This window comes from Papaver somniferum, unplaced genomic scaffold (assembly GCF_003573695.1).
Source record: "Papaver somniferum cultivar HN1 unplaced genomic scaffold, ASM357369v1 unplaced-scaffold_15, whole genome shotgun sequence".
In the NCBI taxonomy this organism is placed as follows: Eukaryota; Viridiplantae; Streptophyta; class Magnoliopsida; order Ranunculales; family Papaveraceae; genus Papaver; species Papaver somniferum.
The window spans coordinates 3,818,775-3,889,608 of NW_020624376.1; the positions used below are offsets into that span (position 1 = coordinate 3,818,775).

Genomic DNA, 70,834 nt, shown 5'->3' on the forward strand with positions numbered 1-70,834 from the left:
TATTGACAAGTCGTGGGTACGAAACGGCTCCCAGACTGTCAGCATGAAGCAAATTAATGGATCGACGTGGACTGTTTATTCCGTTGACTTTCTTTATTTTTTATTTTTTTTGTCGGTAAGAAAGAGAACATTATCTATTCTATTATATAACACCAACTACCCTTATTGTAGCAAGGTCAAGCTGCAATTTTCGGTTTCCAATTTTGCCCTTGAATCATTTTTTATTTTGAAGACACTAGATAATTATATATTGGGTATTAAAGTAAATTGAGTTTTCAACTAATTCAATCACTGAACAATCAATCAAAACATAAATTATTTTGATTCATCAAATAATGGGTAGCTAATGCGTAATAGAACAACAAAAAAAAATCTAAGGTTATTTTACCATAAACTGATGCGTTAACAGAGACAAAGATATCAAGGAGATGAAATGTTAAATACAAACGAAAAAGAAAAATCACAGTCAAAACACACGAAGGGAGAAAGAAAAAAAAAAGGGAGGAAGTAGGTGGAGGAGGCGGATGACGGAGGAGAAGAAGGAAGACTAAATGGGATTAGGTTTAGGTTTAGGGGGTAATTACATGAAGTGAAATCAACGGTTAAAGATGATTCTTAAAGCACGTGCGGGTGTTCTTGTATGTAAGAAATGAAGCAAGGGCGAGGTGTCCTCGCTTGCAACCAATCATAAAGGATCCAAACTGATTAGAACAATCAAAACGTTATTAACATCACAGTATAAGAGTGAATCTGAAACGTTGTTTTTTTTTTTTTTGGTAAAACACCATACGAGATTTATTGTGCAAAGGAAAAATAAAAGAAATGAGGGGGTCTAGGCCTAAAAGCAAAAAATTTGTTATCAGGCATATATGATTTGTGGCATTTTCTCCGCAAAACCCAAAAAACAATAAATTTAAATCAGTATTTTGATGATATGTTCCTTCTATAAGAGTATCTCCAATGGGAACATGGTATACGAACCCAAAATTCCCTTAAATGAGGTGAGAAAAATTTGTCTCCAACCATAAAACTTTTATCTTATTTAGCGCAAAATCAATTGGTTGAAAATAATTAAGTTGTTAATCCTAATCTTAGATATCGGTGATTAGGATGTTCACATCCTCTAAGACAACCTCTGAAACTAGAGGATGACTTTGAGGATGTCCAGGTAACTACCATCCATATAATCTTTACAATTCTTTTTAACATTGCCGTTGGAGAAGGAATTTTGTCAAAAATTAGATAAAACATGCTGTCCTCCGTCCTATTTTACTTGTTAAAATTGGATTTTGCATACAGATTAAGGAAAGTAGAGAGAGGATTTTTTTTCCAAGATTGCCCCCAAACTACATTTAAGACACATATCTAGTTTTTTTGTCTACTATTTGAAAGATCTCAAAGCCAAAATGGGGTATAAAGGATATATAGAGAAGAAGGGAATAAAGGATATGTAGAGCGAGGAGAGGAGTATTTATGATGTGCATGGGAAATAGAATTGCACACAATTCTCAATACCATGACCTTATTTCAATATAGGGGTAAATTAGGCTAAAATGGGGGAAAATATGAAACTTATCAAGTAAATTAGGACGAAAAAAATGCCCAATTTTAACAAGTAAACTAGGACGGAGGGAGTATGTGACCGAAGTTGAGGATGTGCCCTTGGAGATGCTCTAAGACTCTACATTCCCACCAAGTATGAGCACAATTCAAGATGTATATAACCCCACCATCTACCCCTTTAAATATCGTGCGTTAAAAATTAATAGTAAAAATTAAGATCAGTAGATGGTGAGGTTTGGTATCTTGGATCATGCCCATATTTAGTAGGAATATAGAACATCAGAATTCGTATAGATTGTTCATAAATTTTGTGAAATAATTAAATCATAGATTTTTGTAAAGAAATATAGCATTTGTGAAATAATTAAATCATACTCCCTCCGTTCTTTTTTAATAGGCTGGTTTCTATAAATAGATGTTTCAAAAAAATAGGCTAGTTTACTAATTTGGAAAGTCAAATGTTACTTTAGTTTTAAGAGACTACTTTTCTCTTAACTTCTTTTAATGACAAGTGTCATGTGAACCATTTTACTTAACTTCTTTTGCTGAAGAGTGTCATGGGGACCATTTCACTTCACTTCTTTTATTGACAAGTGTTATCAGAACCATTTTTAATGATTAGTTCTATTAATTTTCTTAATTTTCTCTAAAAACAAAACTAGCAATTTTCTCTAAAAACAAAACTAGCCGATTAATTAGCAACGGAGGGAATAGATGTTAGTAAATAACCGAAAATGTTAGCAGGGGGACACGAAAAATGCAAAATAAATGGCACGGGACTGTGAGAAAAGTCAAAGAGAAGTGATGGTCTTTATTGAATGTGTGACCGATCGTTGGAAGTTGGAATAGATTAAATCGAGGTTGGAGGTTAGAAGAGGTTTGAAGTGATGGTCTTTATTGAAGTGATGGTCTTTATTAAATTGTGAGCCCGGTCGCTTGGAAGTTGGAATAGATCTCTGCAGACCATTATTTCATAACTGTTAAGGGTGAGGGTGATCAAGGCGACAACAATGGAAGAAACTAAAATTAGTCAAAAAAATGATTTGTGGACGAATATGGAGCTTGGTCTAATTCCAGATGAAGAGGTCAGAAGGCTGATGAAGATTGAGATCGAAAAACGCATCGAATGGGGAACTAAACCTACTCAACAGCAGCAACTTGCTCAACTCCTTGACTTTACTAAATGTATTGCTATTTGTTATCTCTAATAATCTGCATAACGTAATTGTAAACGGATTATTAGTTATGCTCAACACCTTTAATTGTTTTTTTTGTTGTTGTTGACAATAGCTCTCCGTGGCATGAAGATGGCAACAGAGCTAGACAAATTAGATTCAAAGCTTTATGAGACTCCACATTCATTTAACCAAATTCTGTCTGGAAGTACCCTCAAAGAAAGGTAAGTAAACACACAGTTCATCATACATGATTTTCGTTAATCTATATGACAAAATGAGTCCTCTAAGATAGTTATTTTTCTTTTTGTTGTTTTGTTTTGCGATCAGTTCGGGTTTGTACACCGATGTAACGACTACGATGGATGAGGCAAGTATAAAAATGATGGATTTATATTGCGAGAGGGCAAACATAAAGGATGGCCAGACCATATTAGATCTAGGCTGTGGACCTGGGCCATTGGTTTTTCACATTGCAAAGAAATACAGTAATTGCAAGATTACAGGAGTTACTAATGCATTCTCACAGAAAGAATCCATATTAGAAGAGTGCAAGTAAGTACTTTCCTTTTGTTAGATTATCTTGGATTTTTCTCGCAAATAAGATGCAAAAACTCCTAAAGTAAATGTTTAACTCGTTCTTCTTTCACTTTGCAGAAAGCTCAGTTTATCAAATGTTGAGATAATATTAGCAGATGTTACATCACTCGATATGGAAACTACATTTGACCGTGTTTTTGTTATCGGATTGATCGAGGTATGGAGTTTATATTCTGAAGATCAATATAGGCGATCTAGGTTTTTGTTGTCAAAAATAAAAAAAATCTTGCTCAAATCGGAGCTGTGACAATCAATAGTTTGGTCTAGATACCGTATATTACTTTCGAGTGGTAATCTTTATTTCACTAGTTTTTTTCTTTTTTTTTTTAGCACATGAAGAACTTTGAATTATTTCTTCGAAAAATATCAAAGTGGATGAAAGATGATGCCGTGCTTTTCTTGGAGCATTTCTGTCACAAAAGCTTTTCGTACCATGGCGAGGTAAGCTAACATACAAGAACATGATTCATTTCTCCGATACTTTGTTCTAGAAATATGTTACTTTTAATATCGTGATCATTTACAAGAAATGACATTCTTAAGATGATGGTCGTATCCTCTTTTGTAGCCATTGAGCGAAGATGATTGGTACGCCAAGAACTTTTTCGCACCGGGGACGTTGGTAATACCATCAGCAACATGTCTTCTGTATTTCCAGGTATGAGACACCAGAGCAACTCTTCAGCACCCATATTCATAGTTTCCAAAGTATTTTTTGTTTTTTTTAAATCACATTTTTACTTAAATTTTGTCTCAGGAGGACGTTACGGTTATGGACCATTGGTTCCTTAGCGGAAATCATTTTGCTCGTACCAAGTAAGATAACACAAACATAATTGAAAGGAATATCAACATATTGGATTTTTATTATCATTAATCTCTTCTTATGTGAGGCATTCAACATGTACATTTGGTTTGCAGTGAAGAAATGTTGAAAGGAATAGATGGTAACATTGAAGAAACAAAAGACATATTCGTGTCATTTTATGGAATTAACGAAGCAGAGGCCGTAAAGATAATCAATTGGTGGAGACTATTTTGCATCACTGGAGCTGAACTGTTCAGTTATAATAACGGTGAAGAATGGTTTATCTCTCAACTGCTTTTTAAAAAGAAATAACTCTTCGTTGTTCAAAACTATCACTCACTGTGGCTTATTATGTTTACCAAACTTTTGAATAAAACTTGACGCTAGTCTTTATGCCGCATTTATTTCTTTTGGGAGACAATATGAATGAAATTTGATGTTTGTTGGTTGTTGTAATATCCAATTGTTGTTGCCTTGTTGGTGATCCCTTAAGTGTAGATTTAAACCTTAACCCTTCGTTTTGTAATACAAGATACCCTTGTTCGGCTTGTTTTTTGGAAAGGCAAATCAGTTGTGGAACTTGAAAATAACGTAAAGGGAGGCTAGTTATTTTGTCTTTTTAAAAAAAAAAAGTAAAATGGAGACTTGTTAACTAAGTGTCTCTGAGGCAAAACCCTAGTTAACAGTTATACCAATACAATAAATATGCATTTCAAATCCGTTAGATTTCACATTGTATATTTCTAAGCCATCATATTTGACTTTATTTACGTGTCCGCACGATAGGGTATTTGGCTACTTATAGGTACATGGTGTATGATACCCCCATGTAACGCAGAGAACTTGATACCCCCAATCCTTATGTGAGCAAAACTACCCTCTTTTAAAATACTGCATCCTTTCGTACTAAAATTGAGTATGTTATTTATAGATATATTTATTTTATTTTATCAAGAAAAAAAATATATTTATTTTGGAATAGTTACAGTATAGTACTAATTGGGTGCTATAAATTGCCCAATTTTAATAACCGATCATGCAGACAGTAAATGATGCAATCACTGCACTACTATCGTACATTACTTATTGATATACGACAGTACCATATTTACCACAGTTTTTGTATAAACTCATTCGAATTCATGGAATAACTGTAAGGGCCAAAAGCTAGAAACAATGAATAATTAGTACTTAGATGAAGGAACAAGTCCTCCGGTGAGTCCAATCTCTCAGAGCTTAAACAGTTCAATCTTATCGTTAAACATTTTTGCTGTTTTTGAACTAGAGACACCCATTACCGAGTTTGAAGTTCAAGAAATATGTCATAAGCATATATTACCACTAAATATTCGTTTTTCTTCAATCATGGAGAGAAACAAGAAAGGTGTTTTAAGATGGAAAAAAGTTGTTACACGAGTCGAAGATCATTTGATCGTCCCGGATTTTCCTAAAGGTTTAGCGAGAGAAAGCTACGATGAGTACCTGAGAGAATATTTATCAAAAATATGTCGTGAGAAGTTTTCAGAAGATAAACCATTATGGGAAATTCATTTGGTCAAGTACCCTAGTTTGAAGGGCGCGTGCACTATGATTTTTAAGGCTAGTCATGCAATTGGTGATGGTTATTCACTTATAAGATTGTTTTTTAAGAGTTGCCAAAGAGCTGATCATCCGTTACTTCCTCTTACTTTTCCGAAATTGTCATTGAAGAAACAAGGTAATAGTAAGCGCACTGTAATAGGAATGGGGAAGAAAATGTTGGGGTTTATGGGTAAGTGTGTGAACACAACTTACGATGTCGTGGAGAGCACACTGAGGGTAACGTGTTTAGAAGATCGGCCATCTGCAATACGTTCGGAGTCATCGACAAATATGGAGATTGAGTTATTCAAACCTTTTAACATCTATTCGGTGACGTTATCACTTGAAAGAGTCAAGCAAGTCAAAACCAAGCTTGGAGCGGTGAGTTCAACTTAATTCTTAACTAGTCCTGTTTTTTTTTTTTTCTTTTTCTTTCATCTTATTTTTTGGCATAACTACACTATTATTTGCTGCTAATAATTACCAAATTTTAATGATCCATTATACAGACCGTAAATGATGTACTCACTGGATTATTATCGTACATTATTCACTTGTACACGTTGAGAAAGACAGATGGATCAGTGTGGTGAAGATTGCTCTGTGACGGACTCCAACTATGGTGGCGCAAATACTAACATGACCTTATCAGTCATGCTCAACATGAGAGTTTTTGAAGGTTTTAGAGCGACTGCAATGGTACGACTAAACTCAAAGATCAAAGACCAAAAAAAAAGACTAAATATGAGTTTAATCTGTATTGTGACGTTATGGGGAGAAGACCAAATTTGGTCGCGCGTAAAACAGTTTTACGCATGAAGACGGGCGGAAGTATTAGTTACGTTTCATTTCTGGGCGGAATTATAAATTACGTTTCAAACGGGCGTAAATATAAATCACGTTTGTTATCAAGCGTAAATAAAAATTACGTTTGGTAAGGGGCGGAATCTTAAATTCCGCCCGTTGATCAGACGGATTCCAAATGACCGCTCGAAGAAACGTAAAACTAAATTCCGTCCGAGTTAAACACGGTCACACAGCACGTGTGAGATCAGACGGGCGGAATTTTGGTGTCCGCGTGATGAGTTGTACGGACGGACATCTTCTGTCCGCGTGATGAATTTGTCAGGCGTAAAAATTATTACGCCTGAGACGGGCGTAACCAAAATTTCCGTTTCATTAGGGTTTAGGGTTATGGCGTACTCTCCTGTCCGTCCGATCAAATCGGGCGTAATCTTAATGAACCGCACCTTCCACCAATACGCCTCTCCTTCCCAACCACAACCCATCTCTTCTACACGGCTTCTTCTTCTCAGTTCATTTTCTTCCACAGTTCATATTCTTACACAGTTCATATTCTTGTTTGCTTCACGGCTCCTCTTCAGTTCATATTCTTCTTCTCCATTCCCATCTACCAACCGTACAGATACCCTAAAAACTCCACAAAAACCCTAAAAACTCCATTATAAGGTATGTATTTTCTACTTTCTTTATTCAATTTGTGTAATAATAATATCATGTATTGTATTTTTTGTTCGAATTTATTTCAATTTGTGTAATAATATGCGCAGGTATGTATTTTTTGTTCGAATTTATTTAGGGTTTTTACGTTGAAAATTGAATCAGACTTTATTACTAATTGGATATTCATATTGGGTTAATCAAATCTTATTAAAATTGGGTTAATCGTAATTTAATTTAATTTTTTGTTTTATTTAATAGTTATAAATATTAATAATTGGATAATTATTTTTTGTTAATTTAGTTACGTGATTTAATTTAATATATTTTTTTGTTAATTTAATTTCGTAATTTAATTTATTTTTTTGTTAATTATAAATAGTTATAAATATAGTTAATTGGATAATTATTTTTGTTAATTTAGTTACGTGATTTAATTTAATTTATCTTTTTGTTAATTTAGTTTCGTATTTTAATTGAATTTTTTGTTAATTATAAATAGTTATAAATATAGTTAATTGGATAATTATTTTTTTGGTTAAATTTATGTTTATGGAATTTTATGATGTTGAAATTTTGTTCGGTTAAATTTATGTCTATTATGGTTCGTGGATTGGTCTTTTAATTATGAAATTGTATTTAACATGTTTGTGCGTAGAATGAACAAGTTTATATCGAGGTTTAGTGGTCGCCAAAAGACCAACAAGAGACAAAAATCTACCGAAGCTGATTACAACTTAATCTCTACCGGTCAAATTGAGGAGGTCGACGTCCCCGGGTTAGGGAGGTTTCCTATAGTGGAAGATGATAAGCCGCACGCTACTGAAGACATTACATTTTCAGACGCACCAACATTTAAGTTTAAACATCGTGGATGTCTGGCATCGGTAATTCATTATTATAAATTTATTTCAATACATTGTCCTAGAGTTAAATATTTGATTGAAAAAGCGGGGTGGGAAAAATTGTTGAACATAGAGTGTAACGTTACCCAACATGCCGTTGTTGATTATATTGTTGAGAGGTTTTGGGATACAACCAACACGTTCCATTTTCCATTTGGTGAGATGGGGTTCACGCCATTAGATTGGGTCATGTTAACTGGACTGAGTATCGGTGATGGTTATGTAGTTCCGTATGATTCGAGCCTATACCAATTTGACTATGTCCGTGAGAAGATTTTTCCGGATATCACACAGGGAACAAGAGGCGCGTCGTGGATATCAAACTCAATTACAATTACATATTTAAGCTCATACTTCAAAGAAGATAAGTTGGTGGCGGCTAATGAAGATTCTCTCCTCGCCCATAGAATAGCAATTGCCTTTTTTATGTATGTTTTGGGTCAATTTTTCTTTCCTAATGCAAAGAACTATATTGATGCTGGATGGTTAGCTGCTTTCGAAGAAATTGATAAAATACAAGACCTTGACTGGGGGGTAGTGCCTTTTCGAGATTGTATGCAGGTCTCCGACAAGCTTGTAGGAAACAACAGAAGGCACTAAGCGGGCCCTTCCAAATATTAGAGGTATTTTGGTAATCGATTTTATTTTAATTTTCAACGTAAAGTATATTTTCATTTAAGTTTATTTCCTTGGATATATTAATTTGATTCATTAATTTTATGGACTAGTTTTGGGGGTATGAATACCTAGGCATATGTCGACCAGACATCTCAATGACGGTAATGAACAGAAATGGCCTGTAATTTCCAGATGGAATGGAAGGAGGTGTCAGAATGATATTATTCGTTGTAGGATTTTACTGAATCAGCTGACGATTGACCAAGTGACATGGCACCCATGGGAATCATACACCGACGTCCTCAGTTCTGAGATGGGAAAGTCTGCTAGGAAGCTGTCGGACTCGAGATGGATATTTTCTTGGAATGGCGTTGTGAGTTAGACATGATTTTTTATATTATATCATTAATATTAATCGTCAATAACATAGTTTTTTATTTTTCGTTATTTATCTAATTAATAACGTACTCACTACAATTATATTCCTTTTTGGTTATACAGCATAATGTTATTTAGGAGAAAGATGTTGGAGGCAAAACCATCCCTCGTTTGCTGTTCCCATGAGACTACATGTAATTATTGGGCATTTGGGTGATGACCAAGCAAAACTCCTGCTAGCGGACGGTTTTGTTGATGCAACCGAGGTGGTGCAAGTTGTGCAGTATGAAGTATATTTAGAGTATTGGAAAAAGGTTACTAATTTCAGAAAATATGTGACACATCCTGATTGGGAGGTCCAAACATTTGGGTACAGCGGTGACTTCTATTCTACCGAACTTGGAAAACCAGATGAACATGTTCTTATTCCACCGCAACAACAATTATCGCCCGTAAGTGTTCGTTCAACTTTACATTGCTTATTTAAAAAAAAAAAAAATCTCATCTATCTCATTTTTTCATGACAGGGCGATAGTTATGCATTATTCCAAGAATATGCTGATTTTACTAAACAATTTCGAGATTTTACATTACGAGAAACGAAAGATAGGATGGAGTGTCTATTAGCGAAAGATGAACTTATAGGAAACCAGAATAATAAGATCACGGAATTGGAGTATCAACTGTCTCTTTTCCGAACGCCACACACCATCCAACCTTCCATTGGATTCGGCGCCTTTTCCCCCACATTGCCCCCACAAGTGTGGAGTTCTATGAGTCAAGGATCATCTTCAACGTCCTCGGTCAGGCCCATTCCGAGAACGGCTTTTATCCCACCGCGATCGGCGCCTCCGGATACGGGAAATGTTTAGCCGGTGATGACTATTTATATGGTTTAGCTTTGAATTTATTATGTTATTTATCTTTGTTATGTGTAGTCATACTAGACATTTATTATGTTATTTATCTTTGTTATGTGTAGTCCGTGAGTAGTCAGTTCAATACTCAATCAAATTTCTATCAAATTTCAGCGAGTGGTTATTTGAATCCTTTATCAAATTTCAGCGAGTAGTCATTTCAATAGGCAATCAAATTTCAGCGAGTAGTCATTTCAATAGGCAATCAAATTTCAGCGAGTAGTCAGTTCAATACTTTATCAAATTTCACCGACTAGTCATTTCAATACGACAAACACCTCACTGACAAACAGTTTACAAAATTTGTCAAATACTTTATGTTATTTTATTTATTAAAGTAAGATGTTACAAAATGGAAGCATGTGATCTCCGTCACTCACTCTATAAATACCAACACACCTCTTTTTACAATCACACACTTATTCTGATTCGGATAGAATATGGAAGCATATGAGAATACCGCTCACTATTGTTCTTCTGTTTCATCTTCTTCTTCTTCTTCTTCTAATAGTAGTTTTTATTCCTCGGATGATGATTCAATAGCAATTATGCAAAATAACATGGCCGTTAGTATGGGAGTCCTTGTTACCAATTCTAAATGGCCTCAAACTCGTATCAAAATACCAAGAGATCGTGAGACTGGTGCTGAACTTCTGTGGAACGACTATTTTTCTCCGTATCCAAACCAACCACCTAATGTTTTTCGCAGAAGATTCAGGATGCGTCGACAATTGTTTAACAGAATAGTGGAAGGTGTTACAGCCGAAGACAGATATTTTGTGCAAAGGCCCGATGCGTGTGGAGTTTTAGGATTAAACCCTCATCAAAAAGTAACTGCAGCGGTGCGAATGTTAGCTTATGGATGTGCGGCAGATGCAATAGACGAGTACTTACGCATAGGCGAAACCACGGTGTTGGAAGCAACTCGGAGGTTCTGCAAGTCGATTGTCAATGTGTATGGGAAAGAATATTTGCGTGAACCTACGGCTGGTGATGTTGAGTTGTTGCTCAACCAAAACAAAGATAGAGGATTTCCAGGGATGATAGGTAGCCTAGATTGCATGCATTGGAAATGGGATAAATGTCCGTCTGCCGAATCAGGGGCTTACACCGCGTATAAAGGGAGCGAAAGTATCGTGTTGGAGGCGGTGGTGTCGTATGATCTATGGTTTTGGCATGCATTTTTTGGTATGCCAGGCTCTAACAACGATATTAATGTGATGAACCGTTCATATGTTTTTCGAAGTCTGGTCACGGGAAAAGCACCACCGGTGAACTATGTGGTAAACGGTCGTTCTTATGACATGCCGTATTATCTAGGTGATGGAATATATCCAGAAATTGCTACTATTATTATGGCGTTTAAACATCCGCTTGGTAGGAAAAAAGAGATATTTTCAGCGATGCAAGAGGGTGCAAGAAAAGACGTAGAGCGGGGATTTGGTGTACTTCAACAACAGTTTGGAATCATCAAACAACCTGCTAGAATGTGGAATCCAGATGTGCTTGCCTATATCATGAAAACGTGTATTATCTTACATAATATGATAGTCGAGGATGAGCGTCTACCCGGTGAATGGCCACATGTTTATGATCATCGTAGCAACCCGACACCGGTTAATATATTAAGAGGCAACAGTGAGGAGTTTTCCCAAATTAGAGCTGAGCAACGCCGACGTCATATGCGCAGCAAAGATAGGCATATTCGCTTGCGCGATGACTTAATCGAACATATATGGGCAGAATATGGGAATTAAAAGGTTGGAGACGAGGACAAAATATTGGAATTAAATGTTGTTTCCCATATGAAAAAATTATGTGATTTTATTTTAACGAATAATTTTATTGAAATGTATTAACTCTATTTCATATACTCATCACTTGGTAAATTAAAGTAAGATGTTACAAAATAAGTTAAAGTTGATTAAATTAAATGAAGATAAAATTAAATCCCAAATATTACATAATAATACGACTAATGACAAAATTAATACATATTAAAACGTAAATAAACTACTAAAACTATTATCACTTATTGTTAGACTTAATACTTAAGGTTCGAACTATCCCGTTTTGACGATTATAATTGGCTCCTTTTGTCCCGTACTATTAAAGCCTTTCGAAGTTCGAAGTACTCCTTTTGTACATGATCCAATTTGGAAAGATCCATCATCATGATGCGAAATTCATCGTCTGCGACCTCCTTGGATATTTTAGCCGCATGCTCAGCTTGTTTTTGTGCAAACTCGGCCGTTTTTTGTTCCATCTTGAATCTTGATTGTTCCCGGTATTGAGAATTGAAATTTTCTTGCTGTGTAATAATTATTCCCATCAATTCCTCTTGGCGGTTGGATTTCTCTCGCCCGGTTTTCTTCAGTCGTTTAGCTGCTTTTTTTCCCATCTGACGAAGGTATGTATTCTCTATGTCTCCTTTATCTGTGTCGTTACCGGACTCGACTTGAGTGCCATCTTCCTCGGTATTCACGCTACTATCCAAATCGTGCGTCGTATCAAAAACAAAAGTCGATCGACGATTATATTTTATATTTTCTATGACAATTGGGTAGCACTCTTCGTGCCTAAATTTTCTTTCATGATTGCATTCCTTAAACCGTTTGTTTACTTCTTCGAGCTGTTAATGTTTTTAAAAACAATTAGGTTCATGGGCATCTCAATATTAGAAAATAATTGTTTCAAAACAGAGAGAATACTCACGGTCATTTCCGGACCCCATCCCGTATGATATTCACCTTCCACTTCCGCCTGTTTTGCCGAAAACAACGCCACTTCTTTACTTATTCCCTGAAATCGTTTTTGCCAGGAACTCCAAGACCGCTCTGGTTTATCCGGTAAATGATCTTCAATATCATCCTTGATACGAGTCCACAACGCAATCTCTGATTGATCGGCTCCAACGCCGGGATCTTGAGATATTGATAAATGAATTTTACACATCGTGACATCTTCGATTGTCGTAAAATTTGGACCTCTTGCTATTCGTGGTGTTGACATTAAAAACGATTCGATGAAAATTCTCAAAATGATTTGAAATATGGAAAACTATTTTTTCTTCCTGATACTATTTTTTTGTTGCCGAATACAAACGAATGATATGAAAATGTGAAAGGAATTCATCTGGTATATATAGGTATAAAATAAACCCGTTATTAACATTCAATTTCAAACGTTCGAAAGATAAAAATATCTTACCAACGGTCAAAAATCTGCTACGCAATCTCCAACGCCAACGTTCGAAAAATTTATCATTCTAACGTTCGAAAATTTTCATTTCATGTTTCATAACTTTGATGAGGCGTAAATAAAATGTCCGTTTGAGAGGGGCGGAATTTTGGTGTCCGCCCCAGAGAGGCGTAATTTTGGTGTCCGCCCCAGAGAGACGGAATTTTGGTGTCCGCCCCAGACAGACGGAATTTTGGTGTCCGCCTGGCAACGTGCGGAATTCTTCTGTCCGTCTCATCAGGCGTAAATTTATGTTACGCCCGCAACAAACGTAAATTTAAATTCCGCCCCACCAACATACGTAAATTTGGTTTACGCCCGTTAACAAGCGTAAATTTATGTTACGCCCAGCATCAAACGTACTTTAAGTTTACGCCCGACTATATCAGAATTTGGGATTTGGTCGCGACCATATTTGGTCTGGAATTTGATCTTTGGTCCAAATTTGATCTTTACTCCGTCCCACTGTGTTAGGATCTCATCCCATAAATTTGGTTATACTCGCCCACTGTGGATGCTCTTAGAAATATCGAAGATATGATAAGTGCAGATGCATGGGGCAACCGTTCGAGATCCATGTTCGCAAAGTTACCAACTTTTACAAATCTTGAGAAAGTTAACCCCCTCAATTTCATTCTCAAAGCAAAAGAAACAATGGACAGAAAGAAGAACTATACGGTGTTTCACTTTATTGATAAAGTACTAAATGCTGCATTATGGATTAGGGGACAAAAGGTATGTGTGCAAATTATTATACTGCCGTTTTAAGGTCCTTTTCAAAGCTTAACTTATGAAGCCATCCTAGTTTCCAAGCATATCTAACCACAACTGCGGTGTATATAACTCAGGGGATGGAGAAAATGGTTTATTCAAGTTTTAAAAATGCTGGCACAATGATATCAAGTGTCATAGGTCCCAAAGAGAAAATGGCTCTATGTAATCATCCTGTTAACAGTTTTTACTTCTTCTTGTCGGGTATGCCACAGGTAAGTGTCATTGTAACCACTGATTTCAAATATGAGAGTTAGTTTTCCGGTTAACTCCCATGCTAACTTGATAACTGTATGCAGAGTATTATTTTCACATCAGTTAGCTGCATGGAACAATTAAAGCTTGTGGTAACAATGGAAAAAGGATTTATTGATTCAAAACTTTTCAGTTCCTGTATGGATGAAGCCTTTGATGATATTTTCCAAGCAGCTATTGAAAATAGTCAAGACTCGGAGTACAACAGTAATATCACCAAGACAACGACTTGATAAGTGATCTGTTGATCATTGGGGCTTGTGAGACTAGGGGTATGGTAAGTGTACTAGAAAGAGTGTTCAGTTCAAAAACACAAGTACCACTTTAGTGAATAAATCTTCTTATTGTTGTGGGTGAAAAATAGATCTCATCATCCATAGTTTGTTCTCAAGTTCATAGTTATTTTATGTCAAACAAAAAGTGAGAATGAGAAAATGAATGAACAGTATGTTTACTTTAAAACCTTCACTTCTATATAAATCAAGATTGCAATTTATGTGGCTATAATTGTTTGTGCAAACAAGGAGAAAGCAATTGTTCATGAAAACTTAGCTCTTAACTAAATTTTGGGTGTTCATGATTAAGAATTGAGGTGTTTGTGGAAACAGATATAGTCCAGTAGTTTTTTATATTTCCTGCTCAATTTTATGTTAGTGCTACTGTTTTGAAGTTATCAGAAAAATTTGAGTAAGATTTAAATAAAGGGATTTCTTGTTGGTTTTGTTGCTTTAGAATGTACTCCGTATTTGTTTATTTAATCCCAACCAAGGTAGTCAATTTCGGCCATCTCGGCCGAAATTCCGCCGAAATTTCCCTTTTCGGCTCGTGACATAGCGGAATACGAAATTCCGGTGATACGAAAAGTGACCGAAAAAATCGGTTATATCGGCCGAAATTCCACCGATTTTACCCCCGAGATAGGGTGTTTTAGTAATTTAACCTAACTAATCCTAATATCTATTCCATTGATTCAATCTTCTCCACTTCGTTTCTTCTCCACTTCGTTTCTTCTTCAGTCTCCGACTCTCTCTCACATAATCGAAGCAAGGTATGTTAATCGAAGCAAGATTAGGGTTTGTGATGTTAATCGAAGCTAGATTTATATATTTTGACTTTTGAGAACTTTTCTATCATATTGTGAGTCCTTTTGATGTTAATCTGAGATTAGGGTTTTGAATTTCAATTGAAGCTTTCTTTGTTTAATTACTGAATTTGTTTTTCATGGGTTCTTTTTGATTTGTCATGGGTTCTTGTTGATTTGCTGGTGAGGTCATTAAATATTGAGTTCACTTCATAGTTGTGACAGTGTTTGATGCATGTTAGGGTTCTTGTTGATTTTCTTTAGTAATGAAGAATTGGGTTTTCGGTTTCCTCAGGTAGTAGTATTAACTGCTGGTTAAGCTCAAGAAGTATTTAATTTTGCTTTGGGTGGCTCAAGTAATAGTCTTCTTTCAGCTGGATGCAAATCTGAGGTAGGCATCCATTCTATGCTTCTCTCAGGTAGGAATGTGGTTGAGGTGATGTTTGTGTCATTATCTGATATCAATTTATAGACTATACATCGATGTTCATAAGTAGAGTTTTATTAGGCAGTGGTAATAATTTTGTGCTAATAATTGGTTGTATTAGCCAGTGGTGTACCAAGTTCAGTTGGCTCCCAATTGTAAGAAAGTTCAGTTGGGTAATAGAGTTTGCTTATTGTTCTCATAATTTCAATTTGACATGAATTTCAGGTTGTGATTATGGATTCTTCTAATGCATCCAATTCTAACAAATCAAACACTACATGTGGGTCAATACTCCCTCAATCTTCTAGTCTGACTCAAACAAGAGATCCAGCATGGAAATGGGCTACGTGCAAAGATCCTGCATTTCCGAAGAAACTAAGTTGTACGCTTTGTAACAAATAAATGCGTGGTGGTGGAATTACTAGGCTTAAGCAGCATATCACACAAGTCAAAGGGAATGTTTCATCATGTATGAAAGCAACAGTTGAAACTATAAATGAAATTAGACAAAATGACAGTGTAAAGAAGTTAAAGAAAGCTCACAGGGATAACGTTGATGCTATGTATCGTCGCACACAATCTGATGAGAAGTCTGATGAGAAGTCTGATGATGAGGACCATGAGGTACAAGAAGTTGAAAAGGATTTTAATGTGGGCAGTAGTAATCAAGTAGTTGTTCAGAGTCACAGTAAAAGAAAATTCAAGAGCCAAAGTAGTTCTAGGGGTCCAATGGATTTACTCATGCAGACAGACCACCAGAAAACTCAGCAAGCCACTCTTGACAGAAACAGTTCAGCGAAAGAGAAGTTAAAGAAAGATGCATGGAAAAGCATTTCATCTTGGATGACTGAGAACTCTATAAATTTTAATATTGTTCGATGTCCAAGTTTCCAACAATTGATCTATGCTATTGGTGAATATGGTAAAGATATGCCTGCGCCATCTTACCATCAGATTCGCACAAATCTTTTCAAGGACAAGTTAGCAGAAACAAAGAAGTTTGTTGATACATTTAGGATACATTGGAAGAGGTATGGATGTTCTATTATGTCCGATGGTTGGACAGATGGGAAAAAGCGACATCTTATTAACTTTTTGGTGAATTGTCCGAAAGGGTCAGTTTTCTTGAAGTCTGTAGATGCGTCAAACATAACCAATGATGCTGATTTCATACGTGAGCTTGTAAAGGAGGTAATTGAAGATGTCGGGAAAGAAAATGTGGTTCAATTCATTACTGACAATGGTTCAAATTTTAAAAAGGCTGGGAAAGATTTAATGCTTGAATACCCGAATCTATTTTGGACTCCTTGTGGTGCTCATTGTGTCCAGTTGATGCTAGAAGAACTTGGTGACAAGCTTATGCGAATCAAGACAGCCGTCATTCTAGGTAAAAGACTTGTTACTTACATTTATGCTCATTTTCAAGTATTGTGCTTGATGAGGGAGTTGACACGTGCAGACTTACATAGGTCTACAAAGACTAGATTTGCAACTCAGTATTACACACTAAAAAGTCTTCAAAAGTATAAAACTCCTTTACAAATGGTGTTTGTGAATGATAGGTGGGCAAAAACTAGATTTTCAAAAGAAACTCTTGGAATTAATGCACTTAAAATTGTTACAAGTAGCACATTTTGGGAAGATGTTGATTATGCTTGTAGTGTGCTGAAGCCTTTAGTTAAGGTTGTAAGGTTGGTGGACATCGAGCGCAAACCTACAATGCCTTCTTTTTATGATGCAATGAGGATAGCAAGGAATCAACTAGAGGAGAAATTCAGTGAAGATGATGATACGTGGGGTGTAATTAAGGCTTGCTTTGAGAAAAGATGGAAGAATAACTTTAATCATGCTCTACATTGTGCGGCATACTATTTGAATCCTTCCATATTCTACACTATTGAAGCTTATGAAATGGATAGTGATCCAAAGTACATAGAAATCAAAAGAGGACTTCATACAGCAATGCAAAGGCTTATACCCAATGAAGATGAACTTGATGCTGCTACGGGTGAATTGAGAAAGTATGCTGATGCTGTTGGGATCTTGGGATCTCCACCTTGCAAAAGAAGAAGAAATAAGGATCAACCTCGTAAGCTTGTTTGTTCTTTAAGTTTAAAGTTTGACTACATTTGTGTTAGATAGATTTTATAACTACTTTGTTTATATTTATAACAGATGAATGGTGGATTACATTTGGAGGAATCGATGCGCCAAACCTACAAAAATTTGCAATCAGAGTATTGAGTCTTACTTGTTCTGCTTCCCCATGTGAGCGAAACTGGAGCACATTTCAAAATGTAAGTATTCTAATCTTTTACACTGATTAGTAATATTATGAATATGCACGAACCATGCAATTCCAGTACCTATATTTTGAATTAATTGATTGTGGAGTGTTGTATTACTGTTAAGACTTGACCATAACTCATTTCCCTTAAGTGCTCTGTATAGTAGGTCGATTGAACTAGGAACATAACATGCCTGTATACCCCTATGTTCTTATGACAACAAGCAACAAAAAAATTAGCATGTGCTTACTATTAAGTATTTTAGTTGAATTACTTACTTATCTTATGTATTTCAGTTGCACTCGCAAAAACGAAATCGCATAACGCAACAGAAATTGAATGATAGTGTTTTTATCCAGTATAATAAGAAATTGCAGCGTCGTTACCTAGAAATCCAACAATATAACGATAATGATAAAGCTAATGATCCTATTTTTCTGGAGGAGCATGATGAAAATGATGAATGGTTGGAGTTACGAAATTTGAATGACTTGGAGGTTCATGGTGATTATGTAACTTTTGATGATTTGCAAGTGATAGTTAGTGAAGAACGTGGGACTGTTGGTAGTAAAGGTGCCAGTAGTTCTCGAAGTAAGTCTACGTATCCAACTAACTCGGAGTATGATGGATATGATACTGATGACTTGATGTTGGACACTCAAAATGGGCTACTCGGTGGTGTCGGGAATGATGGAGTTACTTTAGATGATGATATCTATGATGAATCAAATTATATTGATTAGAATTGTAATATCCTTGTTGTTCCTTTACTTTGTACACATTTTGTAACGTTTACTTAGTGCGTGAGACTGCTTTTCTTGGTTGTGAAATCATGATACATTCTTGATAACCTCTGGAACTGGCTGTGGATGTGAAATGCTTCCAATTTTATTTGTGAATGGAATTAATTGTTACTAATAGTCTTTCAGAACTCTGGCCTCAGCACAATTTCTCATCAATCCATATGAGAGTTAGTGTTTACGCCTGGTAATTGAACCTGTCAACAAACACTTCTTATTATAAAAGTTGGGACCGAAATTACACCGAAATTTGAAAACAGAATCTCCCCGAGACAACGTTGTACCATTGTCTCGCTCGGGACCGAGATAAACCGGAATCCGAAATTAACTACCTTGATCCCAACAAGCTGCGGCGGTTGGCGTGGTTTTGTTTTGTTATGTATTTCAGTATTTCTTAGTCTTCGATATGTTATGAACAAACTCCACATTTCTTGTTATTTATCTCCATTTGCAAAATCCTACAAACATTAATTTTGTTCTCCAAATGCAGAAAGACTTGTCGGAAATTGCAAAAACGTATGAGATTTTATTGATAAAATAAATAAAAAGGAAGACATATAGTCTAATGTTTTGTAATTGCATATTTTCTGACTATTACATCCAAGTGAAATTAAAGACTAAAAACTACTAAAACATACAAGATTGTAAAGAGCATGAAATGTAAAGATTGACACAAGCATATAACGTGGTTCGGCCATGAAGACCTACGTCCACGGGAAAGAAGATGTTTTCTTATTTATTATGAGGTCTTACCCTTGAAAGTGTTACAAATCTCTTCTAGATTTCTCACTTTCTCTCTATCTAAATCTCTATCAGGAATTCTCTATAGAAAGACCATCTAGGATTACATAAGTTGTCCATCTCCTTGTACATGGACTGGTATTTATACACAAAATAAACTCGTGGTGGCTTGATCGTCCGAGTTTGGTGAGCTGTCCTCCGTCGTCCTGGTTTCCTCGGACTGGTTCTATATTGTCCCTCGTGTATCTCACTCTTCTTTGGATCGTGTTGTCCTTCTGTGGAGAACCTCGTGCCCTATCGCCTCGGGGTCGTTAGTATAGATCTTCCGAGCCTTCCGTCACGATGTAAAACTACCCATGTCTTGTTCTTATCCTTCATTAAATGCGGCCTTGCTTTTTAGACTTGACCGTCTGAGCAGATTAGACCTTTCCTTACACGCGTCATTCATGTGACGCTTGTGCAGTTGCCTCGACTGAGACAAACTCTCATTTTTAGAGGATGATTCGATGCTCCTATCTTATCATCCTATCATGTATTCATCCTTGAGATGTTGACACGTGGCCGTCGGGTATTTTACCCACACATTTTGCTCATTTTCTTTGCAACTTGCCGAGGGCATGATGGGAAGAAAACTATAAAACCGTCCCACTTTTCTCGCCACGTGTATATTTGTTGGATATTTCTAAGATTCCTGTCGGTTTTCTTAGGTTCTCCGGGGGTAAGATATCTTTCCTTTTGTACTCTTCCTCCAGGATTCTTATCGTCTAGTTTGTCGTGCCTTTGACCTTCTTGGGTTCAAAGAAACCGGTTGGATTTTCAAGGATTTCCCCCTCTATTTAAGAAGGGTTCTTTTGTGATGTGGGTATGAGCTTCGTTTTGCTCCCTTCTTTCCTTCAGGTCGTTTTTATAGAAGGCTCCCCTGTATGTGGGACCTTTTCCTCCTCATCCCTCGTGGTGGCGAGGTGTTTGTTCATGTTTTCTTCATCATGATGGTATGTCCTCTCATTTATGTGTTACTTCGGGTTTTCTTGCTCCTGATTCTAGATCATCACCAACGTCTTCTCGGAAAGACCTATCTTTTCGCATACCGTCTTTAGCCTCATCTGTTCGTCTAGTGACTGAACTTCCTGTTATGGGATTTCGTATTTATCACTGTTTTTCCTTTTACCCGCAAGCTTGGAAACACTTTATGTATTGTGTTTCTTCTTACGATTGGCCTTGGGAACACTTTATGTTGTGCGTGTGTTTGCACGTTTTGGCTTAGAAACATTTGCTGCTGGAGGTGCTGGGGTATAAAATACTGTTTTTGTTTTCAAACGTATATATATATACCTTGCCCCTGTTTTATGCCGCAGCATCCGAGGCTAGTCGCGTAAGCGGAGAGATGGTGAGTTGGTTGAGCAAAGTACTCTGGTGGTTTGCTCCTGTCCGAGGTATGTGTGTAGAGAGGGGGTCGTTTGTGTTCCAACTCATGGCTTTTGTTTCAGACGAGGAACTGATGGGTGAAGGGCCCGTTGCTCCAGCGAGGTGTGGGTGCGATGCTCCTGTCCGAAAGCTTCTTCTATATCATTGTGTTTCTTTACTGCACATAATTTTTTGTTTGATTACTTTGTTTGAACGCATGGCTCCGAGGACTGGTCGTATGTAATACTAATCCAATCATGGATGCCAAAGCCAGGGATTGATCAGTTCCTGGATTTGGATAAGGCATCGCTTATAATACTGGATTTTTATACATAAGGTCTTTTCCTTCTCGCTTGACTGGCTTTGTCATTATATATTATTATTATTATTTTTGCTAGTGTCCCGTTTCTGGGCTGCACCTCCCTCTTGTGGTTTGGAGGGTGATACCTCGGTCGAGTGATACTTGCCCCGCCCAGAGGCAAGTACCCTGAATCTGGATATCTCTTGTTATAGAGGACATCATCCGATTTCGTGATCGTGATGGCATTACCTTAGGTCTGTGTCCGTGTCGGGTAGCTTAGGTAAATTACCTGCATCATTCTAGAAAGAATGAAAGGTGTGGCTAGCACCGTGCCATAGTGATTTATGGGCTTTCGTGGAATGCAGGGATGAGTAAAATAGTGCACACAAAACAAAAAAAGGTGAAAACAAAGTAACAAAAAACAAAAAGAAATAAAACAATAAAATCAAAGAAAAAGAAAGAAGGAAAAATTAACACAAAAGGAGCAATTTTATTATCTTCAAAATAGAGTTTGATAAACTCTTGGTACATTCTAGTAAGGTTCTATGACCTGTGTACAAGTAGGGATCGTGCCCCATTCTAGGACTTTTGAGTGGTCTTCTTAAGCATTGTAAGCTTTTAGGTATTTGATGTTCCATGGGCGTTCAAGTTCTTCGCCATCAGATTTGAGCAATATGTATGCTCCATCTCCCGCCTTAGCTAGGACTGTTAGTGGGCCTTTCTATATGGGTGCAAATTTGCCTGACTCGCGTTGGTAGGGTGGAATCTCGCGCCAAACTTTATCGCCTCGGCGGAATTGTCTCTGATGAACACGTTTGTTGTATTTCCGAGCCAATATTCTGTGATAATTTTCTATTGTTTGGAGAGCAATTTCTATGTTTTGTTCCAGATCGTCCAATTTGGAGAGTATCATGTCCGAGGTCAGGTTTTTCTCCCATGCCTCGGTCTTTGTTGTGGGGATCATTGCTTATGTTGGTATGACCACCTTTGTGCCATATGTGAGGGCGAAGGGAGACATCCCTGTTGCTTCGCTCCTGGTGGTTCGATAAGCTCACAAGACATTGTGCAATTTTTCACACCAACTAGCTCCGTATCCGTCAAGTTTCTTCTTGAGCATGTCGACGATGGTTTTGTTTGTTTCCTCCGCCTGGCCATTGCTTTCAGGGTAGATGGGTGTAGATTTATTTTTCTGATCTTGAAACAATTTAAGAGAAGATCAATGTTTTTCCCATGGAGTTGGGCCTCATTGTCGGATACAATGGCGGATGGGATACCGAAGCGGCATATGATATGCTCGAAGAGGAATTTAAAGACATCATGGTCTCTGATGTGTCTTAGAGTCGAGGCTTTCACCCATTTAGTAAAGTAGTATGTGGCCACAATTAAATATATTTTCTTTGTCCGGTACCGGCTCTCAGGGGTCCAAAAATTTTATTTCCCCACTTGGCGAATGGCCAAGGGCTTAGAACAGACTCTAAATCCATTAAAGGTGCATGTCTTCTCTTGCCAAATTTTTGGCATTCGATGCAAGTTTTTGCCATTTGCTTTGAGTCCTCGTTCATGCGAGGCTAAAAATATCCCTGTAGTCTCACTTTGTAAGCGAGGTATCGTCCTCCACTATGGTTTCCTGCGTAACCGTAGTGTATTTCTTTCAATATGCTTTGACCCTCTGCGAATGAGAGACATCTGAGGAAAGGTCCTAGGTAGGATTGTTTGTATAGAAAACCATCTCGGAGTTGATAATTCCCAGACCTTGATATTATCTTGTGCGCAATTAGCTGGTAGCTTGGGAGATGCCCATTGGCTAAGTGTTTTATGATTGGTGTCCTCCAGTCATCCTCGGGTAGGATTTCCTCCTGAGCTATACCGAGTCTACAACGAGGATGTCCATGTTTCCCTCAATGGGAATGGATGGGAGTAGGACTCTCTCGATCATGACGTTAGTAGCCTCGAGATCTATCGTCATGGAAGCTATGAATGCTAAGGCATCGGCGTACCTGTTGTTGATTCTGTTTAGGTGGCGGAATGTGATGTTTGGTATCTGTTCAATGTAATGCTTGGAGAGTTGGAGATATCGTTGCAAACATGGATCCGAAGCCTGATACGTTCCATCTATCTGCCGGACCACGAGTTGCGAGTCACTTGTGAGTCGTACGTCAGTGATTCCTAGAGAAATTATAACTCGGAGAGCGAGTATAACTGCCTCGTACTCGATTATATTATTAGTGGTGGTGAATTCAAGCCTCAGGCTGTAGACGATTCGTCGACCGGTCGGGGTTGTAAACACCATTCCGATTCCAGACCCTTACGAGTTGCATGACCCATCGAAGAAGACCTCCCATCGGTTTGGGTCTTCGGAGCGAAGCAATTCGGGTGGGTCCTCTCATTCGTCTGCCATTCCCGGGATTTTCTCGATCTCATCGGTGTCGTCTAGCGGGAAATCTGCTAGGAAATCTGCCACCACTTGGGTCTTAATTGTCGTCTGGACTTGGTATTTAACGCTAAATTACTTGATTTGGGATCCCCATTTAGAGATCCTGCCTGCTCTGTCAGCATGGTCGAGTACAAACTCTATGGGGGATTTCGTGATGACTGTCACGGTGTGTGCGTGAAAATAAGTGGACAACTTTTGCGTAGACCAGAGATAACACTACCTTGTCGATCTTGGAATAGTTTTTCTCAGCTGACGTCAGAGTTTTGCTGATGAAGTAAATTGGTTGCTCTACTTGTTTGTCTATGCGAGTGAGCAATGCACTGATCGAAGTATTGGTCGCCGACAGGTAGATATAGACGTTTTCACCTGGGTCGGGCTTTTGGAGAATTGGAAAGGTTGCCAAATGTTCCTTGATTTTTTGAAAGGCTTCTTCACAATCATTTGTCCATGAGAATTTTTCACCTTTTTTTAAGGTATTAAAGAAGTCTAGCAATGAATCTATCCAAGGCTGCCAGCCGACCATTTAGTCTTTGTACATCTTTGACCATTGCTGTGGAGGGAATTTCTAGTATGGCTCGCACTTTCTCGGGGTCAACCTCGATTCCTCGTTTGGTGACCAAGTAGTCCAAGAATTTCCCTGAGGTTACTCCGAAGGCGCATTTTGCGGGATTGATTTTCATGTTAAATTTCCTCATTTGTGCGAAGATCTCCTTAAAATCGTTTGCATGATCTTGTGGGATTTTACTCTTAACAAGCATATCGTCTACATTTACCTCTAGGGTTTTATGTATCCAGCCGTCAAACATTTTTTCCACCATTCTCTGGTAAGTAGCCCCTGCGTTTTTTAACCCAAATGACATTTTGGTATAGAAGTATAGACCCCGAGGAGTGAAGAAGGCGGTGTGCTCTTGATCTTCCTCGGCGAGGGGGATCTGGTTATAGCCAGAATATCCGTCCATGAGAGATAGAAATCCGTATCCTGAGGTTGCTTCTACGAGTTGATCTATGTTAGGGAGTGGGAAGTTGTCCTTTGGACAGGCTTTGTTAAGATCATTAAAGTCGATATATATTTTTACTCCCCCATTCTTCTTTGGTACAATTACCATGTTGGATACTGTGCTTCCCGTATTACCCCTGATACCTCCATTTTCTTTAGCTCCTTTTGGATGGCTTCATGGTTTTCTGGTGCCACCTTTCGCATTTTTTGCCGCATGATCTTATGCTTCGGATCGATTTTCAGGTGATGACAGCATACTTCTGGGTCTATTCTTGGCATATCTTACATACGCCATGCAAAGACATCGGAATATTCCCTTAGAACTTGTATTAGTTTCTCTTCTTCTTCCTCGCTGAGGAGTGTCCCTATTTTTATCATGCCCGGGTTTTCGAGTGTTCTGATGTTTACCTCCTTGGTTGGCTCCGAGGCCGAGAAATTTGATTTGAGTTCTCCTATATAGGAGAGGTTTTGTATGGGTCCCATGGGTGAGTCCGATGGGAGGTACTTATCCATTACAGGTTCGTTGTTTTATCGTCTTGCCCCGTTTGTTCTATTTATATAAGCATTGATTTCAGCCTTATTTTTGGCATTCTTAGCTCGCTTCTTTTTTGCTCTGGCAGAGTTTACTTTGCTCTCGTCGTTCTGAACTTCGGTTTTGTAGCAGTGTTTTTCTTCACCGGAGTCTCCAATGATTTCTGCCACTCCATCATGCGTAGGAAATCTTAGCCTTTGATGGTAAGTCGAGGCCACTCCTTTGATCCCGTCGACCCAGGATCGCCCGACAATGGCTGTGTAGGGTGATAGTACATCTATCACACAAAATGTGGTTAGGGTGAGGATTTTTCCCACCTGGATTTCTAACGTTACCTCGCCCTTGGGCGGGTTGATGACCCGTTGAAGCCAAATATGTTATAAGCAGAGGGTATGAGACACTCGTCCCTGAGACCCATTTGTTTGAATGTTTCATAGAACAAAATTTCGACAGAACTGCCTCCGTCGATCAAGATTCTGGGCAGTGCCCATGGTAGCGCTTTGGGCTTTCCTTCCTCGCCCTCGTGCTCGGGGAGTGCAATGGCCATCGTGACCACCAGTGGATCGTTATGGTTTCGTCCTCCATCAGGTGCCTCCGAGGCTGAAAAGCTAATGGGTAATTTCATCAATTCCTCCATTGGAGGTTCTCTGGCTACACTGAAAACTTCATCACCTTTGAAGTTTCGTTTGTGAATTCGCCCTGTAATATTTCCTTCTCGTAAGGGAGTGGTTATCGTCGAGTGTGATATAGTATTGCAACCTAAATATTGTGCCTCGCTGGGGATCTCCACACCATGTATGGGTGACCCGGCGGTAGGAGGAATTGTTGGTTGTGCGATGCATTCTTGGAGCTTCCACTCGTTGATCATATCTTGCAGTACCTTCTTTAAGTCCCTACACGAGTCTGTTGTGTGGCTGTGGAACTGGTGGAACTCGCAGAAGTCATTTCTATTTTCAGTTCGCGCTGGTTGCTGACCTCTGTTCCATGGGTAAGTGATTTCGTTTTTTCCGTCGATCGTTTTAAGGATCTCGGATATGGGGGTTATTTAGCTTCGTGTAGACTGGGTCTACGAACTTTCCTTTCTTTTGTTGGGCCTGGTCTCTCCCTTTCGATCCTCTAGTCTGATGTTTGTCGAACTGTGTTGATCCGCTGTTGGATCGCCCCGCTCCTTGGGCTGGCACCTGAGGGTTCTGTGGCTCTACCACATTTGCTCCTCTACTTGATCCTTTTGCCATCTTGTCATAAGTTCCATCTTGGAGTTCCTCCAAGGCCACATAATCCTCTTGGATTTGTCTTAGCTTACCCAAGTTCTTTGGCATGGTTTCATACATGCGGACAAAGAGAGGGTATGTCTTTCTAAGACTATTCTTAAAGCCCAAGATCGCATAGTCCTCAGGGACCTTTCCAATCTCAGAACATAATTTCCTCCATCGTGTCACCAGGGAGTGAAGTGACTCATTTGGTCCTCGTGACATCTGGAATAGTGCATCAAATTCTGGTCGGATTCGGCTATTATGAATGTATGTTTCTAAAACCAGCTCAGATAGGTGGTCGAACGAATTAACTGAGCGCTTAGGCAAGTTGTTGAACCACATTAGGGTTTCATCCCTCAGACTGGCAGGGAAAAATTTACACAATACCACATCATAATGATCCCATTGGGTCAGTGTCATACAATAAGTTCTAAGATGCTCAATTGCATCTCCCGTTCCGGTGAACGGGGATGTGAACGTCGGTAGGGAACATTTCCTTGTAAATGGAAACCTTAATAGGTTTTCAGATAAGGGGGATTGTCCTGCTTCTTGCATGACTACCGCCAGCTTCTTGCTCTCCTGCTTCCCTGTGGCTTCTCTGTACATCACTTCAAGCCGGTTGAGTCGGGCTTGGAGTTGGTCATCATTTCGTCTTGTGTCGGCCTTCTTTCTTCTTCCCAGAGATCTCTCGGGCGACAAAGATGGTTCATGGTGGCGATGCATTGATCGCCCTGAGCCATTGTCCGATTGTTCAGTGTCTGATACAATCTTAGAACGAGTTGACCTCGAGTTCTGCCCTCGCTTTGGGTTTATGGATGCGAGGTTCTCGGTCTCGTGGTTGATTTTAACTTCGTCGATTCGATTCTTTTCTCATCTATGTTTGGGGTCGACGTCTGGCGACCCTTCGGATGGACTATCCTCGTGATCGAGTACACCTTTGCTTCCCTTGGGAAAGCGGTCCGCTGTTTCCTCGTTAGAGGTGTCAGGGATGTTAATTCGTTCGTCATCTTGTAGATTTTCAAAGGGGTTTTCCTCCTCTGGGATCTCTTCAATAGTAGTGAGTGGCACCTTCTTTTTTGTTTTTCGTTTCATCCTGCGGTTTCTCCGCTCAAGCCTTATGTTACGCCTTTCAAGTCTCTCCATTCTCTCATCATGAGCTTCTTGGGCTTTCAGGATGGTTGTGATGGCAGCATTGGCATCGCCGAGGTCTGAAGGGTTGTTCTTCTTGACCTTTTGGTTCGTCGCTTGCCTTGGCAAGCGGTTCAACCCTCCTGGTTTTGTTAGATGAATATCATCACGCCTCTCGAAGGGGTTTCCCTCGCCTTCGGATCTAGAATTATCAGTTATTCCTTCCTGATACTGGTCATCGGGTTGTCCCTCGCCTGGGACTTCACCATTCATCAGAGCCTCGCCTGGCTCCATATCGTCGAGTCCTTCTAGTTAGGCTCCACCATTTTCACATTGGCTCATGTGAGCAGATCGTCGCGTCACCATTACCTTCCCTGCAATATATGCAATGATACTTAATTTGTCTTTTCTTTAGAAAAGTGGGACCCTAAATTTGCAGGTCATGTGAAATTACTAAGCCATAGTTCAGACCGGACAGTTTAGTACAAGAAGACTTTGCAGTAAGTTTTGGAGACATGTGAAATGTCAAAACATTCCCTTTTAGCATGGGGTATTGATGATGGAAAAAAGGTGTTTCTTTAGTTCCCTTTTTTCGAGGAAATACCTCTTCCAACACGCCATACCTTTATATGGAAGAAACCAAATTATGACGATTGAGTACATCTTCCCATTCTAGGAAATATATCCCATCATCTTTTATCTTTTGATTTCGAACAAACTTTGAGTTTGATGATTGATTATGTACTCATTAATCCTTCCCCTTGACTTAGATTTAGGTTCTTAAGAAGGAGATCTTGGATTTTGTTGAGTTTGATGAGGAGCATCATGAAAAATTTGCCCTTTCAACTCTCATAAGGTGATATCTTCCTTATGTAGTTTACTGACTAGTATCTCTTCCCAGCTATTTCATGGAGGAGATCGTTTGAGCACCGAAGTGTTTGAAACTTCATATTTACTCTGATCTACAACTCTCCTGAGCTACTTGAGGAAGGCATAAAAATCTTAGAAATGACAATAAACCTTGAAGAAGATTAGTGAAAAAACGTAGATCTGTTGATCTTGAGGTTCTTCTAGACTTCTCAGATCATGAAGATCATGTTTGAGTCCGAGTTTTACTCATTCATCTCAATAGAAATCTACTTTGTAGTGTGAAAAACACCTCTCTCATGGAGATTATGAAAACAATATAGAAATGTTATTAGGGAGGTAGATTAGATCTTCACACCTCCCTGTTTCTAGCGCCAAAATGTAGTTGCATATTTTCTGACTACTACACTCATGTGAAATTAAAGACTAAAAACTACTAAAACATACAAGATTCAATATGAACAAGATTTAAAGAGCATGAAATGTAAATATTGACACAAGCATATAACGTGGTTCGGCCATGAAGACCTACGTCCATGGGAAAGAAGATGTTTTCTTATTGATTATGAGGTCTTACCCTTGAAAGTGTTACAAATCTCTTCTAGATTTCTCAGTTTCTCTCTATCTAAATATCTCTTAGGAATTCTCTGTAGAAAGACAATCTAGGATTACATAAATTGTCCATCTCCTTGTACATGGACTGGTATTTATACACAAAATAAACTTGTGGTGGCTTGATCGTCCGAGTTTGGTGAGCTGTCCTCCATCGTCCTGGTTTCCTCGGACTGGTTCTATACTGTCCCTCGTGTATCTCACTCTTCTTTGGATCGTGTTGTCCTTCTGTGGAGAACCTCGTTCTCTATCGCCTCGGGGTCGTTAGTATAGATCGTCCGAGCCTTCCGTCACGATGTAGAACTACCCATGTCTTGTTCTTATCCTTCATTAAATGCGGCCTTTCTTTTTAGACTTGACCGTCTGAGCATATTAGACCTTTCCTTACACGCGTCATTCATGTGACGCTTGTGTAGTTGCCTCGACTGAGACAAAATCTCCTTTTTAGAGGATGATTCGATGCTCCTATGTTATCATCCTATCATGTATTCATCCCTGGAGATATTGACACGTGGCCGTCGGGTATTTTACCCACACACGTTTTGCAAGAGCTAATGATGGTTGTATCACTTTTAGAGGAATGAACTTTCGTAATGTTATACCTAAGACATATCTATGGTTTCAGCCGTGAAACCACTTTCAAGTGCCCAATCAAAAAAGTGAAGCAAAGATCCGAGCATCATGTGAAGAACTTGACGAGCCATGACGAGCCATTGGGAGGCCTGAATAGATATATTTGTCATTCTTTTTTTTTGTAATTTTGAAATCAAAATGATTTTGTAGTATTACGAAACCTGAAATTATATTCTGATGTTCTACCTAAGATTGTCACATGGATAGATAACCAAATCCAATTCGGCTTGTTGTGGTTCTATTGTGTTTCGCATATTTCATGGATTGATGTTGGTTTTTTATGTTTAGTATCTCAGTTTTAGTCATGGCTAGGCTCTGGATCAATTGTCACCAGGATAATGCATGTACGCGGCTTAATAATCCTCTTTCGTAAAGCTCTCAATGAAAAAATTCTATTTCAAAATAACTTCAAGGTGCTTTTTGCACAAGTAGATGACAAAAAAAGTACGAAAATGCTAAATAAAACCGAAGGATAAATCCCGATTTACCTTTTTAATGTCACTGAATTGTGGGACCTCCTACCATAAAAAAAATGTTCTCTAGTGGATGGCAGATCCCAGAATTCCGTGAGACTTGGGAAATAAGTCAGGATTTATCATCTCCCGAAACTGAAAACGAAACCGTATTAAATGCTTTAAAAGAACCTACAAAATGCAACTTCAACTTTGTCGGTCAAAATCATCAGTCATACGGTGCTTCTTCCTTCCCTGCTAACTTTATGGAAGATTTTCCACAGGCTGTAAGAATCTACTGGGCTACATAGTGGTTCTCGCCATCATGTAACATGAATAGTGATTAAAACTGTATAAATCATATCTTTTTGAGTGTATAAATGACAAGGGCTTGATCACACTAACATGGTGTTAGTTCCAAAGTTTAAAAACCCCACTATCCATTCTGATTTTAGACCCCTAGCCTTTACCAACATTATTTACAAAGTCATCACAAAAATTCTAGCTCAGAGAATAAAAGGGCATCTAGACAAATTAGTTGATAAAGGACAGTCTGCCTTCATACCTGGGAGACAGATCATAGATAATATAGTGGAAGCTAAAGAGATGTTCCGTTCCATTCCATGTCAAATTCCAAATCTACATTAGGAGCCTTTGCTTTAAAAATAGATATCAGTAAGGCATACGACAGGATAAGCTGGAAATTCTTAAGCCATTGTCTCAGAATTTTTGGAATTGTAGGCCATACTCACGATTTGATCATGTATTGCATTAGCACTGCTAGCTTTTCAATTGTTGTAAATGGTCAGGCCGAAGGTCATTTCAAAAGTGAAATGGGTCTCAGGCAAGGTTGCCCTTTATCGCCATATCTATTCATACTTTGCTCTCAAGGACTTTCCTAGATGATGAGAAAAAAATGGAGGAAACTGCATTCTACAATGGCTATAGAACGTGCAGGAAAGCCCCAGATGTATCTCATCTCATGTTCGCTGATGATTTACTTCTATTTGGTACTCTGGACAACAGAACGATTCAGACTCTGCTTCATATATTACACATCTACGCTGCGTGGTCGGGTCAGAGTGTAAACATGGAGAAATCAGTTGTTTACTCGTCCATTTGAACCATGTTTTAAAAATATTTGGACAATTGACCCAATTTCCGTTCTACGTTGTGTGCCACTAGAGGCTCCCCATTTAACAAGAAGATCAGCAACCGCGTTACCCTCCCTGCAAATATCCTCCCTGCAAATATGCAAGAATCTAAAATGAATGGAAGATACCAAAATCTAAACTGAATGAAAAGGTTATAAAAGGACCCTTAGGTGGATTTCCTTGAGGTGGATTGTTTAACTTACAATAATCGGAAAATGGGTCATTTGTCCAAATATCTTTAAAACATGGTTCAAATAGCAAGGATGAAACTGGATTCATCCTGACTTAAACTTAAAAAATAGTAAGGATGAAACTGGATGCATCCTGATGTAAATTAAAAATAAGAAAAAATATTTGAAAATGGGTAGGATAAAACTGTTTACATCCTGGCTATTTTTACATTCTTGCCCATTTAAACAATATCAAGATCTAAATATCCTTTTCACTCAGGAGTTGTTGATTATGGTCTTTTTAACCAATTTTGTGTACAATAATCTGGTTATGGAAATTGCCGCTTCACCATAATCTCTTGTCTGCCACTTTTTCTCTCTTTATTACACTGAGTAGTTAAAAGTAAAAACCCCTGGCTTATAAGAGTATAATAAATTAACTAACAGTTAATAGTATAGAAATAGCTCCATTCTGGACTATAGATTGACCAATTGGTAGGTTGTATGATAATAGACATTTTTTTTCCTTTTATCTTTATGATATTGTCATATGTGGTGGAACCACGTTTATGACTTATAAATCCGATTGAGTTTACGGAACATCAGTCTAAAGGAAACTATAGCTAGAAACAATGGATAATCAGTATTCATACGACAACAATGCTACAAACATAGATGAAGAAACTAGTCCTCTGGTTAGTCCATTCTCTTAGAGCCTAAACAGTTCAATCTTATCGTTAGTCATTTTCGCTGTTCTTGAACTAGATACACCCATTACTGAATTTGAATGTTTGGAAATATGTAATAAGGATTTTGCAACAGTGAATGTTCGTTTTTCTTCAATCATAGAGAGAAGCAAAAAAAAAGTGTTGTAAGATGGAAAAAGTTGTCACACAAGTCGAAGATCATTTGATTGTCCCGACATTCCCTTCAGGTTTAGCGAGTGTAGTTGCAGGATTTCCTACAACCACATCCTCAATGAAATCTCAATAACAATTCAAGTGATCATCTTAAAATTCATGTATTCATCCATAAAATCTTCAATATGGTTACAAAAGTTATGAGAAACTTTAACTTGGAGAACAAACAATCTTTCTCTCTCCTAATTTCCAAGTCTAAGCTCTCTAAAAACTCTCTACCTTTACATGGTCGCTCGGTCTCTTATACATGGATTTTTCATAGTGGGTGACAGCTAATAAAGCCCTTATTTTCAGATCTGGCGTATGTCGTTAACGCACGCTTACTTTGACTCTTCTCGCACGTACTCTACAATATCGCACGATCATCACACTTTTCTCGTGATTCTTCTGACGTCACCTGATGCGTCATCCTTGATATACTGCACGCGAGAAGCTTTGCTTGTTCATCGAACCATTACTTCGCACACATAATAGATGTGCGGTATTTAGTATCTACATTTTGCCTCTTCTCATGTCGTTTCTTTGGAAAGGGTGCGATATGAGAAACTCCAATTTCCGCACTCGTTCATCTTTTCGTTTTCTTTTCAGCTGACATATTCCCCTTATTTAAGCGTGAGAACTTACACGTGTCTTTTCAGCTACTTTTCAACTGACACGCCCTTTATAACCGCTTTTTCTTATCCGTTCATTCTCAATAATCGCATTAATGGGTGAATATCTCGGGAATCGAGAGTAAATATCTTATTTACTCTCCTTCTTCTTCATACTTCTTTTTACTCTCGGTTTTTCCTTTATTTTCTGCAACTATTTCCTTCTGCTGCTATTCCTATGATTTCATTGTTCTTACTTTTTATCTTCTTTTTTCGCATTTCCTCTGTTATTTAATTTCTCAAATCTCAACCATCTTGATCTTGATTTTCTTGATCATCTCTGATTATCTTTTCCTTATTCCTCATTCCCATACTAAAACATGCCTGAAGTTGGTTGGAAGAACAAACGGGCATTTGACAGATTGAAGAACGAGTTTGGTGCACGGGGTTTCTTGTTATCTGCCCCTGCTGGATCAAATCCTTTATCTAAACTTAGACCTAAATGGTTTTCTCTTGAGGAATGGAGTGAACAAAAGATCATCATTTCAGTGGGACAACTTCTTGTTGGTCTTCCTATTCCCCTTTATGATCCCAGAACTCCCTTGTTTTATGAGATTCTTTCACATGCGAGTTTTTCGCGTGGCATATTTCAACTTAGCGGTGATAGTATTAGAATAGATCTTGAATATGCTCGTCGCGCAGCAGGTTTAAAATCTCAATGTCCAGTGGAGAAGCGAAATCCTGATCATCGAGATGAGGAAATTCATCCTGCTGATTATACCCTAGAATATTTTTCAAGAACTACGAAGTTACCATCATGAAAAGTAGCGCCTCTAAATGGGATGTTCGCTTGTCAAGAAAAGATGGTATTACTGAAGAGAAAAGAATCATGCGAGATGTCGATTGGCATGATACTATAAATAATACCGCTCGTTGGTCGAACGACACGCGATGGTTAGATTATCCAATCATCTTGGTGGCTCCATACATAACTGGTAGGGATGAACATGGATTAACTCTTCCCCTTCCTGAGGGACTTCCTGCTTATAATCCTTGGGTATTCAGATGGCCCGAAGAAGATAAAGTGGTGTGCTATCTTTACTTATCTTTATTTCCTTCTTTTTTTCTTTTATCTTCTACCACTCTTACCTAATTTCCTCATTTCAGATGGCTGATCAAGCAAAAAAGGAAAAAAAATCGTCTCGAGCGACACCTTCGCACAATAATGAAGTAAGAAATACAATTTGTTTTATTTTAACAATATTGTTTCCTCTGTTTCTTATCTTTCATTATTCGCGCTGGGGGAGATTGTTAAAGAGGTCTGTGGCTCTGGTGAAACTGTAAGTGTGAAAGGAAAAGGTGCAATTCGCAGTTTGAAGACTTCTTATAAACCTTCTTCCAAGAATCCTTCTAAGAAGCGGAAAGCACCTTCCTCTTCTTCTTCAAGTTCTCAGTCCGACAATGATAATGATAGTATTTTTGGTGAAGATCCCTCTATTAAATCTGCAATGAAGTAAATATCTGGTGTTTTCTCTGACTCCATGACAGCAGTTGGAGATGATTCGTTGGCTAACACCTAGAAGACTCTTGCGAAGATAATAAATGCTCCTACTTTGGATGATGATTCTCTTCGCGGAGCTGCCTCAGCTTTGAGCCCCAGTTTTCAATATTCGCTTGCTTCTATGGTAATTTCTTATACCTTCGCACTTTCCTTAAAGTTTCATCATGCGAAAGTTTCTCACATTTATTTAGTAACCTCGCAAGTAGCTCGCTCATCATATGTTGTCTCTTAAGACAATGAAAGGAGGCTCCGCAGGCTTGTAGCTAAAAATAATGAACTTAAGTCCCAAGCTTCCATTCATGAGAATGACGCTGTTGTTATTCGCAAGAGAAATCATCAACTTGAATCTGATGTCTCTTCTTGTACAAACAAGATATCCGATATTCATAGAAGGAATGATCATTAAGTTGGTGTGTAATATTTTACCTCTTTTGCCAATCTATTTATTTATGCCTTTTTTTCCTGTTGTAATTATCCATTCCTACAGAGATTTACAGCTTTATTGATGGGGCGACTTGTTTATTTCACTCTTTCCCTCATCCTGTTGATGGTGATATTCTTCTAGAGTATCTTAATGCTTCTCTAACTAGCTTTGCTGATAACAAGTTGAATACCCTTTCCTTGGAGGAGATTAAGGCGAAGACCAATATCTTAATGTTCACCATAGAAGTGCCTTGTCTAATAGTAATGATTTTAGACGTCGCTTTTTAGAATTTAAAGAGAGAAATAAAACTTTGCAAGACAGGATTATCAGTGTTATAGCTGAGAAGGATCAAGTTGCTCTCAACGGTGCGAAAGCTTTAAAGAAATTCCAAGAGACTGTTCTTGAAGTTCAAATGGAATGAGATCGAGCTTTAAGTGAGAGGGACGCGCTTGTTGAACGAGGAAACATGATTCGTTCTAGACTTCTCATAGAAAGCGATGTCGAATTTGACTGGGATGCTAGAGTCTTAGATAATGCTAGGAATGACTTAGCTGTGAATGTTAGCCTTAAGTCAGATCATTCCTCTTTGATTAAAGATATTATTTCCAATAAAGAAGGTTTTTCATTATGCCTTTCCATTTGTTATTTCTTGAGCAATTTTGTTTAAATGATATTAACCTTCTTACTTTCCTTTGCAGTGATTGAGAAAGAACTTCACATTCAAATTCAGGAGATGGAATCAAAGATTGTCGCTGATAAAGGTCTGGAGGTGAAGCTTATCGCACGTGATTCTAAATATCGCAGGTTAAATAAACAATTTGCAACCACCGTTTCAAATAATAGCAAGGATGTTATTCGCGTTCGTGATGCAGCAATTAGGAAGATCTGTGCTGAAAATGGCATTCCTCTTTCAAAGTATAAATTTACTGACATCCCTCCTAATGAAGATACTTCTGATATCTATGATAATGAAAGAGAAGATGAAGAATATGAAGAAGATAATGAATCTGAATCTGATGGTTCTGGGACTGATGAGATTGACGAAGGTAGCGCAAGCAATAAGTAGCTTCTTTGCTCTTGAATATCTTTTCTATTTTGTCATACTTGCAAATTTTTTACCAATTCTTCGTTCATCGAGTATTAACTTCTGAGAACTGCTTCTTTAATGTAATCTTTTTCAATATTTGGTACTCCTTTATTTTATATTCTCCTTGTTATATACCTGTAAAAAACTTTATTTTCCAGCAAATGAGATCAACTTGGGATAACATCTTTTTAAATGTGCATGGTGACGGCCATGACAAATAACTTATGCGTAAATCTATCATGTGGAGGCGAATAATACCCTTCTAAATGTTTTCACTCCCATATTTCCCTCTGTTATTCGACGACGGATGATTGAATGAAGCTAATATGTAAGATTATTATAAATGTACATATTCTTCTTGTGTTATAGTATATCTTGCTATTGCTAATATAATTTCTTCATCAGTGTACCTTTTCGTCCTCTTACAAATTTACCTTTGCTTTTTGCCTCAGCTATGTTCTTTGCATTCCCATGCGAAATTCTCTTGTGAGAAATTCTATATGTCCTATAACCATGCGACTATATTCACAAGTTATATTCATCCTGCAAAAAAATAATTATTAGCTTCTATATTATTTTTCTCATGAGGTCTTATTTAGCCTTCCTAGTTAAAGGTCTTATTTTGCCTAGTATATGATATTGTTTCTGCACGACGAAATCGCAGGACGCCCTTACTCTTTCGCGTAGTGTCCCATTGATCTCGCCTTATCATCTTCTTGTATTACTGCCTCTTCAGGGTTTATTGTTGCGCAAATATGACAAGTCTTAATGCTCCCGTGAGTAAAAAGTCTCATAATATTTGCGTCTTTTGATACAATTCAACTCCCTAATGGAGGGTGTCGTCTTTATATTAACCTGATTGCCCCTTCAAGGAGGCGTACCCCTACCGGGTTAGGGTGGGATCATCCTATCCAGTAATGCAACAATCAGTTGTTTTCGCAGCCTCTTATCCCTCCACAGATATGGCTTATGGTTACAAGACCGCACCCTAAGTGGGGTTTCTTCAGACCGAGTGCATCATAGTCAAGACTTGTCAAGAGCGTCCAGGTACGATCCATACGCCCCAGGCACCCTTGAATCAACCGTGTACCTCGGCGCCTTGATCGAGTTTCTGCACTCCTTAGGAGAGACCTTGTCACCTTAATATTTCGATATAGGCGCCTCTCCTGGATGGGCTTTTATTTCACCCAAAATCTCCATGACTCAAGCTCCAGGGTCGGTGTAGCTTTCACTTGATTCATGCTAACTAGCATCCGAATTATGACGCGTGTTAGGTCTTATTGTTGCCTCTTTCTTTATGCGAACTATGGTGCACGCCACAATCAGATAGCTAGGATCCCTAGTTGGAGTCTTTATCTCTGATGCCTTCTGTGAAGGTCTTTATTTCTGATGCCTTAATTGGATTCTTATTTTTACCTTTTTCTCATATAATATCATTATAATGAAAAATATATTTTTCAATTGCATTCATATTCTTGATTAATACAATTCTGACATCATCTTTCTTTTTTTATTCTCTTGACTAATAACTTGAGATAACTAGTTTGATTCTTTCACCTTCAATGCTTCTTTAAGTTCGCATATAGTATTTATTGGATATACTGATTCGCATTTTCGCATGGACCATATTTTTTCAGGTACACTCGATTCCATAATTCATCAGATGGATTCCCCTTCTCATCTATCAGCTCATACATCCCATTGTTAACAATTCTTTTGATCTTATAAGGGCCTTCCCACATGTTTTCCACATTTCCTTTACCAGTTCTTTGATATTAAGTTTCTGCCTCAACACTAGATCGCCTTCTTGGAATTCACGTCTTCGCTCTTGTACAGTTGTTATCGCTTATGCAGCATTAAGTGTTATCTCATTCTCTTTGTTTACAACATCTACCATCAACCTTTCAGCTCGCTGACATTCTTTAATCTGCTGTTTCCAGTTTCTTCGCTTGCTGGAGCGCTCTTCACATTTGTCAATGTCAATCTCATGGCATGCTGTTCCTTCATTTGGATCTCCTCTTATTATTCCTGCACCTTGAGGAAGAGGAAACTTGATGCATCGGTGGAAAGTTGAAGCCACCCCTAGAATACCATGCAACCACGGTCTTCCAATCAAAGTATTGTGAGGTGATTCTACATCAACAACACAGAATACTATTTCAGATGATATGTTTTTTAAAGGAATACGCATTATTATCTCTCCCTTCGGTTAATTAGTTGAGCCATTAAAACCGTATATCTTATAAGTAGAGGGAATAAGCTCTTCATCTCGACCACCCATAGTTTTGTATGCATGGTAAAATAAGATGTCCACCGAACTACCAGGATATATTAGTATTTTGTTAATATCCCATGTATACGCGTCTTCCTCTTCATCTTCATCAGTTTTTGCTGTTGGGTTGATTTCCAACTTTACCACTAAAGGACTTTCGTGCGGTTCTCCACCTCTAGGTACTTCTTCTGTGTTAAAGGAAATAAGTTGCTTCTTCCAGTCTTTTAAGGGAGATACTTTCGCAAGATTCAATATCTCTCTTCCATCACTATCCCTCGTGTAAACTCTGCTCAAGATATTATCATGAAAGTCTTCTATGTTCTTAAACGAATATATTGTCGAATTACAATATAGATTCTTCGCCTTCGCACCCACCTCTATCAAATATGTATTTCTTCCTGTCTCTGAGCCTTGTGTGCGACCTTCTGGAGGTGGTGGTGGTAGATTCTGATGTTGATGTACCAGAAAGTGATCCAACTTTCCTTGATCTATCATTCGCAGTATGACTTTCTTTATGTCCCTACAATTATTTGTTGTATGACCATGGAAGCGATGATAAGCACAAAATTCTCTATTTCTCCTCCCTGGTGGTGGCTCATTTCCCGCATTTGGTGGTGCTGGTATTTCTTCCATAAAAGTTATAGTTTCCCATATTTTTTCTATTGTAGCATTTAGATACGGCATCTTTATAGGCTCCCAAACTACTTTATTGCCTCTTTGACCCTGATTAAAATACTGCTTTTGGCCCCCATATCCTTCTGGATGGTTATCAAATCTTTGAATTTTATTATTTCCTCCACGATTATTGAATTGTTTTTCTCTTTCCCACTCTTCTTGATCTCGACTACCCGTTGCAACCATTTTTTGTTGATCTTCATTTATCGCCTTTTCGTATCTTCCTTGAGATGTGCTTGCGATTGTGTTCGTTATTTTAGGAAGTAGACTCGCACTCCCAGCTTTTGTGCTTGTATTTCCCATAGGATAAGATTCAATTTCTCTCTGCTTTTGCTCAAGAGAGATGTATTCTTCTTGATACTCGCGTAACTCTGTCATTGATATGGTTTCTTTAATTCTGAAAATTTGTGTGTATAGCAAATATTTTGCGAAGAGTGCATCATCCACTCGTCCATCCATTTCTCATTTCCGCTAACTCTCTTAAAATTTGTTCATTCACCACCTGGTCTTGTTGCATTGGACTTTTCAGTCTTGCTTGCATTACTCTATTGGCATGCCTATTTTGACGTATAGCCTCCTGCATCTCTCTTTCTTCTTCAGCATTTCTTCCGCGTCTCCGTCTTTCTCTTTCATCCTCTTCTACTTGATCGTGTCGATCCCTTAGCATCTCTCTTTCTTGCAACCTATCTCTTCTCTGTTCTTCCTCACCTTCCACAATCTGATTTGGTAGTATGCGGTTAAACTCGCGTCTTCTCAATCGATTGTCATGGTTGTTTTCGCGCACAACATCCTGCAATACTTGTTTTTCAATTTCTTGTCTTCTTCTCCTACGCCTTTCTCGCTCATCCTGTGCGTGATTCTGTATAGCCACATTCCTTTAAACCTCAGCTTCGTGTTCGCGTTGGTCTCTTAACATTTGTCTACTTGTAGTATCATTCTTCCTTGTTCTGGATCATTCTGTTCACCTTGATATCGCTCGCCTTGTTGATTTTCACCATGCAGCACGTACCGATCATCTATTGGGGGTTGGTCTATGCGATATTCATTGCGTCGATATTGTAAATCATCATCTTCTCGAATATTTTCTGCAATATTATCCAAAGGTGGTTCTAGTATGAGATCTCTTCGATTAGATTGACTACGTCGTGATGTACTCCTGCTTGACCTTGACCTTGAGCGATTCGTACTTCTCGATCTCTGCTCCTGTAATCTTATATTCTGTTCTCTTAACTCATTATTCTGACGCATCAAATTCACACGCTATTCGTCCTCTCGCCTTCTTCCCGCAACCAACCTCTGTCGAAGTTCTTCGATTGTCATATCTTCATCAGTTCCTTCTATGAGTCCTCCCTCTCCAATCCTTCGTTCATCCTCTTCTGTTAAATATGTTTGCGAAGTATGAACACTCACTCTATCATAGTCAATAGCGTTATCTTGTATAGGCGCTCGTTGAACCGGAGGACGAACTTGATTTTATTGAGGTTCAAGCTCTCGTTGAAGCGGATGATGGACTTGTTGTTCTTGATTATTTCTTTCACCCATCCTGGATGACTCTGCAATTTCACTCCTTCTTCTTCCATCGATTCTCCTGCTCCTTCTAATCGTTACCGCCTGTCCTTCTGCATAATTTTGTCTTACCATTTTTGTTTTCTTGTTTTCAATTAAAAGAAGAACTTCTCTGTAAAGAACTAAAAATTTGAACAATGAAGATGAAATTTCTAATACTATCCTTCTGAACTTTTAGGTTTAAACTTCTAAACTTTCACCACCACGGTATATCACTCCAAGCTGATTTCTAGCGCCAAAATGTAGTTGCAGGATTTCCTACAACCACACCCTCAATGAAATCTCAATAACAATTCAAGTGATCATCTTAAAATTCATGTATTCATTCATAAAATCTTCAATATGGTTACAAAAGTTATGAGAAACTTTAACTTGGAGAACAAACAATCTTTCTCTATCCTAATTTCCAAGTCTAAGCTCTCTATAAAATCTCTACCTTTACATGGTCGCTCGGTCCCTTATATAGGGATTTCTCAGAGTGAATGACAGCTAATAAAGCCCTTATTTTCGGATCTGGCGTGCGTCATTAACGCACGCTTACTTTGACTCTTCTCACACATACCCTACAATATCGCACGGTCATCACACTTTTATCGTGATTCTTCTGACGTCACCCGATGCGTCATCCTTGATATACTGCACGCGATAAGCTTCTCTTGTTCATCGAACCATTTCGCACACATAATAAATGTGCGGTATTTAGTATCTACAGCGAGAGAAAGCTATGAAGAGTACTTGAGAGATTACTTATCTAAAATAAGCTGTGAAAGATCAAGTACCCTAGTTTAAATGGAGCGTCCACTCTGATTTGTAAGGTTATCCATGCAATCGGAGATGGTTATTCACTTGTAAGTATGTCTTTGAAGGGTTGCCAAAGAGCTGAAGATCCAACACTTCCTCTTACTTTTCCGCACTTGTCCTTGAAAAGAAAAGGTCATGATGGTAAGTACACTGTAATAGGAATAGGGAAGAAAATGTTGGGGTTTATGGGTACGTGTCTTAACACAACTTACGATCTCATGGAGACCTTGCTGAGGGGAACGTGTTTAGAAGATCGGCCATCTGCAATACGTAAAGAGGCATTACCAATTGTGTTTTTTCTAATTGGTTAATTGATTAGCTCTCTTGCTAACTTTCTAATATTTCTATGCAGAGTGTAGCGTTTTTCTCGGTGAGCTACATGGAACAATTAAAGCTTGTGATAACAATGGAAAAAGGATTTATTGATTCAAAACTTTTTCAATTCTTGTATGGATGAAGCCTTTGATTATATTTACCAAGCATCTTTTGAAACATAGTCAAGACTGATAAACATGAGCATAGAGATTCTAATGTAGTTGTGAGAATAATTCTCTGTATATTCATTGATAGGCAAAAGCCTGAGTTATACATGTTTACACAACTAGATAAGGAAAATAAAAGATACACCTAACAATATCTAGGATATATACAGAAAGAATATATATGCAGTTACAACCAAATAACAAACACAATAATGTCAATATATATAATATCTTGACCATACCTTAACACCCCCCCCCCTTAGACTCAAGGTGGTGGAGTACACATCTTGAGTCTGGAAATTAAGAATCGAAGACGAGCTGCAGAGTGAGTCTAGGTGAAAAGATCAGCCACTTGAAATTCTAATTTAACATGCGGAAGAGTGATTGTACCTTTCTTGAAATGATGACAAGTAAAATGACAATCTATCTCTATATGTTTTGTACACTCATGAAAGACATCATTGTGTGTAATTTGAATAGCAGCCTTGTTATCACAATACAGTGGTGTAGGAGCAGAAATTAGAACTCCCATATCACGAAGTAGTCACCGTAACCAAATGAGTTCAGATGTGGTGTGAGCAAGTGCTCTATACTCTGCCTCAGCACTTGAACGAGAAACCACACTTTGTTTCTTACTTCTCCATGAAATCAACGAGTCTCCCAAGAACACACAATAGCCTGTAATAGATTTTCTATCCGTAATATCCCCAGCCCAATCGGAATATGAGTAAGCTTGAAGAGTGAGATCAGATTTTGATGAGAAACATAGACCTTGATTAAGAGACCCCTTGATATATCTTAGAATTCTGAGAACAACTGCATAATGAGTAGACCTTGGAGCAGACATAAACTGACCGACTATGTGAACTGCATGACTTATGTCCGGTCTCGTAATGGTCAAGTAATTTAGACTCCCTACTAGTTGAAGATACAATGTTGGATTAGAAAATAGAGTCCCATCTGTAGGACTGTATTTTACATTCAATTCAAGAGGTGTGTCAGTTACCTTATTGTCAGATAGCACCGCACGCTGTAGAATCTCAGATGCATATTTGACTTGTGATATGAAATAACCAGTAGGTGACATGCCAACTTCAATGCCAAGAAAGTAACTTAAAGATCCAAGATCTTTCATCTTAAAACAATCACTGAGATATGATTTGAGTTCAGTACTACCTTGTAGATCACTGCCAGTAATAACCATGTCGTCAACATACAAGAGAAGAATGACAATTCCTTTTTCTGACGATCTGAAAAACATAGCTGAATCACAGAAGCTTTGTGTAAAGCCATACTGGAGAATTGCATTGCTAAACTTCTCAAACCAAGCACGAGGTGCTTGTTTGAGTCCATATAATTCCCGTCGAAGCTTACATACTTGATTAGGTTCATGAGGAAAACCAGGAGGAGGTTACATGTAAACCTCTTCTTGTAACTCACCACGAAGAAACGCGGTTTTCACGTCCATTTGATGAATCCCCCATTGTCGTGTTGCAGAAACAACAAGTAATGTACGAACTGTAACCATTCTGGCCACTGGTGAAAATGTTTCTTCATAGTCAACACAATACTCTTGTGTATAACCTTTTGCAACAACTCGTGATTTACATCGTTCAAACTCACCATCTGACTTGGTCTTAACTTTATAGACCCATCTGCTTCCAACAACTGATTTTCAAGGAGGAAGGTCCACCATTTCCCATGTGCCTTCCTCTGCATGTGCTTCCAATTCATCATCCATTGAATCTTGCCATTCTGGAATGGCTGCAGCTTCTCTGTATGTTTTTGGTTCATAAAATGACAAAATAGAAGACAAGGAACAGTGATAGTCTGCATACTTAGATGGTGGTCTTCGATTGCGAGGTGACAAAGAATTTTCTTCAGAATCAGGATCTCGTTCCTGAGTTGCACTGTCAGGTTGAGCCGTAGAGTGGTCTTGGTCATCCGTATTTGGTGGATCAATAACTAGAGGAGATGGACTTTCAGGAGTAGATATAGGAAAAGTGTTAGGATTGGATTCACTAGGAAATGGATCAAAATAAGTGAAAGACTCAAAAGATGATGATTTGCTGCTTGGAAGTGACCAGAATGGAACTTTCTCCCAGAATGTGACATGACGAGAGACACGAAGCTTTCTATTAACTGGATCATAACAACGGTACCCTTTTTGTTCAATACCATAACCAAGGAAGACACACAAGACATTCTTTTGACCAAGTTTATGACGTTCACGTTCTGGAAGGAGTACAAAACAAGTTGAACCAAAGACTCGAAGCTCAAAATAGTTTGGTTTCTTACCATAGAGACGCTCATAAGGTGACATTCCTCCTATGACAGTTGTTGGGACTCTATTGATGGTGTAGACTGCAGTAAGGACTGATTCTCCCCAGAAATTAGAAGGAACTGAGCCAGAAATTAACTGATTTCTAGCTGTCTCTATAATATGACGGTGTTTACGTTCTGCAACTCCATTTTGTTCTGGAGTTTTAGTACATGACAGTTGAAGAATGGTGCCTTGGGTTTTAAGAAATTCTTTGAATGGATTGGAAATATATTCCCCTCCTTGATCAGCACGAAAAACTTTGATCACTTTACGAAACTGAGTTTGTATCATGGTTGAGAAATCAACATATATCTTAAGAAAATATGCTCTAGAGCTGAATAGATATACCCATGTATAACGCGAATAATCATCAATAAAACTGACATAATATAAAGCACCTCCCTTTGACATAATTGGAGATTTACCCCAGATATCATAATGTATAAGAGCAAAAGGTTCAGTTGAGACAGAAGTGCTAAGATTAAAAGAAAGAGCTGGTTGTTTTTCCAGTTTACAAGAGATGCAATTTGGTTCTTTATCTAACCGAGTATCTCCTAGTAAACCCTTATTGATCATATATGAAAGACGAGAAAAGGAAACATGACCTAACCTAGAATGCGAAGACATGAAGGGAGATATTGATACAGGTGCAGTGGGAGTAACAGCTATGACATGACTTTTAGATTCCGCTAAGAGAGCAAGAGATTGAAGGAGATACAACCGACCAACTCTACGGCCTATCCCAACTAGCTTCCCGGTTTTGAGATCCTGTATAGCACAACCAAAAGGAAAAAAATATGTGTTATAACCTTGATCACACAGTTGACCAACTGAAATAAGATTCATTGTAATATTTGGAACAAGAAGCACATCTGGTACATAGAAGTTATTTGAATTGTTGACCAAGCCTATATGACTTGCAGTTACTGTTGATCCATCAGCAGTATGAATCTTAGGGGTGATGACAGGATGAAGACTTTCAAAAAACTTTTGATTAAAAGTCATATGGTTTGATGCTCCTGAGTCGAGAAACCATTCTGTTGAATAAATACCTGAGGAGATAGAGAAGGCAGATGCAGCTGTAAGGTTGTTACCAATTGAGAGTGCTTGTTTAATCATCTCTTGAATATCAGCAAGGTTTGGTGCTGAACCACCACCAGGTACAACTAATGCAGATGAAATTGTCGATGTAGCATATGGATCTGTTGCAGATGAAACTAGAGCTGCTGTAAATCTGGTAGGTGTATTGAATTTGTTTCCTCCATTAGCATTGATCCTTCTCATGTTTCTTGAGGTTGGTGAGATCCAGAATCTAGATGAGTGACCAAATTCATTACAATACCCACATTGTGTTGTAGGTGTGTCAGGTATTGTGGCAGCAGGTGATGTATTGGTCGATGGGAGATTGCAGTTCCTTGCCAAGTGTCCAAAGGTCTTGCAGTTATGACATTGTACTTGAGGCATATCACGTTGTACTTGAGCATTTGAGTTTCTTGGAAAATTGTTAGGGCTGGATCGTGAGGGCACAACAAATACTCATGATATCTCCGGTGTGATTCTTTTCCTTGTTTCTTCTGTAATAAGTTCAGACAAAGCAACTTCCACCATGAGAAGAGGTGAACGATGAAGGACTGATGCCCTAACAGACTCAAACTCATCACGCAAATCCATTAGAAACTGAACTAAACGTGTTTACTCTCTATACTTCTGCCACAATTCCAAATCTACGGTCCATATTGGTTCCATGATTGCTAATTGATTCCAGATTAAAGACATCTCAGAATGAAAAACAGAAATAGACTGATCATGCGATTGTTTCATAGATCCAATATCGTGTTCGATTTTATACCTCTGAGCAAAGTTGATTTGGGTGTACCTTTTCGAAAGAAAATCCCATGCATCTTTGGCTACCTCAAAACTTGTGAGTTGCATGCTTATGAAAGGAATGACTGTGTTTCCAATCCAAGTGAGAATCCTGTGATTGTTAATCTCCCATTCTTATTTTGGATCCTTTTTCTGTGTTTCATTTTCTTTCCCTTTTTCAACAGAACTACTTGCTGTAGGTTTCTTTTCTATACCATCGACATACTTCCACATACTCTTTCCTTTAAGAAAACTCCTCATGAGGAATGACCAATGATTGTAATTGGTTCCATCAAAACGGACAGTGATAGGTTGAGAATCTTCTCTTGACATGATTACTATGTTTTCTCTGGGTTGTATTTTCTTTGGATTGTATTGCAGCGGAAACTGGTTCTCAGATCTTTTCTAGCTCTGATACCATGATAAACATGAGCATAGAGATTCTAATGTAGTTGTGAGAATAATGCTTTGTATCTTCATTGATAAGCAAAAGCCTGATTTATACATGTTTACACAACTAGATAAGGCAAATAAAAGATACACCTAACAATATCTAGGATATATACAGAAAGAATATATATGCAGTTACAACCAAATAACAAACACAATAATGTCAAGATATATAATATCTTGACCATATCTTAACAAAGACAACAATTACTAAGGCAAGGATTTGATCAAAAATATTATGAAGAGAAAAACAAAAATATAGTTTTAACGTTTCTGTTCCTTTGAGATTTCTCTCATTTATTTGAAATGGGTGAAAAATTGATCTCATCATCCATAATTTGTTTTCGATTTCATAGTTATTGTAATCGATCAAAAAAAATCATATATAGTTATTGTATAACAATATGTTTTGCTTTACAAACCTTTTCTTCTGTATAAACTAAGATTGAAATCTATATGTGGCTAGTAATTACATTATTTTTTTTCTAAAGTGTGTAATGGAAAATAAAGTATTTATGAAAACAAAGCTCTTAACTAAAGTTTGGTTGGTTCTTGATCAAGAATTGAAGTGTTTGTAGAAACTGATAGTCCAGTAGTGTGCTGAATTTGTTGTTTTATTTATCGTTACTGAGATTGTTTCAAAAATTATCAGAAATTTTTTAGTAAGATTTGAATACAAAAGATTTTGTTGGTATTGTAATTGTTTTTAAATGAATTCTTTTATTTCTTTAATCCCAACAACCGGTGGTGGTTGACGTTGTTTTGTTTTGTCATGTAATTCTTCAAGTATTTGATAACGTTATAAAAAAACTTAATGTATCGATGAAGCCTTTGGTGATATTTTCCAAGAAGCTTTTGGAAAATAGTCAAGGCAGGAAGTACTATCACCGAGCCAAAAAGGACTTGATAAGTGACCAGTTTGTAGTTGCAGAAAATCCCACAACTACACACAATGAAGTGATAAGAACACTAAGTCTAATTTACGAAGTTAAACTCAAACATTAATGATATTATACACCCCTTGACACTAGATATGATCTTTACACAAATTTTGTATGGAGAATATGATGTTCTTATTAATATCACAAAGGTTCATACATGTAAGAAGGATGATGATAAGTAAAGCTAACTAGTGGCTTCTTCTTTTTCTCTCTTCTAGTGGTGGTTTTCAACTCTTGTTCTTTACTTAAATCTTTTTCAACCTGCCTCTCTCTTCATTATTTGAATCCTTATATAGTCAATCGTCATGGTAGAAGACAACTAAGTTCACGTGCAAATCTCTACTAGCTGATCTCTGCTCATTCTGTCTTATTCGCCAGGCTTTGGGAAGATGTCGTTATCTCTCGCGTCGCTGCTTCATACTCCTCTTGATGTTCTCGTCGCGTGGGCATTCTTCGTGTTTGTCCATTTTGTCGCGTTGTATTTCTTCGCCTAATTTCTCTCTTCGTTTGTGTTAATAATTGTCTTAGTGAGGGCGAGGCTATGGATTAACTCTGTGCGACATTTCGCCCCTACATTTTGCCTCTTCTAGCGTTATTCTTCTGTAAGTATAATAATGTGAGAATCCCTTGGTCAATGTTTCGTGTCAGACCCGTCTTTTCATTTTCTCTACTTTCCCCAACATGCTTCTGTGATTTCCGCATAACCGCCACACGTGTTAGCGGTTTCTTCCTATTTAAGCGGCACGTCTTTACTGCCCTCATTCGGATAAATATCTAGGAGAGAAGTAAAAAAGGGGAAAAGTTTTTTATTTTTCTTACTCCTTTTCTCTTCCCTGTTCATCTTCTTCCTTCAAATTCTTTTCTTTTAAGTTTCTTACTTTTGACCTCATGACAGATCAAGATATACCTGCTGTTGTTGCTCCTTCACTTTCTGGGTAAGTCAGTTTGCCTCAGTTAATCATTTAATGGATTTATTTTGTCTCTTTTGCTACTAATTTAACATCCCCATACTGTCAACCCTGTTCATGCAGTGTGAAGCGGAAGCCTGCTAAAAAATGGCTTGATGTCTGGAGGAATATCGAACTGCCCTTAAGGATAAAGGTTTCACGATTATTGTTCTTCCTGGTTCGTCGCCTGTTGTTCCTTTGAGTGAGAAGGAGATTTTAGAGGATACATGGAGTGTGACTCGCATGCCTGTCGCCCTTGGTCAATTAAAAGTTGGTATCCCGCTTCCTCACTTTGATCCTGAGGTTTCTATATTCTACCAGATTCTTGTGAAGATGGATCGAGCCACTTATCATCTTAGTGGGGATGTGATTCGTATTGTCCGTGAATTTTCGCTCCGAGAAACTGATGTCAGGAAGTCTTTTTTCCCTGACGTAGTGGATCCTTATGATCCTGCGGATCACACTGTTGAGTCATTCTTTCAACAGTATAACGTGAATTGGTCCATGAAGGATGGTTCGCGTTGGGGTGTTTGCTTGAATAGAGATAAGTTGAAGGATGGCGCGAAAAGGCTTTTGAACACCGTGGATCACCATAGAAACACGAATTGCTTTCTTCGGCATTCCAGCGATCCAAGCTGGATGAACTTTTTCTTGATCATTGAGGGTCCTCTCGTCGAAATGCAGATGGGACTCCTCGCGATGCCTCAGATGTTTCGCTGGTGGGATCTGATGCTCTCGCGTATTGTCCTTGGAAATTCAACTGGCCTGACCGAGAAGATTGTGTATGGATACTTTTTTTGTTCTTCACTTTTTGTTTTATATTGCGATTCTCATGTATCTCCTTTGGATTTGTAGTTAGCGAAAGAGGCCACTTCGCTTGAGAATAAGGCGAAGGCTGCTGCCGAGAATAAAAATAAGGAGCTCGCAGAGGTGAAAGCAGGGAGAGGATCCTTGCATTCAAAAAAGGTAATGTGGCTTTCTTGTCTTATAGATACGTCATTTCATTCTTTTCGGCTGCTAAGTTGTTTTCCCTGTATTTTTAGTCCCTTCCTGAGGGAACCGGGGACGGAATAGGTGAAGAAGGTAAGGAAGGTGAAGGCTCTGAGAGCGAAGAGGGGAAGTATGATGATGAAAGTCCCTCCATATCGCACAAATCCAAAAAGGCGAAGACAAGTCAATTCATCCAGACTTCAACTAGGCCTAAGGGTGCATTGAAGAATAAACCTCTCATCAATGTGGTCAAGCCTTTAACTTTGGGGTCTACCGATGCGTCTGCCTCAGCCAATACTATTAGGCCTGTCGAGTTGTCTTCGCTTGAGAAGTTCGCTATTGCGGATTCTGAGAGAGGAATGGGTTCAAGTGGTTTTGTTCATTCTTCTCATGCAGAGTCGTCTGAAAAATCTTTTCCCGAGGGTGTTAGCATTGATTTTGCTTCCAAGATAGCTTCTATTATCTAATTTTCCATGTTTGATCCTCATCTTGCTGTTGTTCGTGATTTGACGTTGAACCTTGATCCTCGTTCTTCCCCTACTGCTTCTCCGTTTGGATGGGAAATCCACTTCGACCTTTCCCTTGATCAATATCTCGCGTTTTATTATCTGGGAAGTTTTATATTGGGTAGTTCTTCTTTTCTACAGGTTATGTCATTTTATGGACATCATTCGCATGCTTTTCAGAATGTGTGTCGCTCAATTTTCCAAGTTGAAGACTATCGCAGGGTTGTGAATGTAGTTCGCGCTCAATCTTCCCAACTGTCTTCCCTTAAGGATGAAGTCACGAATCTTCAAGGTGAAGTTTCCCTGCTCAAAAAGGACTGTAGTCGGATCACTGAGGAATTGACTGATAAAGTAAATGATGCTCGCGTTCGGAACGACCTCTTTGTAGGTAATGTTAGAGCACTGCTCGGTCGAACTCGCATGCGTGGCTATCTCAAGAATGTTTGTCAATGTTAGTGATCAAAACTATAAGTCTTGAATTTCTAGTCTACTATAGCTAAGTCTCAGACTAGGATAGAAAGTGTAATTGAGCTCAAGAACCCCATGGTGATCATCATACAAGACGAAGAACTACTCAAGGAACTGGTGGAACTTCATCGACTAAAAGGTATGTGAAGACTTGAACTTATCTATCACTCAAAAGTCTATCTACTCTATCTCATATCTTGAGACAAAAGTCGTTTTGCTATATAGATTTTGATTATACACAGTTCTTATTTCGAGCCGAGTTTATCTCGCTTATCTGTTTCTCGAAATATGTGTTGGTAAGCTTTTGCTTTGGCCAAGTTCATCTTTACCTAGTGACGAAAGTCATGTTATGTTTCAATTACTTGAAAATGGCTTTGACGAAATAGTTTGTGAATAACAACTATATAACGTCCTCTAACAATGTTTCAATGATTGAAATGAGAGTTTAGATTATATAACCATTGTTGGATATAAGCATTGTGTGGAAACACATACATGTATAAGTCTTTATTCCTTGAACCAAAGTATGCATACTTTGTTGATCAGGGAAACCGGAACAAGAGTCCGCGAACCCAGTCCGTGTACTGTCGGAGGTTCTTTTCCCGAGAAAATCTGCCGGAGTTTGTAAACTTTTACAAGCTTATTCTGGGTACTTAAGTATGCGTACCTAGTCCGCGTACTTAGGTTGGTTATATTCTAAAAACGATTATTCGTTAACTTATACTTATATTAACAAAGGAATGCAAGTTTGCAAACTGTGGCTATAAAGTTCATGAATCGATTCGAGTGAATCAAATCGTTTTTGCTTCGATTGTGTCTTGCATACTTCTATAAGATCTAAGCAATTGAACAACTCTCTAACTAGTTCATTTGAGTCATTTGAACTAGTTATGGTGAAGAAGAATATGGTTGATATGAAAGTGCTCATATGGATAACCATTTGGTTAATTTGTTGAACCAACATATGTACATGTTTAGGTACGGTTACAAAAACCTAAAACGTGCATTTCATTTGTGTGTAACAAGCTAAGTTTTCGATCTAACGGTTGAAAGATATTAGCTTGAATCTAATCAGGTTTTCATCTAATGGTGAATATTGAACGCTTTGTTACTAAGCTAACATTGATTGCAAACCCTGATTTGAAAGACTATACAAAGGAGAACTCTAGCAACTGGGAAACCTAATCCCCACACCTCCTGTATGATACTAGTTGTATAAGCTAGAGTCGATTCTCCTTTAACCTTAGGTTTCTACCGAGACCCTGTAGGTTAACGACTTGTAGACTTCATTGGAATTGTGAAGCCAGACCGATACTACTTTCTTGTAGTTGTGTGATCTGATCTTCTTGTTTCTATCGTATTGAGTACAATCGTATAGATTGTCTTGAAATTAATTTCTTTGATAAGCAAGATAGAAAAGTAGTCACAAACATCTTCGTCTCATCGTTTGTGATTCCACAATATCTTGTTTCGCTACTCCATTAAGATTATTGTGAGGTGATTCATATTTATAAGATGTTCTTCGGGAATATAAGTCTGGTACCTAGTTAGTAATTCGGCGAACTATTCGCGAATCCGAACGAACTGGCCGAATCCGAACCAAACGGCCGAATTACTGAAACTCCGAATATAGTAAGCGTATATTATGGGCCTGCCGAATTAACCGCGAATAATTCGGAATAGCGAATTGTTCGAACTTGTAATTCGGTCAAATTTATTAAAGATTCTAAACGGCCGAATTACTGAAACTCCGAATACAGTACGCGTATATTATGGGTCTGCCGAATTAACCGCGAATAATTCGGAATAGGGAATAGTTCGGACTTGTAATTCAGTCAAATTTATTAAAGATTCTAAACAACCGAATTACTGAAACTCTGAATACAGTACGAGTATATTATGGGCATGCCGAATTAACCGCGAATAATTCGGAATAGCGAATAGTTCGGACTTGTAATTCGGTCAAATTTATTAAAGATTCGGATCTTGTTGTTTCTATCGTATTGAATTACTGAAACTCCGAATACAGTAAGCGTATATTATGGGCCTGCCGAATTAACCGCGAATAATTCGGAATAGCGAATTGTTCGGACTTGTAATTCGGTCAAATTTATTAAAGATTCTAAACGACCGAATTACTGAAACTCCGAATACAGTACGCGTATATTATGGGTCTGCCGAATGAACCGCGAATAATTCGGAATAGGGAATAGTTCGGACTTTTAGTTCAGTCAAATTTATTAAAGATTCTAAACAGCCGAATTACTGAAACTCTGAATACAGTATGCGTATATTATGGGCATGCCGAATTAACCGCGAATAATTCGGAATAGAGAATAGTTCGGACTTGTAATTCGGTCAAATTTATTAAAGATTCGGATCTTATTGTTTCTATCGTATTGAATTACTGAAACTCCGAATACAGTACGCGTATATTATGGGCCTGCCGAATTAACCGCGAATAATTCGGAATAGTGAATAGTTCGGATTTGTAATTCGGTCAAATTTATTAAACTTGTAATTCGGTCAAATTTATTAAAGATTCTACAAATTGAATGGGCTGGGGGTTCGAACAACAAACTTCCAGCTCCCACGTCTAAGACTCAACCATTGTTCTGTGTGTTGTGTTTTGATTTAATTTGTTTATATACTATAGTTAATGCCATATTAAGTTAGAATTTATGTATATTATACAACTAACCATTGTTTTAATGCTAGTTCTTGTTTAGCAGTCGCCATGCTTGTTACACAACCATGCTAAAATATTATTTTTTTCACCTAATAAATCATACCATATATATATTTCGTTGCAGGATGATGAAATCAAAATATAAATTAGTCTTGTAAGGTCATAATATTTATCAATTTACTATGAATGTAAGCCGAATTTTGAGTACCGAACTCACATTTCTAAAACGAATTATACACGTACGTATGTCGTTCTGAACTACCTACCGAACAACGAACCGTTAACCAACATTTTGACCGAACCCAACCTACCCGAATCCGAATAATTCATGTACTATGTCGTTCCGAACTTGTACCCGTACCCCGAATTACTAACTAGGGTCTGGTATATCAATTGGTTCATGTTCACCTTGATTAATCAAAAGAAGGAACAACACCCGTAGGTATTTCTGCGGGAGACAGATTTATCTATTCTTGTAGACTTTTCTATGTGATACAGATTTATTTATTAAAGTCTTCGACTTTGCGTCATAGAAACTCTTAGTTATGGGTGAGATCATCTGAGGGAATCAAGTGTGCAGTATCCTACTGGGATCAGAGACATAAGGAGAACAACCGTACCTTGGATCAGTGTGAGATTTATTGGGATTCAACTACAGTCCAGACCGAAGTTAGTTTGTAGTAGGCTAGTGTCTGTAGCGACTTAATATGGTGTGTGTTCAATCTGGACTAGGTCCCGAGGTTTTTCTGCATTTGCGGTTTCCTCGTTAACAAAACTTCTGGTGTCTGTGTTATTTCTTTTCCGCATTATATTTTGTTATATAATAGAAATATCACAGGTTGTGCGTTAGATAAATTAATTAGAATATCCAACCTTTGGTTGTAGATTTACATTGATTGACACTTGGATATTGGTCTTTGGTACCATCCAAGTTATCTCTCTTGTATTTAATTAGACTCGCAGATTTCTATTTGCTCGATTAAGAATTAAATCGAGAGATCGAGATATTATAACTCTTTGATATACTTTATTAATATTGAGTCTCGTTGATTCTCTTGAAAGTATATTGGAGTTAGTCCATATAGATTGCTAATCGAAATATGGGTGTGGTTGTTGTACCCCCGCTTTTTCAGGTAAGCCTTCTCATGCTCTCATCTTTTCTTGTCATTGGTTCCCTAGGGGTGTATTTCTTAGTTGAGGGTCGTGAGGTTCCTTGTAGAGATCTTCAATTTGTCCGATATAGCCGTTGCTGCGAACATAGATAGGGATGCCTTTCTTGTGCATTTTAATTCCCTTAACCAAGATTTTCTGTTGGTTGTGTATGAGGAGAATGATATTGAAGATGATTCCGAAGATTACCGACACAAGTATGAGCACCTTAAATTTGAATTAAGAAAGTTATATTCAATTATAGGTGAGTCTCGGTCTCGCGGTCGGTATTTCCGAGATATTGCTAAGCAGTCAGAACGTGAGAAAATTATTTTGGCCACTGTGAAGAATGAGATTACTGAAGATAGGGCGAGGGTTCTTCGAGAGAATCATGAGCTTCGCGTAATTCTTGAGAAAATCCGGAATCGTCTTAGAATTGAAGGAAATAATGATTTTGATAGGGCTTTAGGCGATATTGAGGAGAATAGAGTTGTTGTTGCTAAGCATGCTAGTTGGGTTGAGCAACATCAGAAGACATTGGACTCCGTGATCATGTATAAAGAAGGTGTCTTTGATAGCCTGTCTTGGTCTTGTGTTTGGCTTTATTCTTTTAGTGCTCTGACTTACTTTCCTTCTTCGCAGAAAATGATAAGAATCTAAAGGCTGAGGTGGAGACTTTGTCATGTAAGCTTGAGAAGGCGCAGCAAGAGTTAGAAACACTTAAGGGCGATGGTGGCTCGTCTTCGCAGCAGGTGCTTGACTTGACTGAGAGGATTTCTTTGGAGAACAACGAGGTTCTTCGCGTGAAGACAGAAGCAGGGCATTACGAGGAGAACATGGAAGCTAGGTATGCTTTGCTGAAGCGCCGTAAGAGGGCCCAATTGGCTAATGCTAATCGTCAGGCGCAGAGGCTTTGCAATAAAATTACTGGATACCGCTGATCGCATTACTACTGAAAATAACCTTCCTACTAGGACATTTCGTGATATTCCTGTTTTGGATGATGAGTCTGTGGAGCGTGGGTTTAGTGACGAAGAAGAGGCTGATGAGGAAGAGCTGACGAACAATTCAACGGTGAGGAAGGTATTGACGAGGAGGAACCTTCCTCGGAGGATGAATTTGCTGAGGGGAAGGATGAAGTTGTTTTGGATGGTGTCCCAGGCGAGCATCAACTTCCTCTTGTCGCTGAGGATGATCAGGGTCCTACTTTTCCTTCTCAAGGTGGTGCTTCGCAATCCGAGGTCAAGAATTCCTCTCAAGTAACTTCTCTTTCGCATGATTGGGCATCATTCTGACTATGTTCCTTCTCAAACATTTTAACCTGTCAAAATAGTTTCTTATGGGCGCTCCCAAGCTTGGGGGGCTGGATATGGTTTTTTGTTGATTCATGTTTTTCCCTGTTGCTAGAAGTTTTTGGACAAAAGTAGATGTATATATGCACTAGTTTATCTCCTTAAAATATGTCTCACGATATTTAAGGTTTCCAACTGAAAAGGTGGGAAGCACATAAATTTAACATCTCCATACTTGCCTCTGATTTCCACCTTTGGGGGCGAGGAGCCTTAAATATTATTCTTGGTTTTATAGAGTTATTGCATAAGCTAAGTATCTTAAAGAATATAAGTTTGTTTATGTGAGTCTATAGTTCTGGTAAGGTATCGTTTTTTTATGACTAGCACAAGGTGTTAATAATGAACCTAGGCATGTTATATTATTATAGTGTATCTTAAAATTTGTTTTGAGCATGGTACTTATCTGAAAATAAGGGTGTTCGCCTTGACCTCCTTCGCGTTTCAATGCTTTCCTCAGCGATTTTTTGTGCCATTTTGTTGGTTCTCCTATCGCCTTGATTTTCTTCGCGCTCCTTTATTTTTGCTTAATTTTATTAGGTCTTAACTTCCTCCTAGTTAAGGTCTTACTGCCTTCCCCACATAGAATTTTAAAGGACTTAAGGTCGCCTTGGGTAGGATCTTCCACCTGTTGGGCGACGAGATATCAGTTCCATGTGCTCTTGCAAGTCATTGACCATCGTTCTCGCTTATCTGTGTTAGTATTCTTACCTCCTCAGGCTATTCTGCGACAATGTACCAGGCTTAGGTACTCCCGTAAGTAGAAAGCCCCAGTAAATTATCGTCTTTGACACAATCAGCTCCCTAATGGAGGGTGTCGTCCATTAATATTCCCCCTGAATCGCCCCTTCAAGGAGGTCACCCCTAACCCTTTCAGTTGGTCTCCACCCATACGGTGATACAACTACCAGTGTTGTCGCAACCTCATGCTTTTAGCCTATGTGGCTTATTAGGCACAAGATCACACCCTAGGTGGGGTTTCTTTGGACCGGGTGTATCACAAGTTTCATGCCATCTTCTATCTCCACTGACATGCTTTTACACCCCATACTGGAGAACTTATTCGCTGAGTGGTTCGTTCTTAGTGGCCTCCAGTGGATAGGCATTTCGCCCAAATATAAGTAACTTTCCCAAGATCACCAGCTATGACGCGCGTTAGGGATTAAGGATCGCCTCTTACATACTGTGCAGTCCTCCAGTCGCACAGTTTTGTGCGAACTAAGTTGACAAGCCATAATTGTAGTCCCATCTTCCCTAGGTAGAGGTTTTAATAGTGTCTTGTTGCCCCCTATTCAAGTCTTACGAGTAGTTTTTGCAGTTTCGCTGTGTAGCTTTGATTTCGCCTTTGACTTGCTCGCTTTCTTGTCAAAAGAACTCGTTTTGTATTTAGAGTTCTTTTGGGTTGATACATGGTTTACTTTTCCTTCTTCAGTTTCTCGGGTTATTTTTCCTTCCTCGGGTAGTCATCGCAAAATGACTAGCGTGCGGTTGACGATCTTTTCTTTTTCCTTCCTAAAACTTGTGTTGAGGCCTGGTTCTTGGTGAGGTTGTTTTTATTGTCTTCGCGGATCTGCCTCTTGGTTCTCTTTCGCGATCTTCCAACTTTCCGATTTGTGGGTGCAACACGCGATATGTCGTGAATTTCATGTTTCCTCTTGTAGCGGTTTGGGTGTAATCCTCGCGCTGAGCCATCTTTGCCCATTTTTTATTTTGATATATCATTGTTCTGCTCATACGATATCCTTTTTGTCTCTGTAGTTGCATCTCACTCCATAGATTCTCATTTGTTTGCCTCATTTTTCCTACACCTCCGTTCCTGTAGGATCTCTTGTGGTTTTCTCCGTATCCTGTTTCCCATTCGTACTCTTGTATTCTTCTTCTCAGGTTCTGATTTTTTATCATCAACCATTCATGCTCCTGCGCGAGGTTGATTCGTTTTTCTATCAATATTCTCTATGTTTCTTTCCACTGCGCGAATCTTGCTTCGTTCTCGCACTGGATTGCCAAGATCTCCTCATCTCGGTTCTGATAGCAGAACTGGCTCTCTCTTCTACCACTGCCTCTGCTAGTGTTTATCATTGGTCTATCCGGATCATATGGCTGCACCCACTCTGTCCAATTATGTGGGACTTCCTCGACAATGGTTGATTCTTTTTCATACCAATTGTTCAAATTTTCCCTTTGCATGCCTAGGTTTTTTGGTGTTTTTAGAGTATTGATGAGATGTGGTGTTTTTAGAAAGAGTTTTCTAAAGAACTGAATTTCAAAACAATGATGACTTTAAATAACGCATGGGCGTATTCTGGAGATGGGTAGGAAGATGGTGGTAAACAGTAATCACACTTAGCCAGATGGTGACTTCTATCTGAACATTAACAGGCGAGGATAAATCCTCCCTGTTTCTAGCGCCAAAATGTAGTTGCGGAAAATCCCACAACTACACCCAATGAAGTGATAAGAACACTAAGTCTAAGTCATGAAGTTAAACTCAAACATTAATGATGTTATACACCCCTTGACACTAGATATGGTCTTTACACAAGTTTTGTATGGAGAATATGATGTTCTTATTAATATCACAAAGGTTCGTACATGTAAGAAGGATGATGATAAGTAAAGCTAACTCTAGTGGCTTCTTCTTTTTCTCTCTTCTAGTGGTGGTTTTCTATTCTTGTTCTTTACTGAACTCTTTTTCAACCTGCCTCTCTCTTCATTATTTGAATCCATATATAACCAATCGTCATGGTAGAAGACGACTATGTTCACGTGCAAATCTCTGCTAGCTGATCTCTGCTCATTCTGTCTTATTCGCCAGGCTTTGGGAAGATGTCGCTATCTCTCGCGTCGCTGTTTCATACTCCTCTTGATGTGCTCGTCGCGTGGGCATTCTTCGTGTTTGTCCCTTTTGTCGCGTTGTATTTCTTCGCCTAATTTTTCTCTTCGTTTGTGCTAATAACGGTCTTAGTGAGGGCGAGGCTATGGATTAACTCTGTGCGATATTTCACCCCTACAAAGTTGATGATTGGGAGTTGTGAGACTAGGAGGCATTGTTTAGTGTGCTAGACAGAGTGTTCGGTTTAGAGAAGATTATGCTGAAAAAAACAATAGAACTTTATAAATGGTTGGATGTCTTTCTAACTAGCATACATGTCCGCATTTTAACTTGGTGAAGAGACAAAACACATGTACAACTCTTTTTTTTTCCATATAGCACGCGAATTAAACCCCTATCCTACAACTTGGGAGTTGGACCCCTTATGGTTAATACAGGTACAACTACAATGAATCACTCTCCTTAAGATTTTATATAATTGTAGTGGGTGAAAATTGGTTCTTATTCATCCACATCTTCTCTCAACTTCATAGCTATTGTATGTCAAAGAAATAAACCAGAAATGAGAATGAGAAAATAAATGAATATTATGGACTTACTTTTACAAACCTTCACTTCTGTATAAATTAAGATTGCAATCTATGGGGTGGATAGTGGTAATTATTTTTGGAAACAAGTATACAAAGAAAAAGAAATTGTTCATGAAAACAAAGTTGTGTTGGTTCATGATTAAGAAGAATTGAGGCGTTGGTGGAAACTGATAGCCCATTAGTGTGCTAATTTTGTTGCTCAATGTTCTATTACCGAGACTGATTTCGGAGTTAATGAGAATAAATTGATTATAATCTTAATTTAATAGGATCCTCTTAATTTGTATATCCGTATACATGTTAAGGTGCATTAAATTAACATTTTTTTGCATTGGAAACAAGATTTGTTTGTTTTATTGCAATGAAAACAACAATTCTTTGCATTGGGAACATGATTTGTTGTTTTTAGTGCAAGAATTACCAATTTCTAGTAGATAAGACAAAAAAACACAATTTTCAAGTCAACAAGTTAACAAAAAGTGATAAGGGTTCAGAAAAGTGTAACGGATCGTTGATTCAGGAATTTCTACGTTTTGTGTTATGTTTTTCCATGAATTCGATTCTTGAATCCAAACAAGGGCTGGTCATTGGTGCAGTTTTGTTTCGTTGTGCACTTCTTCCCATGATAGATTCCTTAAATTAACACTGTTCACCTACTCCTCTTTTTAGTTCTTATAGTAATAAGAAAAATGTAATTAGCTTACAAAAATTATATATTTGTTATGCAATTCGTTAAGTCATTGATAACGTTATGAAGAAACTCCTCTTTTCTTGTTATTTATCTTCACTTGCAATTCCCCAAGAGAAAATGCAATTCGTCAAGTCATTGATATACTCATTTCTTGTTATTTATCATCACTTGCAAAGAAAATGCAATTCGTCGAGTCATTGATAACGTTAAATTTGTTGCTTAATTTTTCTTGTCAAATTTATTGGAAAAGCAGGAGATTTTATTCATTAAAAAAAAAAAACAAAAAAAAAAAAAAAAACGTAAAGCCTAATGTTTTGCAAGAGCTGATGGTGTTGGTATTACTTTCAATGGAATTGATTTTCGCAATGTTATGCCTAATGCTTCACCCATATCTATAGTTTCAGGCGTGACACCACTTTCGAGTGCCCAGTCAAAAGATTGAAGCAAAGATCCAAGCATAATGTGAAGAACTTGATGAGCCATTGAGAGGCCTGGACAGATGCGTCTTCCGCTTCCAAATGGTATTAATCCAAAATGTTGTCCACGGTAATCAATATCCGTTCCCAGGAAACGATCCGGATCGAATGTAAATGGATCACTCCATACGGCTAAATCCCTTCCAATTCCCCAAGCATTAACCATTATTTGTGCGCCCTTTGGTATCATACAGCCCATGAATCCTGTGTCTTTGGCAACTGTACGTGGTACTAGGAAAGGAGTTGATGGATGTAGTCTCATTGTCTCCTTAATCACCGCGGATAAATAAGGCAAATTTTCGATATCACTTTCTTGAATTTTTCTGTCGTAACCAATAACGTGGTAAATCTCAGTGTTGACCTTTTGCATTACCTCTGGATTGCGGAGGAGCTCTGTCATTGCCCACTCTATAGTACTGGTTGTCGTCTCTGTCGAACCTACAAACAATTCCTGCATTTATTTACAAAAAAAAAAAAAAGTATTGGTAATGCGAGAAATTCAATTGGCATGCATCTAGTAACATCAGCAGGATCACCAAAACCTAAGAAGTTACTCACTATAATCAATAGATTGATTTGTCTGTCTGACATTTTCCTTGGTTCGTCCTTGCCATTGCCTTCAAATTCCTGCAACACGGTCCAAAAATCTTTCACCTCATCCTTCTTGTGTACAGAATCCATATGTCGTCTGTGCTCCTTTGCAAAGCCGTCGATGATGTTTATGAGTGTATCTGTTGCATTCTTCATTCTCTTGTTCAGATTTTGCAAGTCTAACTTTCGTAACCACGGGAAGAAATCAGCTGCATTTGGCTTCAAAGTTATCTCTACAATTTCCCCCATGGTTCGATAGAATTCATTTCCATCAACAGATTTAAGATCCAAAAGATCCCTTGAAAACAAGAGGTTTCCCATCAAATTAAATAAAGAGACAAAAAGTAAGTGTCGTAATTCAACACTTGTACTTTCCTTTCCTTCTGCTGATACCCATTGTATCATCTGTTGCACACATTTTCGTCGACTGCCTTCAGTATTCGTAACTGCTGTACGGGAGAGTAACTCAGTCGCATATAGTCGCCTTATCATGCGCCAGTATGGTCCGACTGGTCTGGTTACAGTAGCGCTGTTATAATCCTCTCCCATTTTCATAACTTCCATAAGATGACGGTTGCAAAAACCGAGATCATGTTTCTTGAATAACTCTGTAGCGGCACTCGCTGAAGCTATGACTACCATATTGACAGCACCTAAACGTAGCATGAAGACGGCTCCATGTTTCTGTTGCAATTCTAGAAATGTCTCTTGCAGCTTATAACCTACATCGAAGAGGTTTCCAACCACTGGCCAGCCTGGAGGACCTGGTGGTGGTAACAACTTTGAATGGGTTCTTCTTTCCCGATTATGACAGAAGTGGAGTAATAGGAGCGGAGCTGCCACTGCTAGGCAGTAAAAAGCAAAAGCTGCCCAGACAAGCATTTCGTTTTTGAAGATAGGATTCTTCATTCAGGGTTTGGTTTCTTTATATGGACATCCAATATGACGAGTCTCTTTCATTTGCAGGTTTCACTGAAAGTTTTGCACAGAATTCACTCATAATCTGACAAGAGTTTGTTAACCGACTTTCTATGACCTTGCAAAACCAGCAAAAAAACGCTCTCAATAAATAGCTTCCCATGTTTTAAGTATACAACTTTTTGTAATTTTCTATCGTTGAAGTCAAGAATTGCATGAACCTGAAATTATGTTCCCTTAAAAATTTTCTCACATGGCTTGATGAACAACCCCGTTTCGGCTTCTTGTGTTTAATTCTCAACTCCGGTGGGTCTTTCTTTGATGTGTTTCGCCTTGTTCACGTGTTTCACGGATGCTTAATAATACTTCAGGGCAAGATGTGGTTTTCTTATGTTTTGTAGCATAGGATCTGAATCATTTGTCACCTGGCTATTACATGCACAGTTTTATAATGTTTTGTAATCTTCCCAACGATCCACTTTTGTGGAGAACTCGAGGAAGAAGTGCTATATTAAACATTACCTTTAAAGAGCATTTTGCATAAACATAAACCAGATACTGTATTAGATAAAATATACATGGATGTCAATGTTTGCCAGGCTTCACTGTCATTAGGCTGCTTAAAAGAATCCAAAAAATGCACCTTCTTTGTTGTTTATCAAAAACACCATCCATGTGTTTGCTGTCTTACTAACTCTATACATACTGAGAGAGCAGTGAATCTGACCAGAAAAAAGCTAGGACTATAATGGCCAATGTACTATTCTTATCTTACAGGTTGAAGCGCTTCGGTATCCAGAATCCTCAATGAAGGCTTCGTCGCATTTGAATAAGCAGACACCTAGTCTAATAACCTTCTGAGCAATCCAACCCTGTTAACAAGTTCCTGCAAGCCAATAATAGACGACTCTATTGTGTCAAAGGATGTTGAGTTCACTTCAGGTTCACTTTTTCTCATCTTTTTCGAGGAACCACAAGAATCAGATTGAGCTCTTGATGCCACATTATTTCTTGGTAAAACTGTTTCATGATTATCGCCATCCGGACTTGACACACTATCTGACCAACTAGACCTTTCCGCACCATCATTTTGTATGCTTGATGTGTCAGTCTTTTGTTTGTTCTGCAAATTACGTGAATGACTCTCTAGAGAGTGGGAGGATGGCTCCTCTGCTAAGCTGCTCTTGATCTTAATCACTGAAGCTTGTTTCAGATTTTCCTTTCCTGGAGAATCTACCGGTAAATCTTGAGGGATTGAGCCAGCTGAAGTATGTGAAGAAACATAGGATGACATCTCATTTGAACCAGCCGCATTTTTTCGAACATTTCCTACATCCAACAAAAAAGAAGATGCAACCAAAAGAAGAAATTCAGATTGAAGATTCTGGAACAAATTTCACTTAAAGTTCGAGATTTGGTCAGTAAGTTTCATATCCCAATTTTCCATCACTATGCGAGGAAAGCCAATGACCAAAATAAGCCACGGAAAGCCACTGCACAAAACTGTGATGTGAACAATCACATCTTTCAAGCATCCACTTCACAGATGACAGCCTAAAGAAGCAGTTCCGTTAAGACTGCTATGCACAAGCTATAATAACCAGGAAATGAGGATATAAAGAGAATGGAATGTGGAATTAAATCCAGAAGAGAAGAGTACCCATAATTATGAATCAATGATACTAAGCAAACCTAATTAAATATTACCTGAACTCTTAGGCTGCATCAAGCGAACACAACGGCGGAAATTCTCACCTACCTACAACCATGAAACACAATAATTCGTGATGAAGTAAAAAAAAAGTCCAAATCAGATAAAAGTATTTCGAATATTACTAGTTGACAAGCAGGCAGATACAATCCATGTAGGTAACGTTCATTAGTGATAATTTTTTCTTCTAACTAGCATTATACTGTACAGTATGCTTTCAGTAACACAAGTTTTCCTTTCATCTCCATTTGGGACCAGAAACCATTTAAGATACTTGAGATGGATACAGATGTAACACAGAAAGGCTATGTGGTAACTTAACATAAATAGAACAGAACAGGTTACTCTCGTACAAATATAAAATTAGAGATGGACAGTAATGGAATTCACCTCAAAGATGGGCAGAGTCCAACCGAGCTTTGGGTTCCAATCCAAGGATGGGCGTAAATCTTTGCATAGTGCTATATAAGTTTCTCCTTCACCCATGGGAGGTTCTGGTAACTTAATCTGTAAAAAATAAACAGACCAAGATAAACAGTTCAGCCTTAAAGTAGGAAAATTCAAAATTCACAATTTTATGCCATCAACTAGACCATCTGAAAATTGAACATCACACTTGGGACCAACTCACAAATTTGTGCCACCACAATGAAGCAATAGCATTACATAAAACATAAAGTCTGGGAGTTGGAACAATGCTAGACACGACAGGTGCCAATAGCAACCCTTTCTAGCCGTATCCAATGAAGCTACAAGGATTTAATAATTTTTATACCTCTACATTCTTCTCATCTAGTACTTTAGTGATCCGCGCAGACCAATAGCAATCCTTTTGGAACCAATCAACCATATCCCCCACTTCCCAGGTACCATCCACAACTCCTACCGTTTCTAAGACTTCAAATGTATCAGGCATTTGACTTTGATGGTAGATCTGAGGATAGCTAGGGCGCAGCATCAAATGTTTGTTTTCTAAACCTCTATGTTTTTCGGCCGGAAACTGATGATACTCGTACAAGTTAATCCAATAATTTTCTGCAAACATCAAATGATGTCAAATTTTAAAGACCCATAATAACCATGTACAGTAAAGTTGGGTTTCGCAAAGAGAAGATTACGATATCAAAGTTTTAATAGGATAGTATACCATACTTACTATAATCGTTATAGTCAATATAATCCAATGCAACTGTGGGTTCTTTGCCTTTCTTGCAACCTTTTATCTGACGACAGTAAATGAAATGACATGTATGAGGCAATTTGTATTGCAAATCCAGAAAAGGAGAATGGAAAGAGAATCTTCCAAACGGATAAAATGAAGGCACGTTTGAAGCATAACCAAGAAAGAAATTAAGTATAACACTCAGAACTACCTTGCATCGAAACCATGCTCCACGATAACCTTCTTCAAAAGACTTAGCCTCTACTTGCTGACCAACCTTAAAGTTAAATGGAAGACTACTTTTGACCGTCATGGTGTTGCAGGCAATAACTGTGCAATAATTGTTTAGATATTTAGATACAACTCAAAACTACGTAATTTCAAAAGAACGATCATTCCATATTAGTAGTAACCTCTAAAGCAACTAACAAGATTTATCTTAAATTTTTGAATAAAAGACATAAGCCGTAAAATCAGACAGAGGTGCATTTCGTTAGCAGTTCTATAAAAAGGTAGTGTCATATCTTCAAACAAGCCAATGTCGCCAAAATCAGAGTGCAAAGTCGGGAAGGAAAGCAACATATACAAGGTGCCTAAGCACAAGGGAACCCAAAATACTCAACAAAACAAAAACCCTTAAAACATTTTACAACTAAGATAAATAGCCAAATGCTCCAATTCTGAACAATGCAGCAGCAATTCAAGTTAACCCTGACAAATACTAATCTGGCATACAACCAATCCATACATATAATCAACCCCTAAGTAAAAACCCAACAACGGATCAATGTCAACTGTTCAAGTCACGGTCAACGGGTCAACAGACGGTCAAGAGACCCAAAACCAGCAATGAACAAAGATCCGACAACTGAGGTACCAAAAAAATCACAAACTTAAACCCTTTTTCAATAATCACCAATAAAAGTAATCCATAAGATCCAAAAAAAAAAAAAAATCTAATAGGAGACCAAGGAACCAGGGGAACGACATGTGGGTCAGTTGCCCCCACCAGATGAGATAACTATTTTTAATTTTCTTTTAAGTTTTGGAGATTAAACAAGGGTTTTGAGTGAACCCAAAAAACCACTACAAGTCAAAAACAAAGATCAATCCTTACATATTCTGATGAAATGACTCACTACACCATATTATTAAGATGATCATGATCAGTATTATCTTACAAAATCAATCATAACAACTCAGCCTTTTTCTTTTCATGTTCAAATTATTCAAAGTTAATTTTTATTGAAGAAGAAGGAGAAGGATCTTAGTTACCAGATTATGATCAGAGTAAACTTGAGTTCTTGAAATGCGTTTATGATCAGGATGAGAACCTTAAATTTCTCTTTTCTTTTTATGCTCTTTTTTTTTAATGTGGGGGAGTGATGAAGAAGAGGACGCGTGCTACATGAAAGAACTCAAAAGTCAGAGAAGACATTGAATTGACATTTAATCTCTACCTAATGGACACATGGAAAGGTTATATTCTGCATGTTATACGGAGAATATTTATTTGTTATGGGGAGAAATTTGACCTAAACGGCGTCAAGTTGCTATTTGGGCTACAAGTGAAATCAAACATGAAGCTAATTTCCAAGCCCATTCACTTCTTTCGCGAATGCATTACAATTTCTTGGAAAGAAAATTACTAAATAAAGAGCATTATTGATGCTGCTTTAAAATTGATAGTATTTCTTTCTTGTCCACTCTTATTATCGCCGCAGCTAGCTAGTGATCCTAAATTAATAGCATTTTGTAGTCACTCTCTGGATATCGATAGTGATAGATTACAAGGTAAGATAAGTAGTGGAAGGCGATTTGTCTCCGCAAGTTGACGGTGTCGATGATGATTTGTCTCCGCAACCACCTCCTGACTTTACTGAGATCTGGATATCAATGTCAGAAGCACAACATCCACAGGATGGAGGAGGAGGGGGTGGAGCTAGGCCTGCACACGGTGCGGTTCGGTGCGGTTATGTATAAAACCGTTGAACTAACCGTGTACACTGCGGTTTTCAGATTTGAAACCATAGCCGAAGATTTCTGTTTTCGGTTCGGTTTTTAACCGATCCAATTATTTCGGTTTTTTTTTGCCAGTTTCTACGGTTTTTAACCGATCCAACAGGAAGAAAAAAAAACATTCAATAGCCCCGTCTCAATTTCATAAATTCAAAGAAACCCAGTACAAAGATTTCAATCAAAAGATAAATAGAACTAAAATATGGATTTTTAAGAACCCTAAAGTTCTAATATATTCTTCAAATCTGCAATTTCTTCAGATTACATGAAACAAATCCAATCAAATAAACATCCATCAACAGTTGATTCAACACACCAACTACAGAAATAAGAATTGAAACCCATAAAATTAACTAATTAGACATTAAGACATAAAAAAAGACCAATTTTTGAACCCTAAAATTCTATTAATCTTCGATTTTTCACCAATCAAAAGGTGGTGGTGCTTGTGCTGGTGATGTAGCTTGTGGTGGTACTCGTGACGATGGTGTAGCAGTTGATGGTAGTGTATCAGGTGGTGGTGCTGGATATGATGGTGTAGCAGTTGATGGTGGTGTATGTTGAAAAGGAGAAGAAAAAGTAACGAAAACATAAGAAGAAGAGGGAGGAAGGAAGAAAAAGAAAAGAAGAAGGAAAAAGAGGTGGTGAATCTGGTGATTGTGGTGCAACTGATAGAGGGAAGAGTTGCTGCTAAGAAGTGAAGAAGAAAAGAGAAGAGCGATTTAGTTTTAGGGTTAGATATAAGTTAAATATATATTGAGGATAGACGGCTAAGATCTGATAGCATTATAAATCAATGGATATCAATCATCGGTTAATACAGTTCGATTCGGTGCGGTTAATGTGTGAAACCGTTGGTCTAATCGAAGATCTAACGGTTATTAAAATTTAAACCGTAACCGACCATTGGATTATCGCTTCAGTGCGGTTACGATTCGGTTTCTGCGGTTATCGGTTCGGTCTGCGGTTACGGTTCGGTTCTGTGCATCCCTAGGTGGAGCTTCGTTACAGCAGCATTGCTCGAACCATTGAAAGTTTGTTCCATGACCATTTCCACTAGTTCCAATGCATTGTGACCCTGAACTTACAAAGGCGCCTTTTTCCTTGCATTTGTTATGACATTGAGGATTGAGAGTGCAATCTGGGCCTTCAGTATGTGGGATCAATAGGTATGTTTGTTCAGGCGTACACATACTATCAGTATTATGTACTCCATTGCTAAATGGACTTCCAGATGAAGGAGTCGGAGGAAGGGATGGTGATGATGGAGGGCTACAGCATCACGCACAATTGTACCAGACACTAGTAGGTTGGCACTCATCTCTGAGTACTGAACCTCCGGTATTTGAACACATACTGCTGCAAAAATTTGTGCAACTGGCACAACTTGTTTCTCCATCCATGTTCCTCTCCACATATGTATCACCACGAGTACATACATAAATTACGAAGGCATCCACGTGTTCAAAAACAATATTCGCTTGAGCCGATAAAATAATACGTAGAATAATGTAAATACAAAACGACACGGATCTCGTTAACTCATCGGCTCAGAATCTTCGGACTCGTCCTTGTCTAGTCGTGTGGGATCGATTCAATTATCTACACAGTTCCGAAGCATATATCACAAGACATAATAATGATAACAGAAAGTAAGTGTTGAAATGTAAATGAGACAATGATTTACGTGGTTCAACACTTATAAGGTCTACATCCACGGGGTTAAGGGTTTCACTATGTATGGAGAGATTACAAAGATAGTCGAATGACTTTTAGGTGAATAACGATGCCATGGGTAATAGAAACCATACTTACTCTTCCTATTTCTCTTTCCTAAACTATTATCTAGTTTTTCTCTCAATTGGTCGACCCCTTGTCTCTTGGTGGAGAGGGGTATTTATAGTAGTGGTACATGGGGTCCACCGTCAGAGGCCGTTGGAATCTTATCTTCTTATTCTTTGTGTAGATGCCGCTGATATCCTCGTTCTGAACTGATGTCCCCAACGGTTTATACTTGGTGACGATGAGTCGCCTCTTCACCCTCCACAGGTTGGTCGACACGTATGTTAATTTAGGGTTTTTAATGCGGGTGGTTGGGTCGTCTGCACGCGCCAGCTAATTGCCTTCCACCCATGTCACATCCGCGTCAGTTGGACCAACCCTTATCGTTGATCTTGGATCCCTCTCGAGATGGAATAAAGTGAACCCTTGGGTGTTCTTCAGTGCTTCGCAGTAACCCTTTCCTTCAATTAATGCTCCTCGATTCCCAGCCCTCAGATCCATCAGATGATCATCTCATACTGCTAAAACGTGTTGCTTGGGTATCCACGCGTGGCATCATATCTCGATGCTCCGGGCTGTGTGTCCTCCATGTGTGCCTCTCCAGACACGTGGCGAGTGATGAATTATGTGCATACAATATGCCCCTTTTCTTCTGACTAAGGCGTCAGTTGAAGTTAGAGGAAAATCGTCCTCACATATTCTTCATCTCTCTATAATAACTTCCCCTAGATTTTAGGGCACGTTTCCCACTCCTGGTAATAACTTCTCCTTGGATTATGGGCACGCTTCCCACTCTTGGTAATAACTTCTTCTTGGTTTAAGGGACGTTTTCTATCTCCTTTAATGTTATAAATAGGAGAGAGAATGCTAAAAATTTGAAATAAATTTCATTCCTTCATTCTCTTGTCAGTTCATAATTCTTTCTCCTCTGAACCTTCTCATTCTTCTCTTCTTGTTTTCTAGCCATTAACTCCTGCTGGTGATATTGTGAATAAGATCTTCCTAGGATTCTTCGAAGTTTGACGGTTGTTGTTGTTCATTGTCTTCCCATCGCACGCTTCAGCTCATAAGGCTTTTGATACATGTATGAGATTATTTTTTCTTTGATCTCGATTATTTGTTCATCTTCTGCTACTATGTTTTTAGTTTTGTGATGAAGAACAAATATACAAAGTATATATACTTTCCCTTGTTCTTTATCACAAAACTTACGGATTTGTACTCGAAGATTTAATCATGTCCACGATGTTCCCAATTAAGTTAGGGTTTTTCGTTTTTGATGAATTTAGGGTTTTCAGTTGATATCTTTGACGGTAGAAGTTTTGACAAATTTCACATTTTATACTCTTCTTTATCTTGTTTTTATGCTTCTTCGTAGATATGACTGATCGTCAGCGGGCTCCCTATCAAACACCGCCACCGAGCCCTTATAGGTATCCCCCACATAGAAGTCCTAATATATCTCCTCTGAAGGGTGCTTCGTCTAGGCCTTCGCAGTTAGACCCTCGTGCTCAGAGGACCTCATCTACTACTGGTCCAAGAGATTCATCTGTCAAGAACGGGGATCATACGAAGGGTCCTCAGGGTTCTAGGTATGCCGTTTGTAGGATCAGAATCTCGCAGCAATAATTCCTCAGCGAAATTATTAAAAAGACAACACAATAGTGTCGCAGAACAACTTCAGAAACGAAATAATAAACGACGTCAGCTAAATCATGAGAAAATGTGATGGTCCTGCGAAAATATGGAGTTTTGCGAGATTAACATTTATAAGGTTGCGATAATGTCGCAAGCCATTTCCGAAAATAAAGGATGGATTAGCTGTCATCCACTATGAAAAACTCTATATAAAGAGTCGATCAGATGTGAGGAAGAGTGAGAAGCAAGTAAATAGGAGAGAGAAAATCTAGAGCAGTGGTTATTCTTGATTCCTTTATCTTTTCTTGTAATATTTTTCAAAGATTCATCAATAAAATTAAGATTGTTAATCCAAAAATGAGTTGAATATTAATGAAATCTTATGAGGGGTGTGTTGTAGGATTTCCTGCAACTACATAATGGCGCTAGAAACAGGGACTGAAGGTAGAAAATTGAAGATTGTTGTTGAGATTGTTCAAATCAAGAAAGTGATTAAACAAATCGGTGAACCAGTTAAAAGAAAAATGATTAGAGTCAATGAAGATGACAAAAGATTGGAGTGTAATATGATAAGAAAAACAATGGTTAATGAATTCCATGAAAACATCAAGGGAAGGATACATAAACGAGATTTTGAAGGAAGGAAGGTTATGGCGGTAGAAAAAACATTACCCTTGAAAAATTGGGAAAAGAAAAAAATCACATTCATGGCAGCAGAAATACCAAAAGAAAATTTGAGCCACACATCTCCATTGGTTATTACAGTACCTATTACACGAAAAGAGAAGGGGACAACAACAAAATCCATGGAAGAATGGATATTG

The 70,834-nt window shown here is 38.2% G+C and overlaps 7 protein-coding genes across 8 annotated transcripts; 3 read left to right on the forward strand and 4 right to left on the reverse strand.

Moving 5' to 3' along the window:
• Positions 1-2,458: 2,458 nt before the first annotated feature.
• LOC113335806 (reticuline N-methyltransferase-like) lies at positions 2,459-4,604 on the forward strand. Its single transcript, XM_026581844.1, has 8 exons — positions 2,459-2,748; positions 2,854-2,962; positions 3,069-3,293; positions 3,396-3,495; positions 3,669-3,779; positions 3,907-3,996; positions 4,096-4,154; positions 4,260-4,604. The coding sequence occupies exons 1-8, from the start codon at positions 2,574-2,576 to the stop codon at positions 4,456-4,458; spliced, it is 1,068 nt and encodes a 355-aa protein (XP_026437629.1). The 5' UTR covers positions 2,459-2,573; the 3' UTR covers positions 4,459-4,604.
• Positions 4,605-5,511: 907 nt separating this feature from the next.
• Positions 5,512-6,123, forward strand: LOC113335707 (O-acyltransferase WSD1-like). The gene has a single exon (XM_026581724.1). The coding sequence runs from the start codon at positions 5,512-5,514 to the stop codon at positions 6,121-6,123; it is 612 nt and encodes a 203-aa protein (XP_026437509.1).
• Positions 6,124-16,182: 10,059 nt separating this feature from the next.
• LOC113335708 lies at positions 16,183-18,811 on the forward strand. The gene is made up of 3 exons (XM_026581725.1): positions 16,183-17,869; positions 17,956-18,077; positions 18,365-18,811. The coding sequence occupies exons 1-3, from the start codon at positions 16,183-16,185 to the stop codon at positions 18,809-18,811; spliced, it is 2,256 nt and encodes a 751-aa protein (XP_026437510.1).
• Positions 18,812-25,608: 6,797 nt separating this feature from the next.
• On the reverse strand, positions 25,609-27,253 carry LOC113335709. Its single transcript, XM_026581726.1, has 2 exons — positions 26,352-27,253; positions 25,609-26,254 (listed from the first exon to the last, which is right to left on the reverse strand). The coding sequence occupies exons 1-2, from the start codon at positions 27,251-27,253 to the stop codon at positions 25,609-25,611; spliced, it is 1,548 nt and encodes a 515-aa protein (XP_026437511.1).
• Positions 27,254-37,974: 10,721 nt separating this feature from the next.
• LOC113335710 lies at positions 37,975-39,084 on the reverse strand. The gene is made up of 2 exons (XM_026581727.1): positions 38,361-39,084; positions 37,975-38,261 (listed from the first exon to the last, which is right to left on the reverse strand). The coding sequence occupies exons 1-2, from the start codon at positions 39,082-39,084 to the stop codon at positions 37,975-37,977; spliced, it is 1,011 nt and encodes a 336-aa protein (XP_026437512.1).
• Positions 39,085-60,019: 20,935 nt separating this feature from the next.
• LOC113335711 (cytochrome P450 76A2-like) lies at positions 60,020-61,662 on the reverse strand. Its single transcript, XM_026581728.1, has 2 exons — positions 60,748-61,662; positions 60,020-60,640 (listed from the first exon to the last, which is right to left on the reverse strand). The coding sequence occupies exons 1-2, from the start codon at positions 61,660-61,662 to the stop codon at positions 60,020-60,022; spliced, it is 1,536 nt and encodes a 511-aa protein (XP_026437513.1).
• Positions 61,663-62,205: 543 nt separating this feature from the next.
• LOC113335791 lies at positions 62,206-65,996 on the reverse strand. 2 transcript variants are annotated; one of them, XM_026581829.1, is made up of 7 exons: positions 65,847-65,996; positions 64,783-64,901; positions 64,557-64,632; positions 64,185-64,444; positions 63,800-63,916; positions 63,406-63,457; positions 62,206-63,027 (listed from the first exon to the last, which is right to left on the reverse strand). In XM_026581829.1, exons 2-7 carry the CDS (start codon positions 64,882-64,884, stop codon positions 62,540-62,542), a joined length of 1,095 nt encoding a protein of 364 aa, XP_026437614.1. In that variant the 5' UTR covers positions 64,885-64,901; positions 65,847-65,996; the 3' UTR covers positions 62,206-62,539. The 2 variants fall into 2 exon arrangements, with proteins under 2 accessions (XP_026437614.1, XP_026437615.1); XM_026581830.1 differs by having other exon boundaries at positions 62,209-63,027; positions 64,566-64,632.
• Between the last annotated feature and the right edge of the window lie 4,838 nt (positions 65,997-70,834).

What these genes read in the sequence shown, in the direction of transcription:
- LOC113335806 (XM_026581844.1), top strand. Translation starts at nt 2,574, where the DNA reads ATGGAAGAAACTAAAATTAGTCAAAAAAATGATTTGTGGACGAATATG. An exon ending in GGAAGTACCCTCAAAGAAAG is followed by an intron (nt 2,963 to 3,068) that starts GTAAGTAAACAC and finishes TTTTGCGATCAG; the next exon opens with TTCGGGTTTGTACACCGATG. An exon ending in CATGTCTTCTGTATTTCCAG is followed by an intron (nt 3,997 to 4,095) that starts GTATGAGACACC and finishes ATTTTGTCTCAG; the next exon opens with GAGGACGTTACGGTTATGGA.
- LOC113335707 (XM_026581724.1), top strand. Translation starts at nt 5,512, where the DNA reads ATGGAGAGAAACAAGAAAGGTGTTTTAAGATGGAAAAAAGTTGTTACA.
- LOC113335708 (XM_026581725.1), top strand. Translation starts at nt 16,183, where the DNA reads ATGCGTGGTGGTGGAATTACTAGGCTTAAGCAGCATATCACACAAGTC. An exon ending in AAGAAATAAGGATCAACCTC is followed by an intron (nt 17,870 to 17,955) that starts GTAAGCTTGTTT and finishes TATTTATAACAG; the next exon opens with ATGAATGGTGGATTACATTT. An exon ending in ACTGGAGCACATTTCAAAAT is followed by an intron (nt 18,078 to 18,364) that starts GTAAGTATTCTA and finishes TATGTATTTCAG; the next exon opens with TTGCACTCGCAAAAACGAAA.
- LOC113335709 (XM_026581726.1), bottom strand. Translation starts at nt 27,253, where the DNA reads ATGCATCGCCACCATGAACCATCTTTGTCGCCCGAGAGATCTCTGGGA. An exon ending in GCCCAACAAAAGAAAGGAAA is followed by an intron (nt 26,255 to 26,351) that starts GTTCGTAGACCC and finishes CCCATGGAACAG; the next exon opens with AGGTCAGCAACCAGCGCGAA.
- LOC113335710 (XM_026581727.1), bottom strand. Translation starts at nt 39,084, where the DNA reads ATGCCGTATCTAAATGCTACAATAGAAAAAATATGGGAAACTATAACT. An exon ending in CTCTACTTATAAGATATACG is followed by an intron (nt 38,262 to 38,360) that starts GTTTTAATGGCT and finishes TTGTTGATGTAG; the next exon opens with AATCACCTCACAATACTTTG.
- LOC113335711 (XM_026581728.1), bottom strand. Translation starts at nt 61,662, where the DNA reads ATGCTTGTCTGGGCAGCTTTTGCTTTTTACTGCCTAGCAGTGGCAGCT. An exon ending in AAATCAATCTATTGATTATA is followed by an intron (nt 60,641 to 60,747) that starts GTGAGTAACTTC and finishes AAATAAATGCAG; the next exon opens with GAATTGTTTGTAGGTTCGAC.
- LOC113335791 (XM_026581829.1), bottom strand. Translation starts at nt 64,884, where the DNA reads ATGACGGTCAAAAGTAGTCTTCCATTTAACTTTAAGGTTGGTCAGCAA. An exon ending in TAACGATTATAGTAAGTATG is followed by an intron (nt 64,445 to 64,556) that starts GTATACTATCCT and finishes TGATGTTTGCAG; the next exon opens with AAAATTATTGGATTAACTTG. An exon ending in GATGCAGCCTAAGAGTTCAG is followed by an intron (nt 63,028 to 63,405) that starts GTAATATTTAAT and finishes TGTTGGATGTAG; the next exon opens with GAAATGTTCGAAAAAATGCG.